The following is a 72,089-nucleotide window of genomic DNA, read 5'->3' on the forward strand; positions in this document are numbered from 1 at the left end:
ACGTATTTTTTTTTTTTTTTTTAAGGACGTTAGGTTTTGAAAGAATACCCGGAAAATGCTCATGGATGTTGGTGCTGTTAGACGGGCCTACATCAGAGGTGTTTGCTAGCTGCTAGCAGGGTGCAGCTACTTTAATATCAACTGCGCTTATATCCACGTTTTTATTTCTCTTCACATGCAAGAAATGAGCGCTAAACGTATCTTATCGTTAACACACGCGTAATCACATCCTCTTACATTTACCTATCCAGATGTGCGCTTCACTTTGAGAGCTACCTTACGTTTCCTTGCTCACTTCGCTCAATAGGCCCATACTGTACAGTACTCGGTTAGTAAAACTCGATAACTAGCTAGCTCGTAGACGGTCACACGATACCATAAGTCTCAGTTGGCACATAAGATGATAGTCACACTCGCTTCTTACCTGCAACTCGTCCTTTACGCCCGTTTAGCTGTCATGATTGCTCTGCAAGACTACAGTGTACTCAGTGTGCGGAATAATCAAATAGTCTCACGTTTCATGACCACTTGAAAATATGGATTTGTCGCCACCGGCTGGCTTGTATGTGTTAGTGTGCTGAACAGCCTTGTACAATATTACTGCTGTTGCTATTTTTGTCCAACATTTCTACTTTCTCACCTGTCATGTTGCTTATTCGTAAAGCAATTGTGATACTAATATTTAATGCATAAGCAATAATAGCGATCTTGTAACATTTAACTCCTAACCATGCCGAGGATATCTAACGGAGGTATGCAACATGAACACATCCATGATTTCATTTGTTTTGGATCTTGACTTAAAAAATACTTCGTTCTAAAAACACCACCATAATGATCAACATTAAAATAGACTAACGTGGTCGGCCCAAGAGTTCATCAAAAACAATGCAGATGATTTATTTATTATTATCAGCCACTGTGACATTATCCAGTTGGAATATTAACACTGCACTGAATTATTTTAAAAGAAAAAATATATACTTAAATAATGATTACATTAAAATGTACTGCACATAAGTCAGAATATTTAATACACGAAAAACAAATATGCTCCTAAAGAATAAATGCAGATATATTGCACTGAATTAAAAAGTGAAATGTAACTGTACTTAAAAGTTTACTAGGAAAGTGAAACTAAATACAGACTAATGGATTAGAAAAAAAAAAAGTTTAAACAGACATTGTGCTTCACTCAATGTGTGTTGAATGTGGCGGTAACCGCAATGGATTTTTTTTCAAGACCTAAAATGTCTTATTATAAGTCACTAAGATTATACATTTGGAATATTAACACTGCACTTAATGATAGGAAAATAACACTTAACTAATGATTAAATTAAAATGTACAGCATGTAAGTTAAAATTCTTTAAAAGAAAAAAATCCAATATGTTCTTAAAGAATAAATGCAAATATATTGCAGTGGACTAAAAAGTTAAACAACTTTACTTAAAAGTTTACTAGGAAAGTAAAACTAAATACTTTCTACTGGATTCGAAAAAAGTTTAAACAGATAATATGCATAGCTATGAGTTTGATTCTAATATGTTTGATTGTACAGTATACCATGTTAAATGTAAAATTGTATTTGGAATTATTACCGTGACTCTTTCTCGTACCACCAGAGAGAGCCCGTGTACCCTCGTAGTATTGATACCACTGATCAAGATTGTGTGGACCCAATGTTGTGACTGGAAAGTATCTGTGTTTTTAATTTGTCCTTTTGTTTCCTATTTGCTTTTTGTGCATGTTTCTTGTTAAATTGCCCTGATATGTTTGCTTTTGTTTGTATTTATGTACGGTTATTCAATTAGGCTACTAATTTAATTGAAATGTGTAAATCGTGAAAAATTGAAAAGTTTTTATTTATACAGTCACTTATTACGTAAAAAAAAAAACCCCTTTCCAATCATACTGTATGCTCATGATGCGCAGATGAATGGATATATACTTTATTTATCCTGTGATCTGAAATGCAATTGTGGTAGCAGCATTATTCATACAGCAGTGTATATAGAAGAAACAAAACTCACACAAAATAAGTCATCAATGCATTCATTTCACAACGGTTATTATTGCGGTTTGCATTGCTGAATATTTTGACTTTAACAGTTAACCACAATATGAGAGACACCGCTCAGCGTGTATTGAATGTTGCGCTAACTGCATTGGATCTGTTTTTCTATTCAAACCTGAGAGATAATCCGAACGTTACAACCCCCTCCAAGTGTGGTGCAATGCAGTTCAACGCAGCTACAAGCACAACAATATAAGCGTGTCAGTGTAATAGTGAACATGATGATGGGATTGTTCGTTTTTGGACGATGCGGATGTACCTAATTTTTGGGCAGTTTGAGTGTTTTTGGCGCACACCCCGCGCCACGAGGAATTCTAATCAACCTGTTTGCAGCACACGAGCACGTCTCCACCCCCGTTTAGCGAAGAAACTTATCGTTTGCATCTTAGCCCCCATTTGGTGCTCACAAGGGAGCCGCTCTCTGTGATTGTGAGCTGTCACCATACTCCTCGTCTCTGCCCACCGACGAGAGAGTGGAAGTGGGAAGAGACAGTCCGGCCACCCATCGCCACCGCCACCCCCACTTGCGCCGTCTTTAGTGAGGGGAAGCCCCAAACACGCTTGACTCGCTGAGTGGATCTCCTGGATCGTGCGTGTGCGCGCGCGCGTGTAGCCCGGGGCTCCGTCCTCTTCAACAGTTGCCACCGGAGAGGAGGAGAGACAGCAGACCGAGGACGGAAGGGACGCGGAGAGCCACGCAGCTCCTGCCCCGGGTTCTGCTCCTGTCATGCAGTCGCTCATCTCTCCGGTGACCAAGGCCATTCTCGTCGCGCTCTTCATCTTCGCCATACTCCTCATCCTCTACGTGATCCTTTGGTACATTTGCAGGGACGTAGACTGCGACCACGGCATCTGAGGATTCCTTTATCTCAAACAACCCCCCCCCCAAAAAAAAAAAAAAAAGAAGAAAGAGGAAAGGATATCACAAATGGAGAAGCCTGGGGTCACCCTGTGAGTCTGATCGTTTCTTTTTAAATCATGTTATGTTATTTATTTATTTATTCATGCGTTTAAGTGTCAATATGTGCGCGCGCCGTGCGTAAACTACCTTTACCCCCCACCCCCATCACCCCTTTTCCAACTTAAGTGCAACACCCACCACCTGATAACAATTTAGACATGTTGCAGAGCCTCCGTCAGTCCAGAATAGTGAGAAAGATGTCATCGGGATGTACGTCAAGACGGGCTCAGGTCGAGCGATGACCGTCAGTGACATTGCGGTATAAGAAGCACGCGAGTCTCTTAAGGTCAGGAACCAGCGATGTTTACCTCCATTTGACAATATTGTCCCCCATATCCCGCCTCTCCACTTTTTAGGCTGCAACATTAGTTCATGTTCAGTTCATCTTGGTCTCAGGGGAGGTTTCCACATGGGCATTTTACATCCCACTTAACTGGGTTATCTCTATTTGGCTTCTTTGGAATCTTTCTTGCATTATATCTCCAACTCCCTATCATGAATATTCCATCAACGCTTTTCCTGCATTAAATTCCCTTTGACATCAGGATGTTTTTTTTTCCCCTTCCAGTGCTACATAATGATCTCTTCCACACCCAAATGGTTCTATTGCCCACGCTTAATCGACGTCTCAATATTACAGGCACATTGGAGCCCAGCGCCAGCATGCATGCTGTCATGTGACCCATAAAGCTATTAAATTTCGGGAAAATATGATTGGCATTCTCACATCTCACTTACGAGAGCCCTCAAATCAGGATACTTTACACATTTGCATATATTCCAAAGTGGAGGGTGCGAAGGACACGTCAAGGACACACTGCTTGGATGAAGCAGGAGGCATAACGTTCTATAAAAATTGCTTGTTCATTACCAAATGTCATTTTTTTGCACTCTGATAAGTCTATTCGACGTACATGCGGATGAAAAGAGGGCATAGTGATAGAAGCTGCCTGCAGTTTTGACACCTGCCTGCACATCTACCCATCACTATTTGACTTTTAACAACCTGCAGGCAGTAAACAGCAGAGCATCTCCCAAATGAAGTTTCAGTAGAATATTTTACACCTTGGTGCCACACTGCGATATTTTGAAATCCATTGAGAATTCAATTGCAGCCCCCTGAAACTGTTTAGTGAACGGGAACAGGTCAGGGTTCTTCTGGTAGGTGCCTTCTTTCACTAGATTGCAAAATGATTGCTGTCAGTTTTGAGTGAAGTCACAACCAACATGTGGTACCTTAAATGTTCCCTTTCTTTCTCTCTTTTTCTTTTACACACACAGACACTTGCATAATGTAGCTGTTAAATGACAGCTCACCACCCCACCAGTCTCAGAGTGTCTAATGACAACAAGGACAAAGAGGTGTGTGACAACAGTCAATCTGATTTTAACACTGACCCGGTTTATCTTTGTTGCTCACCTTGGCTGTGGAGTTAGCAGCGTACGTTTAGTAGAAAAAAAAAGATACTTTTATGACCGGCTTGCATGTTTGTGTAGAATGACAGACGGGAAAAAAAAGTAGTGCGAAAAGTTGGAGATAGGTCCATATGTTGTGTGTTTTTGTCAAAATAATAATGTGTTCTTGTGTGCTTTTGTGCGTTTGGAGGACCTACCTTTGTGTGATTTTGCTTTGTGCATGTGTGATTTTCTTCTGTTTTCAAGAGGTTATCCAAACATATTTTATAACACATAGTTAAAGCGTTTGTCTGACAGTTTCAGAACTGGTGTTTGAACCTACACCTCCCACCCCTTGTGTGGTGTTTGCATGTTCTCCCCGTGCCTGCGTTGGTTTTCTCAAGGGACTCTGGCTTCTTCCCACATCCCAAAAACATTGCATTAATTGAAGACAATGATGTGAATGCGAATGCAAATCGTTGTTTATATGTGCTCCGTGATTATCTGGCGACCAATTCAGGACATACCACACCTCTCACCCAAAGATAGCTGGGATAGCTCCCAGCACTCTTGTGACCCTTTTGAGGATAAGCAGCTCAGATGGATGTAGCTCCTACCCCCCATACATAGTTGGTGCCTATCAGAATATCTCACCATTGATACACTTTTATAGAGGTAAGTTCAATCAAGATTGAAGTCATAAATTATGTAAGAGTGAAGGTGAATAATTGAAGTTGCAGGAAGGTGGTACTCTAACCATGATCCAAAGACCGAGAAATATTTTAAACGAAGACTCGTCATTAGTCCTTCCATTTCATTATTAAGATGATCTTCACAAAGGTCGACATGCTTGTGTTTGACCAACAAATGTCAGTTGTCACAAGTGTAACGTAAATGGATTTCTATACTATGAAAAATTTAGGGCTGCCACTGGCTTTGTTCTCATCCATCCATCCATGTGTATTGTCTGTTTGCAGTGTGGGAGTTTGACTATATAGTTCAATGGAAATGTTGGACTTTCAAAGGTGTTCTACAGTGATATTGACCCAAATACAAATCATACAGAGGATTATACGAAGATCTGAAAGCTGATTCTTACATGACTTTGTTGATAGTCCGTGGTTCAATGAAAAACCAAGCAGGAAGAAAAAAGCAAACAAACACAAAGAGGAGACTCGTTTTTTTTTTAGTTGTTTTGTGGTCAATACTTCAACTTGGTGGTCTGTTTTCCCTGCGTAGCTATTTGAGAATATTTTGAACTAACACAAATTACTGTTGTGCCTCGAACTGTATAAGTATCATTCATGTTTCCAATCTAATTATAAAACCTTTTCACTTGAGTGCTTAGGCTCACTTGAGACGAGAGGAGTTGATAGAAGCTGATCCCCGATGAAGGTTTGGTTGGGGACGGAATATTGAATAACAGCAATGATCTAATAATACAATGTGTAGTTGTCACACCGGATCAATAGCTTCCAGCCCTTCACAGTACTCACTAAAATAGTGAGCACATTCAAATTGAAAAAAAAAAAAATAAATAAATAAAATCCTTTAGGACAACCAGCGCTCAGTATTGGGATGGTCAGCTGTACACACATTCTATACAAGCATTCTTGACCACCTCTGATCATACTGCTTTTATAATTTGTATTAAGAACTTGTCATTTTAATTTGGTTGAGTGAATAACTTTCCAAACATTAACTTAACAGGGTGAAAATCAAAAATTAAGTGCTCATTGTGGTTAGTACAATAAATACATGTCTGAGTCTATCAAATGCATCAGGTGATGGTAAAGTACAAATTATGACATTTATTCTGAGTTGGTCTGTCTGTAGCTGTGACTATGAGGAAAGGGAATGCCACACGTCAGGGCCATCACATTGCAGAGAAAGACTCACTGCGCTACACGAAACATTTGTTATTGATGAGAATGGATGTCTGTGATAGACCCTAATGTAAATCATCAGTAATAGCTTACTGTTAGGAAAATTTTTGTCTGTATCGTGAAGGTTAGGAGTTCAAATCTCAGCGCTGGCTTTTCTGTGTGGAGTTTGCATTCTGAACTCCTGAGTATCCATCCGGGATGCACAGTGCAGAGTTAGTGTCATCTGGGATTATTAATTCTAATCAAAATCAGAAATGCACACATGAGTCAAGTTTGAACTCTCAAGTGTGCGTTTATGTGTTTGTTTGAAAATGCCTGCAACTTTACTCGGATTGTAAAGATACTGTATCAGAACGAAAATCCTGATAGTCTTTGAAACGGCAGAACCGGGACACATCCTTCCCAAAACCCACAGTTTGTGCCTTCAGTCCAGATACGTATAGCGAGATGAACTTGGAGTGCTACCATCCATCCCTTTCTATGCATAATAGAAACCCAATGTTTATGTAATTTAGGTAACAAACAAACTAACTGTCATCAAACAGTAAGTAAGTTTCTTTCGGCTTGTCCCTTTCGGGGTCGCCACAACGTGTCATCTCAGATGAACGCACATATGTTTGGCACAATTTTTACACCGGAGGCCCTTCCTGACGCAACCCTTCTCAGGGAGTGGAGGCCCCAGTGGGATACGAACCCACAACCCCTGGTTTATCAAACCAGTGCTCTAACCACTGAGCTACAGGGCCTCAAACTGTCATCAAACAGTAATACACAATAATGCCAGGCTTAATACTTTCATGCTGGGTGGAATTGAAAAACAAAATGATCATTCTGTCCTTAACTTTATCTTTGGTCAAGTCAGGCAGAGAGGCCTTCTTAGATGTCCCAACGTCACAAATATGTCATCACCCTCAACTCAAATTGGCTCTCAGGAAGATAGTTGTCCTGAAGCACGCACACCTCAAAGCCATAAAAATAGATTGCGAGTGACTCAGCCGTTATGTAAAGTCCATCTCTGATAGGGCCGCTTCGGGAGCTTTATGTCAGTTTAGCTGGATGCCACTGGAGATGAGGTGACACATGTCTTCTGTGTCCGAACCTCAACACACTCGCACACACACACACACACACCACACACACACACACACCACACACACACACAACACACACACACACACACGCACACACACGCACACACACAAGCATGCTCAGAAAATACTTCCTTCCTCCTTCCTTTATTTTTCACTTTCAAGTGTATATTCCCAAGTGTGTGTTTCCCGATGGACTAACATGTGACACACCCTGAACACGATGAAATCCCTTCAGGCTAAACTGCTACATTAGTAGCATTTTAGAGCTCACTGGGAGGAAAACACCACTTCAGATATAAATCACATCCGCCACCCCTTTGGCCAGGTAGCCAGTTCAATCCATTCTGGTAAAGACCATACCACACTGTAATATACAGCCAGGATGATAATTGAACTTAAAAAAAAAAAAGAAAAAGGAAAAATAAATCACACACATATCAATTATTTTTCCTATTGCTTCTTTTAAACAGATGGTGATGCGTACTTTCATTATATCATCCACACTAACTTACTGTGGGAACTCTGTAAGCTGTCTTAAAATTAGACTTCTTAATTATCTTCAATAGAAATGTGTTTCCTGTCGTATTAACACTGAGTTAAAGTTATTTATGGCACTATTTCTGAGGTTTTCCCATCCTAAATTAGGAAACACTCTTTTTAGCCACAAAGGGATTTGACACTCATATTTAGCACTGGATAGGACACTCCATCAAATTATTGTTTGACATTATTATTATTATTACCATTAGGGTGGCATGGTGGCTCAACCGTAAAGCATTGGTCTCACAGTTCTGAGGTCTAGGATTCAATCCCATCCCTGGCTGTGTGGAGTTTGCATGTTGTCCCCGTGCTTGCGTAGGTTTTCTCCAGGCGCTTTTCTCCTTCGTTTCATTTTGGGACATCACAATTGTGTCAACTTGACTTCTGCTCACGGAGAGATTGATTATTTGCCTCTCATCAAATGTTCCATGTTTGCACATTCTGAGACCAGTTAAAAGTGAGATCATTGAAAAAAATCAGACTTCCTGTTGATCTGGGCATTCTTGTAATTATTCAATGTGTGGGAAAGGATTAGTATTCATTTTAATACGCAAACATGCATTTTTTTTTTAAACAGACAGCAGTCCATGTGAATGAATTTTTAATTGGCCTCGATTTCCCATGGGATGAAGTATACTTTGTACTAATAAATGCAAACAAGTAAAATACATTCTGAACTCAAACTTGACAAACTGAAGACATTTCACAGAAACATAAATTTGGAATGATCTTAAGTACAGTGAAAGTTTTGGTTGAAGCAGGATTTTATTATGTGAAATGTCTGAACCCAATTTTAAAACAGGGTAATTCAATTTCATATTGTATTCAGCAGAATGGAGGCCCCGTAGCTCAGTGGTTAGACCATTGGTCTGGTAAACCAGGGGTTGTGGGTTCGTATCCCCCTGTGGCCTCCACTCCCTGAGAAGGGTTGCGTCAGGAAGGGCATCCGGTGTAAAAAAAAAAAAAAAAAAAAATTGTGCCAAACAAATGCGTGCGTTCATCTGAGATGACACGGTGTGGCGACCCCGAAAGGGGCAAGCTGAAAGAGACGATTGTATTCAACAGAATATGAGCGGGCGAGAAGATGTTTGCCTGTGTGGGTTTTGTACGGTCACTCCGGTTTCTTCCCACACCCCAAAAACAATTAATTGTGTGTGATTGTTGTCTGTCTCCATGTGAACTGCGATTGGCTGGCAAACAGTTCAGGATGTACCCTACCCATTGACAGCTGTGTAGGCTCCAGAACTTCCGCGACCCTTGTGAGGATAAAAGGGATAAGAAAATGGATGGGTGGATTATTATTATTACATTACAGGGGAAATGCTATTTAGAAACTGTCTGGTTGGCAAACAATTCTTTTTAGAATAAAAGCTACCCCAGTTTATTGATTGAATTATACTGTATGTATTTCTTTCGGCTTGTTCCGTTAGGGGTCGCCACAGCGTGTCATCTCAGATGAACGCTCATATTTGTTTGGCAGTTTTTACGCCGGAAGCCCTTCCTGACGCAACCCCTCTGTATTTATCCGGGGAGAGGGCTGCAGCCTATCCCAGCTAACTTCAGGCGAAGGCAGACTACACCCTGAACTGGTCGCAGATGGTCGCAGGGCAAATATCGACACCCTCATTGAGTGAGAATCAATCCCACGCTGCCTGCACCAAAGGCAGAAGTGTGTACCACTCCACCATCAGTGACAAGATTGAATTACATTGAATATTGAAATATTCAATAAGGTATAAAAATCGAGTTAATTTAGTCAAATTCCTGTCCCTACTTAACATTATGCCATGAATCATCTGAGAGGGAATTACGTGTATCTCATTTTAGTTCCCTTTTTAGTCACACAGCCAAAACGCAACATGTTTATCTGTTGTGTGTGACTGTATGACCAGGTTAAACGGAGGGGGCGGTGAAGGGATATATGCCAAGGAAGCAGAGCGTGCACACAGCACCTTGAAGCCTTTGTGTGTTCAAGCGACCCTGAAATCAGAGATGGAAAACAGAAAGGGACACAAGACTTCTTTGATTTGTTAGGGACTAACAACAGGTTTTAAACAAAAACCATATGTGTGTGCGTGTGTGTCTGTTTGTGTTCCTGTGTGAGAGAGAGAGAGAGCGAGAGAGAGAAAGAATGTGGGAACATTAATGACACATTTAATTGGTGCCAGCAACTATCCCTCCCACTGCTTCTTCTTCTACATCGACTAATGAAAAGTCTTCCACTCCCTGAAGACAATGTGAGGAAAACTGCGATAGGATTTATTTCATGAATTCACACAAAAGCAACTACACAGACAGCCACACACTTGGGTGCACAAACACCACATTCATTCATGTATGCATCTACTGACATGCAAAATAGCTACAGGCAGGCTTGTTTCAAGAAGCTACTACATGCAATGTGACTTTTTTCGAAATAGAAAATACTCTATGCACTTTATTTACATTAATGACTTAACATTCAAACTCATCTGAATTCATGTCCTGAATACCTAAGCCTAGCCCTACTACATATGTCCACTCACTGGCCAGAACATTAGGTACATATGCATAAAGAAATAAGAATTAATACAGATAATCTGACAAACAAAATCTACAGTCAATGTGTTTTTTTATAGTGTTTTGGTAAAAACAGATATACAGTATTCCCCTGTTATTTGCGTGTACTTTATTGGACAAGTCACACAACAACATTTGCAAATGTTGGAACTCAGTGTGCACATAAGGTGCAACACATTGTAAGGCACCATGTCTAAGGTGGCCCCTCGTCTTTTTGGAAGAGAATTTAACACCTTTATGATCCTGAAAATATTGTACATTAAAAAAAAAAACTTGGAGGGGAAAATCTGTAAATATGCAGGGCAGTGAACAGTGACCCTCGAATGGACAAGGGCACATTGTACTGTAAATCCTATAAAGTCTAGTGTAAACAATGCCAAAGATTATCACCCCCCCCCTCCCCGCCACACACACACATGTGCACTTTTGCTGGGTAGTTACCATATCATGCATAAAGTTAACAGGATAGTTTCCCAGCATGTGGGCTATTTCTTAAAAATGAAATAGGTCAAATCTGGTCTAAAGACTTATCCCTAATACGGTGTAGAATTTCCAATTACACCCAATCATTTCATATTCCTATTTACTGTCAGACGCTTTTATATGAGACAAATCTGATACTGTGTGTGAAGCATAGGAGATCCATCTGGTTTTCCTAATCTCTGCTGGAACATCTCTGTGTGGCATTCTGCATGTTCGCATGTTTTTTTTCTGGTTTCCTCTCACATTAACTGGCCACTAGTCCTGGGTGTGACCTGGCACTAGCTCAATGTCAGCTGTGATACCACTTCGCCCCAAATGTGGAGAGTCGTATTGACAGTGGATAGATGGCATATCTGCTGCAATAGAATGTTTGTTATTACAGTACGATTATAATGATGCAGTTCAAATTGTCACCAATTCAAAGCACAACCTGAATAACAAACACTGTAAAATGGAAAGAAACCTTGACTTTTATTATCTTTCTTAAAGCAAGACTTGGTACATTTCTCATGATGGATCAATGGCATCAACGCACTTCATGTCCTGTCCAGTTAGAGCTCTATAATGAAAAATGCAAAAAAGAGATCAGTACAAGCTCTCAAATGTATGAGCAAACATAATTTCTTTCACCAAGCACCACTGCTTGGTCTGATTTTCCTCCTACCACAAAAAGTACCATATTTGAAATGCTACACAGGGTGGGTGCACCTTATTATTCAGTGCACGCTGTCATCCGAAAAATACGGTACTAGATGCAGAGGCTTCATCCCCACCAGCAAAATAGTCTCCTACCAACTGTTGAATTTAAAGACACAGTCACGCTCTGGCCCCTTGTGCTTCTTTTGACTTTAAATTGTAGCATCCCCTGTGGAGGTTTCTGCATGCTCATGTGCTGTCTTGTTAGTGTCTGAGCTGGAACTCCATTCCATGAGACTGTAACGATGTCTCTGTGAGAAACAGCCCAAAAAAAATAGAAACTTGTAAAAAAAAAAAAAAATCCTCACTGTCACAACCTCTGAGTATCTGTGATTAAATCTATAAGAAAACAATCAACAGATCTCGACCATCATATTCAAACACACAAGAAAAGGCTGGCCGCATTTTTATGCATGTTATTTTGAGGTTGGGGAGTTGGGGTGGGGGTACCAAGAGAGGAACTGTGGTACTGCATGCGCAAGTCTGGTGTGGCGGAGAAATATGTTAGAGTAGTTCAGGACATCTATGAGGGCAGCAGAACACCGGTGAGATGTGCCGTAGGTGTGTCAGAAGAATTTAAGGTGGAGGTGGAACTGCATCAGGGTTCTGCGCTGAGCCCCTTCCTGTTTGCGGTAGTAATGGATAGCCTGACAGACCAGGTTAGACTGGATTCCCCTTGAACCATGATGTTCGCAGATGATATTGTGATCTGCAGTGAAAGGAGGAAACAGGAAGAGAAACAATTGGAAAGATGGAAGTATGCACTGGAAAGGAGAGGAATGAAAATTAGCTGAAGTAAAATAATATATGTGCGTGAATGAGAGGGGCGGAGGAGGAAGAGTGAAGCTCCAGGGAGAAGAGATAGCGAAGGCATCAACTACAAAATTAGCGATACATCAATTGAAATATAGTTGGCCCTTGCCCATTCGTGGTTCACTGTTCGCGGCCCTTCATATTCGCAGATTTTGGTCTCCAAGTTTTTTTTTAAATTTAACATATTTTGCATCACACATCTATAAGCAGAATAAATGTGCATGTGTAGGCAGGTCATTACTGACGATCTTGTTCACACTCACGATGTCACATCGAAACTAAAATTCTCACAGCAAAGCAAACAGAATAGCAAAAATAGCAAATAATAAAACAAATGAAAAAATAACTCGAGAAATAATTGACAGAAAAAATGCAATTTCAACACTATATACATGTTCCCCGTTCTAACTAAATTATTTCAGACAAAAATCCATATTTAGGCCTTTTTCATCCAAACATTTTGGTCCCTGAAATTTTGGTCCATCATTATGATCCTTATAATACCTAATGTAACTCTGTATGAAATAGTGAAGCTTGCATTCATTCTCACCAGCAATGATCGTCATGGCAGGTTCAATTCAAATGAAAGAGAGCGGATGACAAGCCTGATCAAAATATCCCCATCTCTTAATTTCCCACCCATGTCATCTTTCAGGTCACATTGCCCATTTTAATGGCATAACACTTGTTTGATGAATTATGTTTCACAATGATAATCAGACATCGAAGGACACAACATCACTATAAATACTTAGCCGCCCCAAAGTTGTAGATGCTAGAAGATGCGGTGATATGGAAACACAGCCAAGCTGTTTTCTATGTTTAAATTGGTAAAGTTGAGCTATCTATCAAAGAAAAGCTTTGTGAGAAGTCATATGAGAAATCCATCTGTTTAAACTGCCAGACGTAAAAGATGAAATAGAATACCATGAAAAAGGACATTGTGGCATTTCCAATACAAAATCATTTTGAAAACCCGGTAAAAGGACTTTTGAGATTATGACAAAATATGATAGAAAGAGGCCTCTTACAATCATAATAAGCAATCAATAATCAATTGACTATCGTGAAAACCATGTGGCAATTTTGGTTGAGAATCATCATGTACTCACATTTTTAACGCACACACAAACACTCATCATCATGTCCAGTGGCGGTAATGCAGCCTCGATTTACAAAATGAGACAGGTCGGGTTTTGGAGCCAGCCAGTGGTTGTCATAAAAACTAGGTGACTGTTGGAGCTATTTTGATGCAGTTCACATATTGTTTACATCACACACCCTCCTGTCAAGTCCTATTTCCCGTATGCCTCCAAGTATGTGCCTGCGTGCGCGCGTGTGAGTGTGTGTGGGGGGGGGGGGTGCAAGCGAGCTAGAGGGAGAGAGGGAGAGAGATAGAAAGAGAGAGAGAGAGAGAAAAAGAGAGAGAGAGAGAGTATGGAGAGCTGTCTCCCTGACGTTCCATCATCCCAAATAATCATCCCACAGTCAAGCGTGAGATGCAATTTCCTTTAAACAATAGCAGGCTGGCTCGCCTCGCTGACCCTCAACCTCTCAGGCTGCGAGAGAGCAAAGACACAAACACACACACACATATGCAAACACACGCACACACCCAAAGACTCACACACGCATACACAGCCTCAGCTCACATAAACAGCAACACGTGTAAAGGCAAAAATGAGCCTTTTTTTTCTACACAGTCTCTTGCTGTAAATTTAAAAGGCTCCGAAATTAAATCATTTTTGGACCCATGTCCTCAACATTGTTAACATCGATTGTTGGTGAGACAAAATCAACCATCCTTTTACTGAGAGGATGAAAGTAAAAGGATGCTGAATAACCCCATGTATGTCCTTAAGAGAAATGGTTGAAGAATTTTGGCTGCCCTAATTTGAGTGCCATGATAATTCAGGTGGCTCCTGCTCAGCACGCCAATCACAATCCAGCCTGGCGGTAGGTTGTCTGTTCACATTTGTGCTAATGCCTTGCAGCATCCATTTTCTTAAAATACTTGCCATTGACTGTAACGATGCTCTTATTCTGTCTCCTTTTATGCCAAGCACGCTGCTCTCCAGCGTATCTGACAGTCGCAACGTCCAGATATAACATTCATGACACCTCAGTGACCATTTGTAGTCCTTGGAGATTTTTTGGATCGTGTCAGTGCGGTGTACATTAATTCTGCGTTCATAACTTGGATGACATTGCCATGGCAGAACATAAAAATTGAGGCTGCCCTCGGCCAAGGCTAAACTGTTGAGGAAGATGAAATACAGACTGGACTCCCAGAACATCACAAATGTTTAACTGAATTTAAAAAAAATTGAAACATCTTAATGAATGCAATGCAAATGGTAAATAGGCCAGATTAATTACGGAGCTGCCGTACATGGCCTGCAGACTATACGATGTCCATCTCTGCCCGAGATGATGGGGGGTGAGTGTGTGTGTGTGTGTGTGTGTGTGGGGGGGGTGTTCAATGAGACACACAACATGACACCCACCAAACCCTAGTCTGTCTGGCTGTCCAGGCCACCAAAAGCGAGGCGTCCGGCTGGACAGGTCAGGAAGACGACCAAGACGCCAAGCACCAGGATCCCCACGGGGGGATTCGGGTGGACGTCCTCGGGGAGGATCCCAACGGCGAAGCAGGAACCAGACCAAAGCATGCAACTGCTCCGGATGAAAGCCTCCCCAGACGCGGCCGCGAGACAACTGGGCATCGGTCGCCGCCCCAGCTCGGTCGGAAGGTGGCCAGGGGCCGGTCGCCAACAAGGCTTCATCATGAGCCGGGCGGGAATCAGTCCCTGCCGAGGCTAGGTCATGAAGCGGTTGGGAATCATTAGGAGTGAGGAGGATGACGGAGAGAAGGACCAAAGGCATGACCGCCACGATCACCATCACAGCCATCCCTATGCCCTTCCAGTTCCGGGGTGGACCATCTGAAGTCCCCAGATCCTGTCGCAGTCGAGACGGGGACGTAGCTCGGCTGGTTATCTAATCCTCGTCGAACCTAGGCCGTGAGGACCGCCAGTTTGGCGCTCTGCCGCTCTATTTCCGCCCGCATTTCACAATAGAAGACCTCGTGATTCTCGAGTCGCAGCACCTCGGGATTAGCGGACTCCTCCTCCCTCTGAGCTGGAAGTTTCGCCACCAGCTCCGCTGGTTTGGCCATTGCCGGTGGGGAGTGGATGGACGAGGACCGTCTCTGTTGCCGCGCAGCAGGATGCACGCGGGAGCACCTGGCCTGGGCGTTTCCTCTGGCCGCCACGCGGAGAACCCGGGTAGATAGCCAAGCGGGTTACCAAAAACGGATTGGAGGACTTGGACCTACCGGGCGAAGACCCTCGGGAGATGGAAACACGGGGAGGTGAAACAAACTGACTGGGATTAAAGATAGGGAGAGGAAATTCACAGTCGTGATCTGAATCGTAGTCGGGCTGCCGGTCATATAAATCATGGTCTTCCTCAAAATCCAAAAAATCAGAGTCCAAAAGAATACAAGGTGGTGAGCGGTATGTGGTCGGGACATAATCATGACACGCAGGCGGTGCATGTGACAGGGAAGACGCGAGTGACATCATGGAGCCTACCCGGATAGGACAGGCTTGGTCCTTCGGCAGTCGGTTTACCGTGCGTCGGTCCCGTGGGTGCCGGGTCTTTCCTGCTGGGTCCTGGTTTGGCCAGATCGTTCTGTCACGACCCATCGGTACGGTGGAGGACCCAAATGCAGGACTCCGGAGACACAGAGGCAGTTTGGGAAAAGTGTTTATTTAGTCCAAAGTCAGGGATCAGGCAGACAGTCAAGTGGAGCAGCGGTAGTCAGGACGTCGGGCGTAGAGAGCAGGTCCGCAGACAGGCAGGGGTTGGTACATGGGAGATCGATCAGAGAAGGCAGGAGTATCAAAGATGTCAAACTTACGGGGTCGGTCCGAGGACAAGCGGAAGTCGGTATACCAGGGTTCACGATCAAGAATCAAGCCAGGACTGGACCAACAGGACCATGACAATTCTGTGAGCTCACTTTGAATAATCACAATTTACTCTATGGGATTTAGCGCGCAGGATCACTGCATTTTTGGAAATGCGAGGTTATTTATGTACATATTGAGGGCACCTCTGTTTTAAAAGAATAGAGGGAATCTGTTGGTACACAAGTGGAATTAGTGTGTGACGGAAGACACTCATCTTTGTGGCATGGCTGCACCGAGTGTCAAACGAACCTTCCCTTTACATCCATCATATTACTTCCCTGTTCTCACTGACAGTCTTATTGCCTGCTGCCCAAGAGATCATTCGTGATTGAAGAAACAGACCGACCGGTTTGAGCTGTCATTTCCTAAGCTGTCCTCTAAGCGTGTATCAGGCAGAAGCAGGACCGCTTCTATTCTATGTGCATTTGCTAGTGTTGTTCTCTCGTGGGATCATGTCGACTGTCTAGTCTCGTAATTGTACAATTGGAATCCTTTACAGAGCAAATTCACGTCACACACACACAAATTAAAAGTAAAAAGGAGAGAGGTATTAATGTTCATAAAACTTCACAGGTAATTCAACTTTGATGATTTCTGGAAAAAAGGGAGGATACAGCACTTTTAGTGTACGCTTCTTTTAACCGTGTAGTCATTCATGGTTTTACCAAACTTACTTTTTAAAGCATGAAATCAACTGCTTTATCTCATAAAACTTTGGCGAAGCTCTGGATGAAAGTGGAGATTTAAAAAAAAAAACATTGTTCTCTTTAAAGTCCCTACAAACTTTTCAACCTGAGAATTTGAATCTTATCGTCATCCACATTTGTGTCATCACCATCTTTCAGCACATAACATCAACTGTTTAAACTGGAGGTGTAACTCTTTCTTTTGTGAGGGGTACAGAAAAGTCAAAGGATGTAAGGGCCAGTTGAAATAACTGGAAAGTCTTCCAGATTAAACATGCTAAAATCCACCTGTAAAGCAATTAAGGATTGCTTATATATGAACTTTTTTTTTTTTTTTTTGAGAACTGCTACTGCGTGTCACAGCTTTCTGATAGATTTGATAAAGCAATTAGTTTACCATTTTACAAGATTTTGGCGTGGCCTACAACATGTTTTGACCACCCCACCCCCCAACCCCCACAGCACCTTCAAAGAGGGCCCCCTTCAAAAATAATTTATCAATTGGTGGAGATGCGGTCAGAGTTTTGTGCACTGGTGCATTCGCCTGAGTTCCGTGCAGGCAACGTGGAATCTTTTCCTGCTGAGTGATTGTGTAAATATGAACGAGTTAATGGTTGTCTGTATTTCTGACTTACTGGCTACCGGTTTAGGGTGTATCCCTCCTCACCGCGCCCGCAGTCTGGAAGGCAACATTTCAGTTCACCTGAAACCCTAATGAGTGGTAAAGAAAATTGATGGTTGGATGTTACCATAAAATACTGTATATTTCACAAAACAGAATATAGTTCTGGAACTAATCCCAGCTGTTATCTGGCAGGAGCAGGGTCCACACTGAACTGGTTGCCAGCCAATTGCAGGGTACATGAAGACAGACAACAGTCACACTGACAATTATACCTAGGCGCAATTTAGTCTCCAATAAATACCTGCTTTTGGGATGTGGGAGGAAACCGGAATCCCCGGAGAAAACCCACGCAGGCATGTGGAGAGCATTCAAACTCCACACAAGCGGTGCTGGAATTGAACTCCGGTCCTCAAAACTGTGAAGCCAACTCTTTCCAGCAATTCCACCGTGCCACCAATTCACAAACATTTCTTAACTTTTAAAATAAATACTCTAAGAATGACCTGACCAATCAGCCTATTTAAAAAAATAAAGATAAAACGTAGCCTATTTGATCTAAAGATTGCCCCTGCCCTCTAATTTTGAAATTCACTTATACTACTGAGAAGATGAAAGACTGGGGGAAACAAAGAAAAAAAGTTGTCTTAAAGTTTGACCTACTGTTGAAATAGTCATAAAATCAAGTACATTGAAAAACGTCTTGATGTCAAGTATTACGAGGAAGAACACAAGAGTTGACATTTTTTTCAACTTCATATTGGAACCTGTCCTGCACACACACACACACACACCACACACACACACACACCACACACACACACACACACACACACACCACACACACACACACACACACCACACACACACACACACGCACACGCACGGGCACGGGCACGCGCAAGCACACAGGCTCTTCGCTGCTCGTCTCTGCCAGCTCGGCGAGACCAAAACAAACAAGCTAGATAGAATGTTCTCTCCCGTGTGGTTTCGGCGAACAAGCCTTACCTGCTCGGCTTGAGGGTTCTTGTGCTTCAACTGTCCAGCAAACGTTTCAAATTGCCAGGTTGGTTCCGTTTTACTTTCTGTTGCCGGTTCGTATTCAACGGCTCCCTCTCGCATCCAACAAACACTTCCAGTGGCCTTGCTAAATTATCTAATTTGCTTTTTACTAGATATTGTTCATGCCGAATATGAGATAAAAGCATATTAGTTATAATTCCGTTAGATGCATGATCTGTGGCCGCGTACGTTTTGGTTGTGACGGACTGTGAAGTTTAAATGGTCTTTTTTCATTATGCAGTTTCGTTTGAACTGGAGCACAAGACGCCCATTGGTTTCCAGTCTGTGATTTACCACCCAATCGGAGCATAGTTATTGCAAAGGGAGTCCTCCTCTTACAACGGGGTTCCGTTTATACGACACCGATGTAAACAGTTTTGTACGGTACATACTGGTGTCCTGAAGTTCTCATACTTTTCACACAAACTAGTACCGTCTTAGTTGTTCTTGTAGTAGGCCTGCCAGATATAATAAAAATAAGCTTTTATTCTTAAAAAGTACAGCTTGAAGATTACTTTATTGACATTGTCACTTCACATGGCTTTGAAATAGTCCTTAACATGATGTAAACATCTTCCTAATCTGGTGACATTATATCTGATAACAGTCTGTCCTTTTCTGCCTCTCCCAGCGATGCCCCGACAAGATGGCAAGGTTGCCATAGTGACGGGAGGAGGCAGGGGAATCGGCTATGAGGTCCCCCGCCCCATGGCCAAGCTGGGGGCACATGTTATCATAGGTACAGTATCATATTCCACGTTGCCGCCATGCAAAGAGCATGAGCAGAGAAGATAAGCGAGTAAACACACATTTGACAGCGGTTTCAGATATTGGTGTCCATCTTTTTACACTCAACTCCATAAATTCTCTCTATTTACTGAATTTACAACATAATAGTTGTAATTTTAATCATAGTAATCCTTATATCCTTATATAATCTCCAAAGTACTTTTTTTCCAACACTGATCATGTGTTTTCTAAATAGGACAATAAACATAACGAAGCACAGGATAAATTTATGAATTTAACACAGCAATAAATTAAAGCGCTGGGGGGATAAAGGTTGCAATAATAAACTCAAGTATGCTTAAATGACAAGTCGACAGTGGCAGTGTCCTGGTTCACTCATTTTCTTGACTCATAAACCCTTTCATCTGTAGATGCTTATAAACCATAATTTAGAAATGTGAGTCAGAATAGTCTTTCCTCATGCTCTTGTATGTCCAGGAAGGTTTTGGAAACTTTTTTTTCCCCCTGCCTGCAGGGATTTTCTCCGGGCACTCCGTTTTCCTCATACATCCCCAAAACAGGCATTCATTGGAGACTCCAAATTGCCCTCAGGTGTGATTGTGTGAATAGCTGTTTTGTTTCAGTGTGCCCTGCGATTGGCTGATAACCATTTCAGGGCGTTACTGCCCGAAGATAGCTGGTATAGGCTCTAACACTCCCGTGACCCTTGTGAGGATAAGTGGCCATTCCATCACATTTTATATTAATTTTAGATTTGGAAAACAGAAGAGATGAGAACAACAGTAAAGACAAGTGGAAAATAGGCCCCAGAAAAAAAAAAAATTGTTGATTTTTGAGGACTGATGCCCAAGTAATTTTATATTCTTGAGGGTTAGCTGCTATAGAAAGTGGATTTTACGCCAAATGTCTTTTTTTTAAAAGACTAAGAGTGATGCAGAGATGTTGCCATGTCAAATTTGTTCGCAAATATCAATGTCTTCTCTTTCTGAAACCATGCTGAAAGGCTACTCTTAACTTGTTGCAAGGCGCTTCATTACAATAAGGCCTTCTGTATCCCGATCAGATTTAGCTCTGTCCTCTGCTAGTTTCTTCAAAGTGGTGCGCTCCATGTTTCAGTTAATTACACTGGGAAAGTATGCATTTTGTTCCTCAGATTTGTTTGGAAAGGAGTGACATTTTTATAGTAATCATTTTTGCATACGTTTTAACAAAACATTTGAATCATTCCATAACATTTACCGTAATTTCTTGAGTATAATGCATCCTGAAGTCTAATGCGCACCCCCAAAATTGACCTAAACAAAAATCAGGAAAACCCTTCTACCATTGTACAATGCCACCACCAATTTGCTGCTACCCATATGCTCAGATTATTAGAAATGATCTGTATTTATAGTTTGTTAGGTTTGTACTTGTATTGTTTTTCAAAAATCTGTCCGTACAACAATTATTAATAATAATCATTGTGCATGTGCTGATGTAGCGGTGATATAATTTCGGGACAGGCCATGGACACGCTTGTCCTGGTCCCTGTAATTGTCAGAAGAGAATCTCTCAACCAAGTAAAATAAATGCTCAATGATGGCACAACATTTTATTAATACTGTTGATTACACAAATTACATTCTTAAAAATATAAACTATTTAACACTGTTTTATTTAAACATTTTTTTGCATTAAATGTTTGTGCATAAAACGTTTGTGCATAGTGCAGTCTCTCCACTACATTACACATCATTGGCCGATCCTTCAAAAGAAACAATCCGAAAACAATCTATAGTGGCCACCTTTGGCGGATCGCTGTAGAACTCTTGCATTGCATCATGAACATCCCATTTTGCTACCACTGCACATCATCTTTTATGGCATCCATGGCATTTATTTGGAAACATTTTTTTAACCCCAAGAGTTTGGATTACGCAGTGCAACCTCTCACCCTCCATTCGGCTCCAATCGGTAGCATCTTTCACTACGGCGTCAGGTGGGTATCAAAACAACGTGAAACGATTGTAATTGGCACATTAAAAAAAAGCGAGCATTTCAAATGTGTACGTGCCCATGACGCTCGTACTACGTAGTTTGAGCTCACGTTGTTTTGATACCCACCTGAAGCCATTGAGCTATCGTTGTTTCGGACTGCCGCGCTACTTATGGGTTGGCGCCATCATCGGCACGAGTGATGACACATTTCTTTTAAAAGCAGCTGCACAACTAGCCATTGTAGTCGACATTTTCTGTCTTAGTTTAAGTTAAAACAAACTCATGGGGAATCTTTTCTGATCTTTGGTGCAGTAGAAACAAGCATGCTACGTTAACGATCGGAAAATGCAACCTCCCTGAAGAGGTTAGAGAGTTCCGGTTGGGGGTGCACGTTACCGTAATAAATATAAATGTGTAACATAAGACATCGAATATCATATCAAAATGTATATGCATAAATTTTTTACCACTCTATGTACCTGTACAGGACTATACAATGTGATTGTATTTTCTATTTTTCATCCATACCTAAATGTAATGCGATAACTTTAACTAAACTTTTTGAAAATATTTTTGGAAAAATTATTTTCGAGAAATTACGTTATTTTGAATAGGTCCACTTTGACTGATTTGATTTGTCTAAAATATCCTTTTTCCTTTTCATAAAAGATTACTTGGAGTATTAGCCTCACCACACATTAGCATTAGTTTGAATGTACTCAGGAGATTGATGTTACGTCGTTTGCTTTCATTACATAGTGACATTCCCAAAGAGCAGTGACTTTACCTTTTTGTATAGAATACCAAGATGAAGTGAATAAAATGAATACTGAAGAATATGCTCTGTTTATAAATGCAATAACATATCAAATGCCCTTGCAAGAAGGCCAGCTATAGTATTTTTTATTCATTGAATGATTTCATCCTTAACCCCTCACAATAATGTACAGTACTACACTATTTCCCACTGTTAGAATTAGAATAGGTTAAACGAGGAGATTTTAATCCATATTTAATAGTTTAGCTAGCAACCCAGGTTACTTTCGACGAGCCATCATTTACCCTCAAAGAGCATAAAAAGGTACTGACCACATATGTTGTCCTTCCTGGATTCATTCAAAACAACTGAGAAATTATAGTTAGATTTTAGTAAGAGCTAAAGCAAAACATTCCCTCTTGTCTTTAGCTTCCCAAACAATGTTGGTACATTTTATATCAAAATTTTGCATTTTTATTCTACGTTTACCTTTTGACTGCATTAAGTATTAAGTCCATGCATAAAATATTGAGATGAATCATGCGGGACCTTTCCAACTCCAATTTTCCAGACAAAGGCTTGAAAAATTTGTGACGCCTCATATCTCTCCACTTCAAGGTTAACTCAACATTCTCAATTCCAATCACAAGCTAGGAAACAAACAGTTTAGCAGTAGTCATTCAGTCTGCGTTTATTGAAGTCAGTGTCAGAGTATCCTTGAAGATGAAAGGGAACACAAATGAGAGTTGATCTGCGGGTATGATTACACACACACACACACACACCACACACACACACACACACACACACACACACCACACACACACACACACACACACACAAAATCCATACCTGAAGAAGTCTAACATCTGTTGTAGTCTCAAAAATTCCAGTAGAGATTGAAGCTGCTCCCTCAGCACCATCCTTTTATCCTCCAATGAGGTGAGAATGTTCATGACAACGTGGATGTAGATGCCTCTCCTTTCAGAGAGGGATGCACATTTCGAGTGGGGTGGGAGTTTGGAAAGATAACATTTTTTGTTTTAACAACTGCATGATATACTGTATCAATATCAAAGGACTGAAACACCATCAATAGAATGATGAGATGAAAGTGAGATTGAGCACATGAACAAAAAAACAAAACAAAAAAACAACAACGATGAAGGATTAAAGGCTAGTGGTACCTAGAGATAGACGTTTTTCAACGTCCACTCTTGTAACTCAAAACACTATCTCAAATCATCTTTCCCCATTGAAGTGAATGGAAATGTCATTAATCTGTTCCAGCTGCCCCCTCAAAACAAATGGCACTGTAATAGTGTCCTTAATAAAAACATGTAATAAAATTTGATTTAAAAAAACTAAACAGTTTGTGCATCATTAGTTGCAGTCTAATTCATTTTGCTCCTGTCTTGACCACCAGGAGGCAGTAAAATACTCTCATGCAGACGCAAAGAATAAACCTTCTACTGCTAGTGCAAGTGACTGGAAGATGGTGTAATAGCGCACATTTTTCACAGACGATAAAGAATACATGCCTGCCAGTCTTGTACCATCTGTCGCCATTTGTTTCACCACTATATTTGTCCAAATAGCCATTGCTTCTAAAACTGTCCAACTATCACTGCTAACTGTTAGCATGAGATTGGTGTTATGCATTCATTGTTAGCATTAAGTGGAGTTTCCTAAGACATAGCTATAAATACACATTTAATTCTCTGTTTTATATTGCATTAAAAAGCTTTAAGCTTGTTTTTGATGAGTTGTTTATTTGCCAAACTGCTGCATGTGAAGGGAGTTAAGTATAGTCCACTGCCACATAGACCGCGCATATCTCAAGTTTGCGCTCACAAGTCAAAGCGCAAAAAAAAAAAAATCAGGCAAAGGACTGATATCTCAAGTCACCACTGTACATGTGTTGAGTGATAACTTACCTATACACAATTAATACAGTTTCAATATATTCAAATGATGAATGAAGCACATGTTCATTCTTCTTGTTTCTTATACAAGCTCACATTGAGGTCTTTGTCATACATGCTACAGAAACTCAAAATGAAAGAATATATGGACCTGATGGCCACTTTGGAGCCCGTAGCATCTTTCTACACTATGTCTGAATTTAACTTTTTTTTTTTGATACTCTGATATTATTGTTGACTTGCTGTGTTGTGGTGTTTGTTAAATTGTACAGAGCAGCCAGTGCAGAGTTGGGTGTAATATTTTTATACATTATGAATCTATTCCCTTTATAATTCTATGGGATGTCACACTTGATGTCACCTCTTGGGTCCTTGGAAAGATAGCCTTGAAATTAATGATTTCCCTGAACGTCTCCGAACCCATGTAATTGGAAATTTTCATCGTTTTTGGGATATATTGCTTTTAGACGTCTCAGATCCTTAAGGGCCAAAGTATTGATTTTGTTCAACATTCATTAAGAATCTCATTGTTTTTTAATGAGAATGCAAGTTAATAGGTACAGTACATGTTGTTGGTGCTACAATGTAATGACTATCGTTTAGGAATGATCCTCTTTTCCCGTGCCATGCTATAATGAACTCAGAATACCGGTAGTTGCCATACACATTGCATAGTTTCCTTTCACAAATACCCAAATAATCTAATCCCACTAACACAAATTGACTATCATTTGACTTCATTGAGATTTGCAGAGAACATTCAAGATGCTGTGTGAGTGTTTTGCTTTCCCCTTCAACATCCACATTTACTTTGGAAATATGCCTCAATTTTCACCCAGTAATCAGTCCTTGCAAGCAATGACAGATGACCTCCGTTATGCTCAGAAAGGAAGTACACAACGTCAACGTCGGGATGTGCAACATCCTCTCACTATTGGATTTATTGGGCAAAACCAATGCAGTACAGTATAATTCAACAACCACACAGTAAATCCTCCTTTTCTGACAAATATAATCTTCAACACGCTTTTTGAGGAAACTCTTAGTCCCTGTAAGTTAGAGTTTAGTTGTCATTTTCCCTGTGCAGTTTTTAAATTTCCAAACTTCCGGGGATTAATTAGTTGAGTCAGCGTTTAACCTATTTTTCCATATCAATAATTCTGTTCAAACATTTAGGATCCATGTCCTTTCTCAAAGCAATGGAAATATTTATTTAGAATTATATCTGACAAAAGTGAGTACTTTTATTACATCTCTTTATCAAAGTTTTTTTCTTGAAGTTTTGGAGGGTTATTGTTTATGAAAATATCTAACTCCTTTCAATTTTATTTCCAATTTGGGGTAATAAGAGTTTTAATCAGCATTCTCATTAACATTTGGCCCATTAGCAAATCTAGATCAATGAATCTTCCATGTGGTCTGTGTGTGACTTTAGCAAGACACCACCCTGAGGAGCCCTGCCTGAGCAACAGTACATCAGGCTAAATGATGCTGTGTCCTTGAAAAGGCCTGCAGGATAATCCATGATTTGTGCGTCTGAGTGTTTGTGTCTATACCCTGTTGAAGTGTAAATGTAAATTCCCACGCTGGTTATTCATCAGTTTTTTGTCATCCTCTTAATAAAGTGATTCTGCTTTGAAAATTTGCAACCTGGATATTTTTGATATAACAGAATGAGTATGAATGGCCTGTAAATGACCTGGCAATTAGTGTGAAAAACAAACTAAAAGACAAATAATCTCAAGTGCTGCTTCTTTTGAAAATTTGTCCCCTGTGTCTTTGATATTCCCATTTCTCCTTTAAAGAAGTATACTTCGTTTATATGCAGACAATCTCTTTTAAATGACTGGCGCAGAGTTTGGCTGTGACCAGGGCTTTAGTGGATGTTAAAAATGGAATCTGTAATGTTTTATAAAAGTAGTAAGTACGTACTGTAATTTTTCGAGTAGAATGTATCCTCAAGTATATTGCGCACCCCCAAAGTTGACCTAAAAAAAAAAATCTGGAAAAATGTTCTGCGCACCACAAATTTGCTGCAATCCATATGCTCAAAACATTAGGAATTATCTGTATATTTATTTTGCTAGGTTTGTACTTTTATTCTTTGTACTTGTATTGTTTTTCAAAACATCGTCTGTACAACAATCAATAATAATAATCTTTGTGCATGTACCGATGCACCGGTAATACTGTATATATCTCGGGACAGGCCACATGACATGCTTGTCCTGGTCACTGCAATTGTCAGAGCAGAATCCCTCTATGAACTAAAATAAATGATCAATGATGGCATAACATTTTATTAATACTGTTGATAACACATACTACAGTTTTAAATAAACTTTTTTACAATGTTTAACTTTTTCACTTTTTTCCATTACATATTTGTGCATAAAACATTTGTGCATAGTGAGGTTTACCCACTGCAGTACACATCCTTGGCCAAGACTTCAAAAGAAACATCTGACTCATCTCCAATCTGAAAAATATCCATTTTAGCTACCTTTATGCATCACTGTCAAACTCATCATTCATTACTTGGTCCAGTTCTGATGCCTCCTGCATACATGAACAGTGATCTCATCTTCCTGCCACAGCATGTCATCCTCTGTGCCATCCATGGCGTTTGTGAGGAAACATTTTTTAATCCCAAGAGTCTTGGTTCTCCCTTTATTCCTCATTATTGTCAGCGCTTTGAGGGGAAGGTCAACCATGCTAACAGTGCAGCCTCTTTCCCCTGTTTGGCTACAATCTTCATAGGATCAGGTTGCTATCAAAACGAGAGCTCAAACTACGTAGAAATGATCATAATGGGCACTTTTAAAAACACGAGCATTTCAATTGTGTGCGCTATTTTTTTTAAATGATCGTATGATCGTAGTTTGTAGTTTCTCACGATGTTTTGCTTCCAGTTTGGTCGTGTCATCGGCCGGAGTGATGACACATTTCATTTCAAAGCGGCTGCACAACTACCCCTTGTAGTCCAGATTTTTTGTCTTAGTTTAATTTAAAACAAACTCACAGGCAGTTGTTTCTGATGTTTGGTGCTAACAATTGTAAAATGCAAAGCTTCCCCCCCCGACCTCGAGGAGGTCAGAGTTCAGGTTCGTGGTTCATATATCATGAATATGAATATCATTTCGAAATTTATATGTATACCCTTTTTTTTTTACCACTCTATGTACCTGTATGTGACTATGCAATATGATTGTATTTTTTATTTTTCATCAATATCTAAATATAATGTGCTCTTAACTTTTTGAAAATATTATTGGAAAAATTATTTTTGAGAAATTGTGGTATTTTGAATAGGTCCACTTTGACTGATTTGATTTGTCTAAAATATCCTTTTTCCTTTTCATAAAAGATTACTTGAAGTATTAGCCTCACCCCACATTAGTATCAGTTTGAATGTACTTTGGAGATTGATGTTACGTCTTTTGCTTTCATCACACAACATACTGACATTCCCAAGCATTATTTTCGAGAAATTACGGTACCTTCTGTAACTGATGGTGCAATTGTACACACGCCTGACTTTGGTGCGGGCCGCGTGGGATCGATTCTCGCCCAGTGATGGTGTTGATATCTGCCTTGCGACTGATTGGTGACCAGTTCAAGGTGTAGTCCGCCTTTCACCCGAAGCTACCTGGGAAAGAATCCGGCTTTCCTGTGATCCTTGTGAGGATGAGCTACTTGGATAATAAATGGATGGATACTTATCTTCTTATTGACAGAGCTGTGTGCAGTGATGAAAACTATTTACCATAGTGATAATGACCATCTACTGTAAAGGAGCTCATCTGACGTGTTAATCTGTCTCTTTCCTCTACTCAGGTTGTAAGGACAGACAACAGGGTCTGACAGCCATCAGGAAGATCCACGAAGACCACAACGAGGCTAAAGGTGAATGTGTGTGGGAGTTTGTGAATAGAAACTAACAGTTGAGACCCTTCCTACAGATATTTGCCGTTTAAAGGAGTACACGCGTCTGCGTGTGCACACACACACACAGACACACACATAACCGATACTGCTATTTCTTCATCTTATGAGGATAAATCAGAGAAATCAACGCCGGCCATAATTGTGTCACAATGTAAGCGAGCCTTTGTTTGCGCATGTAATATGTCACATCCGCGCACCTAGGTCATATGAGTGGCCAAAATGGCGGCACCCATGAAAATTCATAATTGCCGATAAAAATCTTCTCAAACCACCATTAAATGATATTGGATTTTCAAGGTAGAGTACATGTCACATGTCCTATCCGATACATTGTTAACTCAACGACCGGACTTCCCCAGTCCCCAGTCAGGCAGAATAAGGACATAGAATGTGCAGAACGGGGGAATGGATGAAACTGATCGACAGCAACTGGACATGCTGCGCAGGACCATAAATGCAGCAAAAGCCTAATGCTGGAATCAGATTCAGTCTGGTGGCAGTCCAGGCCTCCCAAAGTGAGGTCCTCGACTGAGCCGTTCAGGAGTTTGGCGAGGACACCAAGCACCAGGGTCTTTACGGGGCCATTCAGGCGGACGTCCATGATTAGAAATCCAATGGCAGAGCAGGAGCCGGGCAATAGGGAGAGGTGGCGGCCGCAGGTCGACCCCTACCGGCAGAGGTAGTGGGGAGCCTGAAGTCACTTCCTCAGCCTGCCGCCTTTAAGGTTTTGGGAGGAGTCGGTACGAGAGGGAGAGAGTACACAGGGAGTCGGGAAGGCGAACGAGGAAGCGGGATGCACGGAACAAGGTGACTCGGGGGGTTGGTTTGGATGGACATAACTGAGTAATGGAAACCGGTAAGGGGACTGGAAAAAGCATTAGGGACTTAAGAACAGGGGGAATAAAAAGGACAAAATTTGACCTTTATTTGGGCGCCTCCACTGACCACTATGTGGAGGTCCCGGATGGATGCCCAAATGGGTGCCCAAGTAAAGGTCAGAGAGAAAGGACTTGGGCTTGGACTCGCAGGTGAGATGTGACAAAATTTGACCTAGATGTGAAAAACTAGGGATGGAACAAAAAAAAAATTATCAGTGTCAGAGTTTGAATCCAACACGTTGAATGGGAGTCATTTTCACAATCAGAAAAATCCATCCATCCATCCATGTTCTTAGCCGCTTATCCTCACAACAGTCGTGGGAGTGCTGGAGCCTATCCCAGATGTCAACGGGCAGGAGGCAGGATACACCCTGAACTGGTCACCAGCCAATCGCAGGGCACATCGAGACAACCAGCCGCACTCACAATCACAGTTAGGGGCAATTTAGAGAGCCCAATTAATGCATGTTTTTGGGACATGGGAGGAAAGGGGAGTACCCAGCAAAAACCCACGCAAATAGAAAACTTAGAATTACAAACATGGCAATAAAATGGTAGGGCATAGAGAATAATTACGGAGGGAGTAGGGGTTGGGGGTTGGGTAGAGAGACAGGGTAGAGGAGACGGAACGTCAGGGTTTATTTGAGGAGGGTAGCTTTGGTTGGCAGGCTGAGGGCACTGGGAGGCAGACTCCCAGCATGACAGGCAACGCAGCGTTCTTCCCGCTGGGTCCTGTTGTGGTCGGTCGAGTGACGTCGAGGAAGGGAAGGCAAAGACTGTAGAGAAGCAGGGATGCAAGCCAGGAGTCCAGGAATCTAAAAAACTTGATCAGAATTTGAAAAATGGCAGACAAAAAAGTCCAACAACCAAATAATCTAACAAAGAAACTCATAAATGAACCTGTACTAGAAACAGAGACCATAGGCACGAATAAACAGGACATCAACAAACAATGGACCGACCAAAACAATGAGGAACAACTGGACAAGACATGAGTGGCTGGAGGTAGCTGATTGGTCAGCACAAGGGAGGAGGGTAAACGAGAAGAGGTGGACACAGTTAACAAAATGAGCACATGACTTATGGAAAGCAAGATACAAAACCATCCCAACCAAAACGTAGACCATGACACATATGAGCTAACCAACCATATTCCCCCACACAAACAAATGAAATGTTGATCATACTGTAGTTGACCTTATGTTCTATTGTTAATGACATACTGTATTTTAATTTTTAAGGTTGACTCATTCAGATACTTCTAAAAGCAATCGATTATTTAGAATTTTGCTGAAATTAAAAAAAATTGAATGGTGGTTATTTTTTTCCGTTTTTTTGTTTGAGCCATCAGCAGGCAACACACAAATTTGCAAGTATCCCCCCCCCCAGCTGGGGAGCAACCTGCCTTAGCTGGCACTGCAGTCCGAGCAGCTGAAGCCCTGTTGGCTGGAGTCCTACTTGTGTGTCAGTGACTGTCAAGCTCAGCGACAGCAGGCGTGTAGCTAGTATCATTGAAGTCGATTTCCTCGAACGAGGCTGTGGCGGGATTGATCACTTCTTTTGTAATTGGCAGGCACTGAGGCATTTGGGACAAGGTGGTGACTGCTGCCAGATGCTTGTGCACTGAATGAAAATGTGTGTATATTTGTGGTTGAATGAACCGGTAATAGATTCTCATTAGTATGTGTAGCGGCACACTTAACATCTCTGTCCAAACTCTCTTTGGCACGCCTCGTGTTATTTGCACCAAATATTTTGGCCTTGATTAAATCAATCTGATAAAAGTATGTGCTTTCATCTCTTGAAAGGGGTACAGCTACTTCTGTGTTTGTCGCTCTCATTTATTTAGCTTAGACTTGCATATGTGAAATAGTACTAGTGTGAGTGTTACTTTACAAAATGTATGTCAGATTTCTGTGAGTGTGGTGAGTATTCTTTGAGCCTTTGAAAATTTGAAAAAAACATTTGTGTTGTCCTGTGTTACCTACGGTTTGATTGCCTGGCAACCAGTCCAAGGTTCACACTGCCCCTCGCCTAAAATCAGCTGGGAAAAGCTCCAGCCTGCCCGAGACCCCAACGACAGCCACAAGCATAATTTGTAGAAAATAAATGAACCGATGTTGCTGTTAGTGTATCTTTGAACATCGCTTGGAATAGTGTACATTTCTCAAAAGTATTCTCTGTCGGTTGTCGTACTAGAGTGGCTGGAACTACCAAAGACAAATGCCTTGTGTGTTTTTTGACACATTTCGCAAATACAGATGATTCTGATTTTGAGAACAGAATACTTGGACAGCTCTAGAAAAACTTTACAAGATAACATTTTCATATGTGTGTCATTGGTGTGATTATGTTTCAAACTTAGTGAATGTAATTGCAATTGATTTTGATTAAGATGAGAACCCAAAAATGACAGAAAGACGTAGCCTGTACATTTGGTTGTAATGATGTACAGTGAAGAAAATAAGTATTTGAACACCCTGCTATATTGCAAGTTCTCCCACTTAGAAATCATGGAGGGGTCTGAAATTTTCATTGTAGGTGCATGTCAACTGTAAGAGAGATAATCTAAAAAGAAAAATTCTGAAATCACAAAGTATGATTTTTTTTAACGATTTATTTGTGTGATACAGCTGCAAATATATATGTGACCACCTGAGAAAACAAATGTTAATATTTGGTACAGTAGCCTTTATTTGCACTTACAGAGGTCAAACGTTTCCTGTAGTTGTTCACCAGGTTTGCACACTGCAGGAGGGATTTTGGCCCACTCCTTTACACAGATCTTCTCTCGATCAGACAGGTCGCTCAGAAACATGGACTTTAAAGGAAGACTCTCCCCAAATTTCGTATGTACAATAAACCCTCCAATGTGAAGTCATATTATTATTACATATATTTTGGACATTAATTGAAAAAAAATTAAAATCAAGAACATTTTTTAAATCCAAGCAAAATCTGTATTTGTGCCAGCTTTCACAGCCAAAGGCGGAAGAAACATCCTTGACTCCGCCCCTGAAGTCGCTGGTGCTTAGCATTGCAGACCATTCGTTCTAGCTAAGCCAAGATGCCAACGTGTTGTGCAACAAAACTGAGAAAACGCACCCAAATTTATCCTTCTTTAACCTCCCATGGGATTAACCTGACAGGATAAAGCTGTGGCTGTCACAGTTGAGGCTCATTCACCAGCAGGGGAAATCTGCACGCATCTAATTTTTACTGCTTATTAGCTGCTTGGTTATAGCCTCTCGTGCTGGTACTGTATAAGCAACAGCATATTTTATGAGGCTGCACGGTGGCGCAGCTGTTCAATCCCGGACTTCCATGTGTGGAGATTGCATGTTCTCCCCGTGTCTGCGCGTGTGTAAACTTGCATCCTGCCCGTTGAGAGCTGGGATAAGGGTCCAGCATTCCTGTGACTATCATGCAGCTAAGAAAATGGATGGATGGACATATATGTGTAAGCACACAACATTTCCCGGTTACCATTTACCGGGATGCGTGCATGCAAACCCCCCTGCCACTCCCTCCCGCCATCCCTGCCGCCGGTCGAACGCGAGAAGCTGAGTGCTTGAAAAGTACAACTTGGGGAAGGAAAAAAAAAGTCTGGCCACACCTGCTGTATATTCTCTACATCGAAACCAACTCTTCAGAAAAGCATCAAATTGCCGCGGTCCATATAATGGGACTTTTATTGTTTGTCCTCAACACCACACTCCTCCCCCCATGTCGACATCTGCCTGTGTGCATTTTGGCTCAAATGCTTAAACATTGTACGTTGTTATTTTTCTTTTGTTTGCTCAATGGTGTGAGTAGTAATAGCACGGAGCATCGACTTGCTGTTATACTCGCTTTGTTGGCTCTGAGCAAACAACACTTCCTGGTTACTATTCACGCCGATCTGCGCGTGCAACACCCATCCCCCCGCCGCCGGTCGTTCGCGAGAGGCTGACTGGTTGAAAAGTACAATTTGGGGGGGAAAAAGTCTGGCCACACTTGCTGTATAACCTCTACATCGAAACCAACTCCTCAGAAAAGCATCAAATCTCCGCGATCCACATAATGGGACTGTTCGTCGTTAGTGCCTCACCCCCTCTATAACATGTCAAGTGATGGATTTGTTTTGTTTGTAATTATTTTTCACAAAAATCTGCCACAAAATGCCAGATAGTGGATGTTCTCTGTTCGGTGAAATGTATCCACGAGCAATGGGGGGTCAGAACGGGAAGCACTGCAGGGATGGCAAACGCTGATTGGCTATCAGTTTTCCAGCCAGGCACATTGGTCTGAGCGAGAGAGGAATTTTGATAATACTTTTCCAATTTAGAGATGTTTCTTGGTGAAATCTGTGAATAACTCATCCTGCCTCATGTGCAGAAAAACACCCCCAAAGCATGATGCTACCACACCCATGCTTCACAGTAGGGATGGTGTTCTTGGGATGGAACTCATCATTCATCTTCCTCCAAACACGGTTAGTGGAATTATGACCAAAAAGTTCGGTTTTGGGCTCATCCGACCACAAAACTTTTTCCCATGAATCTTCTGTATCATTCAAATGGTCATTGGCAAACTTAAGACGGGCCTTGCTTGAGATGTGCTGGTTTAAGCAGGGGTACCTTCCGTGCCATGTTTGATTTCAAACCATGACGTCTTAATATATTACCAACAGTCACCTTGGAAACGGTGGTCCCAGCTCTTTTCAGGTCATTGACCAAGTTCTTTCGGGTAGTCCTGGCCTGATTCCTCATCTTTCTCAGGATCATTGAGACCCCATGAGGCGATATCTTGCATAGGGCTCCACTCCGATTGAGCTTGACCATCATGTTTAGCTTCTTCCATTTTCTAATGGTTGCTCCAACTTTGGACCATTTCTCACAAAACTAACCTTTTTTCACCAAGCTGCTTGGCAATTTCTCCGTAGCCCTTTCCAACTGTGTGGAGTTGTACAATTTTGTCTCTGGTGTCTATGGACAGCTCTTTTGTCTTGGCCATGTTACAAGTTTGAGTCTTACTGATTGTATGGGGTGGACAGGTGTCTTTATGCATCTAACGACCTCACACAGGTGCATCTGATTCAGGATAATACATGGAGTGGAGGTGGACTTTTAAAGGCGGACTAACAGGTCTTTGAGGATCAGAATTCTAGCTGATAGACAACTGTTCAAATACTCATTTGGAACTGTGTCACACAAATAAATCATTAAAAAAAATCATACATTGTGATTTTTGTATTTTTCTTTTTAGATGATCTCTCTCACAGTGGACATGCACCTACGATGACAATTTCAGACCCCTCCATGATTTCTAAGTGGGAGAACTTGCAATTTAGTAGGGTGTTCAAATATTTGTGTTTAAACATCTCAAATGGTATCATCTTTTATTTGGCAAAACAAAAAAGATTCCACGAGTCAAAGGTCATATGAAATATGCCCAATTAAATATTTGTGAGCAGATGACAATAGAAGATAGAAAAATACCAGTACACTCCCCTCCAAGAGCATTGAACAGTGAGAGCAATTCTTTCATTTTTGCTGTAGACTCATTTGATTTGACATCAAAAGATGAAAAAGAGACAAGAGATCAACATTTCAGCTTTTATTTCCAGGTATTTTTTTTTAATCTCGATCAGACCCTCAACTTAGAAGATAGCACCTTTTGTTTTACCAGTAATTAATTTTCCATCCATTATTTCCTTTGTGTAAAAGTTGGAACCTAAGACTGACAGGTGTGTTTAGTTGCCCAAACGTGTTCTATCACTTTGATTATTAAAACAATACATAGCCTGAATGTCTATTACTCAGTCTATGGTATTGTTTGGAGAAGAGGTAGCAAACATATTCTACGCTGGACACGACAGGAGATTCTCATTAGCAGGATCAAAAGGAAGTCCAACAACAACAACGACGACAGGAAGAGACTGTTGTGAAAGGATTGAAAGGCATCACACAACTCTCATTGAACCTTTAAATTTCATCTACCCAAACCTTTCACTCTACAATAAAAGTAAAGGATTTGGCTGCACTTTTCAGGACTTGTAGAGGGCAGGTTTTTTTTGTCAAATAGTGTAATTAATATGCTTGTTCCTCACAAATGTTCAGTAAAATATGAAGGACTTGAAAACATTTTCTGTCCAAATAGTGCCAAGTGTACTTGCCAATTAAACATCTAGGCCAACGCTGTACTATGAGTAAAAATGGTGATACTATTATCCATCCATCCATTTTCTGAACTGCTCATCCTCACTAGGTATTGTTATTATTAGGAATTGTTAGATATTATTTGTATTACATTATAATGAGTAGAAGTAGTATTAAACCGTCTATTTAACATTGGTTTGTCTATTGACCTTGTGACTCTTTTGGTTCACTTGGGCGTGACCCTAGGGGAAAAGGCAAAAAAAAAAAAAAGAAATCAAGCTATAAACCATTTTAGTTTTGATTATTCAGACACACAGAGATACAGGCTAGACACAGATACAAGGTATTTATATGTGCTTGCCACTGGCAACTCTGTCTGTCCAATAACTTTAGTTACGCTGCACTTGAAAGTTACACAATCCGCCTCAAACCAAAAGCTTGGATTAAAAATATGAAGTAAGAAAACCAGCGCATGTCCATGTGTGTGTGTGTGTGTGTGTGCGTGTGAGTGTGTGTGCGTGCATGTTTGTGTAACAAATAATATCGCTTAGCATAGGAAATAATTCTGCTTCTTACCCACACAAAATATCCCGATTCCTAGCAACCATCATGCTTCTTGCCTGACAAGTCCTCAGTTCGCTGAGTAGCTACGAGATTAATTCTTGAAGTGAGGTTTGTTTCTTCTTTTGCTACCTCGGCCTCAGAGTTTTAAATATGAGTGATGGTCAATGCGACAAATATGATTAATGTTAATACGGATTTGTTTGGCCTGCTCAATACGTCTAAGTCGACAATAAATTTAGAAGAATGGCATTAACATCGATTGGCTGGCAACCAGTTCAGGGTGTAACACGCCTCCTGCCCACAGATTTCTGGTATAGTCTCCAGCACTGCCGCGACCCTGTTGAGGATAAGCGACTTAGTTAATGGATGGATGGAATTAACATCTCGTGTAATTTTTGAGCTATGGTTAGGGTTAGGGCTAACACTTTTTCTGACCGGCATAAATGGATCACACCAGATAGCGTAAATATGCGCGGAGACAGGTTGCACTTGGTTTTGGTGATTTTTGCAGACACTTTCAAGCTGGAGCATTTAAAAGAGGGCAGTCTGCACTGAACCAGTCTCTTTCTGGAGGGACACAAGCTTTGCCGGCAGGGGTGGTGACTGAAATTAGCTTTCACGCTAATATTGCTAGCAATTTAAAAACGTACATATTCAACATTTAATAGCTAAAATCTGTTATTGGTATTTCCTTAATTTAGTAAATTCTCAATTCAAACTATTTGAAGGTCAACAAGGATTTCAGAACAGTTTCTGTGCAACTTTAAGGCCTTTTTAAACTTAGTGACCACGCTGATGTTGCTGTGGCTATCCCGCGCGGAGTTTGCTTTTATACTCAAACGCAACCCACACACCATTTTTAAAACGTACTGCAGTTCTTCTCCCAGTCAGAGCTGTCGCTACAGCTGGTATTTGCTAGGATGTCATAGGGCGGAGTTTCTTCAGCACATTTCTGGTAGCTGTTTTTACTTTCCTTTTCGGAACAAGGAACAAAACAACAACAGCAGCGACCGTAGAAGAGTGTCTGCTTGAACAAATGGACCTTAATGACAAAATGATACATTAAATTATGCTGCAAAATCGATAAAGAAGGCGGCAGTGTGGGTGGTATGTGGAGCCAGGAGGAGTACCTCGTCACAGTATGTGACTAAAATGGACCAATCATGACAAATGATTGGTCCGCAGCTTTCCCCTATTGATTTAAAAAAAAAAAAAAAAAAGACTGGATAGCGCATAGACATCGAGCGGTATGTCGATTGGTTGAAGCCAGTTGGCCGCCATCTTGGTGCTCCCAAAACGTGTGGAGGACATGGTTTACAGGTTGGATTATGGTGGGGGTTTTCTCAAAGTTTGGCATATAATATTAGAACTGGTCGTATGATCTTGACATTTCTTCAGTTCTGGAAATATGAAGGATTTTTAATTCGACTTGGTAAGCCAAAAAAGGCTAAGTGCAAAGGAAAGATACATAACGGGCATATTACCTAGGGCCCAATTTCTGTGACATGTTAACTTTTCCCAAAATACGCTGTGAAGCACGATCATCATAACATAGCAAAAAACTAAGCATGTTTTGTCTTAAAAGCATTACATTTGAAGTCAATCACTTAGATATATTTTTGGAAATAAGTACTCGCAATGGGAAAATACACGCTAAAGGCATTGTTCATTTGTTGTCTCTGCGATGTCTTATTTCAGACAGAAAATTCAAACTTGTTTCCTTGCATTTGAAAATCAAATTCATTTTGCAGCGTTCTGTATTCATTCAGTTCTGAAATTCATCAAAAATTTCACAGAAAATGTGTTTTCTTGTTTAAACACTGATGAAGGTTGGAAAAATATTTACATCGCTTTCTCACGAAAAACCGTTGGCCTTTCAAGGTGAAGCAGAGTGAACAGTGAACAACAAGAACCGTAATCAAAACTTTGTTCAAGTGAATTAAGCTCATCAGAAATTAAAAAACGCTTTACAAATAAACTTTAACATTGTCAAAGTAAATCTTTCTAACTTAACTGTGGAATGTTTTCTCATAGCCACAAAACTGTCGCTGCACAGGTCGGCATGGTTCTTTTGGGAATATCAAGATGGCTGATGGCAACTTCAGTTTTGGTGGCCAATGAGCCATCCGGTCTTTTTTTTTAGATCAGTGCTTTTCCCGCACAGCAACTTTTTTGGATGTGTACGTGGCAGGCTATGAAGGAATGCTGTGTGACGCAATGTGTGGGTCATGTGATGCAATGCAGCCGTTGTCGACTGTGAGACTGTGGGAGTATAAAATGGCCTTTGGAGGTTGTCGTGTTTTTTTTTTTTTGTGGTTTTGTATATATAAAAGAAGGGTGCCCTTGCGACCAAATAAACGCAATTGAATCACACTAACACGTACATAGTCTTGATTAGGAGACTGACATTGCATTAACACTGCAAGCTGGCATTGACCGTCATGCCACCTGCCCTGTCTGCTACCATCAGTTGAATAATAACAGCTAGTGGAGGAGTGAATACTGGCATCCTGCCCAGACCTAATATTCTTGACAGTCCCAGCGTTGTTTATCCGACATCTCTTAGTCAACCCATTTACTTCCTTGTTTGGGTCTTCTTATAAGAGGTGCTCTTAGAAGGGTCAGTTCATTGTTCCTCCTGTTTTTATTTATACCCTCATTTAGAAAGAACAGCAGGGTTCAGTCAAGGCCATCACAGGTGACTATATCTTTATATTTTTTTCTGGTAAAAGACAAACATGTTATTAGTCACCATATCCGTGTCATTAATATATGCCTTGAAGCATGCGTTAAAAGTAAAATCCCCTTCTAGTAAGCAGGAGGAGAAATATGATGTGTTTACCAGAAGCACATTTTAATATCAGATTCAAGTAGTGTATAATCCAGCCTAATCGTTTTTACTGCAGCCACAAGCAGGGTCGAAGATAGATTTTGAAGCCAGGTGGATTCATGCATTCATCATAGCTTTAATGATCTTAGATGTTACTGTTATTTAAACTTTTGCAGGGATGCTGAATTCATTTGACAGATGCAGGAAGATGAAAGCCATAAATTGAACTCTATTAAGGCATTGGTGGAAGCCAACTTTCAGATTAATTACCGGCTGTTCAGGGAGGTTTTCTCTGGATGTGTCCAGGCATTCCTGGCAGGCTGTGTCAAATGTGTAACACCTGAACTTGTAAAAACAAGATATTTATTAAAGTTTGCTCTCCATCAGTCAAGTCTAACCTAAAGTGTTACAGTGTTTTAAAAATAAATACCATTGAACTCAGTGACACTTTTATTCGTTTGGTGAGGTGTTGGGTAATAATAGTAACCCATAGCTGTATTATTTACTTGAAATAAAAGTTCATCAACTGTCTTGACTTGTTTTCTGTACGCATGGGGGGCTTTTTTTTAATTCTGTGAACTCCATTGCATTTCTCAGATGAAAAGATGACATTTTCTAAGCTAGTAGAAAGATTTAACAACATCCTTTCAATTTTTCAGCCAAAACATTTTTTCAGGCATTTTTAAAACCCTTCCTTCACTAAAAGTATCAATGAATGCATTCTCTGTTGTTGAACCCCCCACAACAAAAAAAATCTCATTCATCATGTGATTTTGTAGCATGTATTTTCAAGACCAAATCACACATTGTGAAACATATCTTTAGCAGACATCAGCATAATACAAATAACTGCTGAAGTCATCTGCAGCATCACAGATTGTCTTGGATTGCCGATTTCAATTTATAATTGTCAAGAAATTCTTGGACTTTTCAATTTGATAATGTCTGGGATGTCATTTTATCACATTGCCTTATCATATTAGTTTGCAGTCTGTATTATTCTGATGTAATATATAATGTGGAAAATGTGCTGTTTTCAATGCAGAATGATTTGTAGACCTTGTTTAAAATGTAGCAGATGTGTCTAGGTAGTGTCGAGGTGACATTGAGCTCTAAAGGCCTCCGTGCACAAATGATGGAGTGAGTCCTCTGTCGTAAGGCAGCTCTTACACTGAAAGCTTCCATGGGCTACCCTTGAGTTGTTCACACAAGCATCAAAATTGCCACAAAATATGGCACATTCATTACTGTTTGCAGGAATAAACAGCTGTTTCACGAAATTATCAAGTATTATAGTTTCAAGATAATCATTTGAACAATTGTAAGGCAGCTGTTTAATATAAGAGAGAAATTGAAGATTAGAACGTGGGGACTCAGTGAGGCCATGTTGGTGGTTTTCCTCTGGCCATGAGTAATGATGAATTACTGTGCTTTATTTAGTTCTTCATTAATTGATGGACAAGTTAATTTTATTGAAAATGTGTTCATGCCAGTTTGGGTGTCCTTGGAACAAAAACAAACATTTAGTTTGTCAAATCAAAGCTCCTGCTAGTATGATACTCATTGGGTGGTCTGATTTTGCTATTTTATGAATAATTCCATTCAGGAACTTAAAGATGAACATTTTGAGGAAAGGGACTGGAAATGAGCTCCAGAACGACGAGCCTATAAAGAAAGCATCTAGGTCTTGGATGGTGTTCCCCTTGGTTCCCTTCATCATTGAATATTGAAATAAACTCTCTTTTTACAGCCACAGATTCAGTCAGTTGCGAAAGCAGTTGACCATAACTTCCAGAAGACATCAAAATAATCCTGACTCATTCTATTATATTACACATGGTCCCACTGATGTTGGGTGTAATGATTGACATGTAGACTAGTCAATGACAGGATGCGTTCTCAACAGACATTCGGCATTCATATATACAATGTATATGACGACACGGTGACTCATCTGGAAAGCGTTGGCCTCACAGTTCTGAGGTCCCGGGTTCAATCCCGGACCCGCCTGTGTGGAGTTTGCATGTTCTCCCTGTGTCTAAGTAGGTTTTCTCCGGGCACTCCGGTTTCCTCCCACATCCCAAAAACATGCAACATTAATTGGACACTCTAAATCGCACCTAGGTGTGATTGTGGATGCGGCTGTTTGTCTCAATGTGCCCTGCGATTGCCTGGCGACCATTCAGGGTGTATCCTGTCTCCTGCCCATTGACAGCTGGGATAAGCTACAGCACTCCCCGCAACCCTTGTGAGGATATGTGGCTAAGAAAAGGGATGAATATATATATATATATATATATATATATATATATATATATATATATATATATACTCTGCCACCTATCCGATAACAGCTGGGATTGGCTCCAGAGCTCCTATGACCCTCGTGAAGATAAGTTGCTCAGAAAATAGATGTGCACACACATGAATGGATAAATTAGTGAGCAGCGTGGCGATCATTGTAACAGAGTAGAAGTATAAATCCTTCTTCACATAAATACTTAAGTAAAAGTCAAAAGTACAGTGTATTTAATGCACTCAGAGGTGGAGTTTTAGCAAAAATACTACTTGAGTAAATGTAGCGCGTTCCTACCCACCTCTGCTTAGCTTTGTCCCGGCCTCTCATATGTGTTTACTGCCAAAGTACAGTCTCTCCTTGTATTTTTTTACACGGACTTTAGTTCACTTCTTATGAGTCCATGCCATATGCCAGCTCCAAACCTGATATACAGTTTTTTTCACATCATGATAGCGCTCAGGAACACATAGTTATTAGGTTTCCATGTAAAGTTGAGCTGTAACAGCAGTGCCTATATTGTCGGACGAGATGGCACTGAGGCTGCTGTAAGAGCTGATTAAAACTCTTTGATGTCTTACCAACGAAATGGTTCAGCGAAATAATCCATTTGCAATGGCTCTCGTTTATGTGCTTGTGTGTGTGTGTTTTCTCTAGTGGAATTCAAGAAACGACCTCGAGTCTCTACAGTCTATCCGTCAGTTCGTCCAGAGCTTTAAGGAGTATGACTTACCACTCAATATTTTGGTCAAAAATGGTGAGTGTTGGTAATTATATACACTCCCGGGATACTTTAATAGGTACATCTCCAATCCAGCTCAAACATCTCCTTTCATAAAAGTAACTACAATGTCACTCAGGAAAGGAAAGAATTTTTCCTTGAATTATGTCTGAACCACACATTACCTATGGGGATTGATGAAGTAAAAATTGGATCAGGAGTTTATGTATAATTCTGCTAAACAGAAAAAAAAAAAAAACCTTAATGCACATTTTTGACACCTCAATATGTGCAGATTTACCGACTATTATGACCAGTGAGTGTACATCTTTTGATATGTATGCAATATATACAGTGAAGAAAATAAGTAGTTGAACACAATGCTATATTGCAAGTTCTCCCAATTAGAAATCATGGAGGGGTCTGACATTTTCGTCATATGTGCATGTCCACTGTGAGAGAGATAATCTAAAAAGAAAAATCCAGAAATCACAATGTATGATTTTTTTTAACGATTTATTTGTGTGATACAGCTGCAAATAAGTATTTGAACACCTGTCTATCAGGTAGAATTCTGACCCTCAAAGACCTGTTTTGTCCGCCTTTAAAAGTCAACCTGTATTATCCTGAATAAGAGGTTATGCTAATATTTGGTACAATAGCCTTTGTTTGCAATTACAGAGGTCAAATGTTTCCAGTAGTTGTTCGCCAGGTTTCCACACACTGCAGGAGGGATTTTGGCCCACTCCTCCACACAGATTTTCTCTCGATCAGACAGGTTTCTGGGCTGTCGCTGAGACATACGGAGTTTCAGCTCCCTCCAAAGATTTTCTATTGGGTTTAGGTCTGGAGACTGGCCAGGCAATGCCAGAACCTTGACATGCTTCTTATGGAGCCACTCCTTGGTTTTCCTGGCTGTGTACTTCAGGTCATTGTCATGTTGAAAGACCCAGCCACGACCCATCTTCAATGCCTTGACTGAGGGAAAGAGGTTGTTCCCCAAAATCTCACAATACATGGCCGCGGTCTTCCTCTGCTTAATACAGTGCAGTCATGCTGTCCCATGTGCAGAAAAACACTCCCAAAGCATGATGCTACCACCCCCATGCTTCGCAGTAGGGATGGTGTTGTTGGGATGGAACTCATTATTAGTCTTCCTCCAAACACGGTGAGTGGAATTATGACCAAAAAGTTCCATTTTGGTCTTATCTGACCACAAAACTTATCTCCCATGACTCGTCTGTATCATCCAAATGGTCATTGGCAAACTTAACATGTGCCGGTTTAAGCAGGGGAACCTTCTGTGCCATGCATGATTTCAAACCATGACGTCTCAATATATTACCAACAGTGACCTTGGAAACGCTGGTCCCAGGTCTTTTCAGGTCATTGACCACGTTCTATCGTGTAGTCGTGGGCTGATTCCTCACCTTTCTAAGGATCATTGAGACCCCATGAGGTGATATCTTGCATGGGCTCCACTCCGATTGAGATTGACCGTCATATTGAGCTTCTTCCATTTTCTAATGGTTGCTCCAACAGAGGACCATTTCTCACAAAACTGCTTGGCAATTTCTCCGTAAACCTTTCCAGCCATGTGGAGTTGTACAATTTTGTCTTTGGTGTCTTTGGACAATTCTTTGGTTGTGGTCATGTTACAAGTTTGAGTCTTCCTGATTGTATGGGGTGGACAGATGTCTTTATGCAGCTAACGACCTCACACAGGTGCATCTGATTCAGGATAATACATGGAGTGGAGGTGGACTTTTAAAGGCGGACTAACAGGTCTTTGAGGATCAGAATTCAAGCTCATAGACAAGTGTTCAAATATTTATTTGCAGCTGTATCACACAAATAAATCGTTAAAAAAAATCATACATTGTGATTTTTGTATTTTTCTTTTTAGATGATCTCTCTCACAGTGGACATGCACCTACGATGACAATTTCAGACCCCTCCATGATTTTGAAGTGGGAGAACTTGCAATATGGCACGGTATTCAAATACTTACTTTCTTCACTGTATAAATGTAATGTGAGACAGAGGCCAAAGTGTACTGTATTTGTGGTGAAGGAAACAGACATTTTATTAATGTATTGTTCACGATTCCCTGCACTGTTAATGATCCATTGTTAATGATCACAGTTTAAAAAAGTATTTTTGTTCATCCCTTGAGGGGAATTTAACCATTACAAGTGTGGATCACATTTGTGTGTTTGTTTGTGTAGCCGGTGTCATGCTAGTTCGTGAGTGTTGTACCGAGAATGGATTTGAGATGCACTTCAGTGTGAACTATCTGGGGCACTTCTTTTTGACCTGGTTGCTCCTGGACACATTGAAGCTCAGCGGCAAATCTGGCATCTTCTCCCATATAGTCAACGTCTCCTCCTCTGCGCACCGCAACAGCGAGATCCGATTGAATGACTTGAATAGCAGGTAGGTCCTCACACAATTAGCATTTTTTCCCACTCTAGCGTGTCATATGCAAGCGGCGACACGAGTAAATGTCTATCAGTGTTCTTCCTCCGCAGACGGTGCTATTCAGCCCACGAAGCTTATTGTCGCAGTAAGCTGGCACAGCTATTATTTAGCTCCCATCTCCACTGGGAGCTGGAGCAAGGAGGTTTTCCAGTGAGTTCATGCGCTGTGGATCCTGGTATGCTGGATACCTCTCTGTACCGCCACCTCTGGACACTCCTACGCCTGATACACAGTTTTGTGTCCCACTTGCTTTTCAAGGTGGGCTGCAGGTGAAAATCTGCTATTCCTTTTTTATATAACTTCAAACATATTTCAGCTTAGTATAACACACATTCTTAACACATTTTAAATGTAATGTGAACAAACGAAAAAAAAACACCAGAAACATAAAATGTACAGTACACAAGATACTAAATAAATTGTAGTACCCATGTAGACATCCATGTGCCTAAGAAACGTGGATGCTGTGTGATGACAAATTTGCATGTGAGTGTCTGGGCGACAGCTGCGGCTGACAGCAGTGAGTGTGCTCTGTCTTTTTTTTGTCACTGTTCTCCCTCCCGGTGTTCAATAAACCACTGAGAAGTGCATCGGTGATTGCAGCTTCCCTTTCCGACATGCAAGGTTATTACAATAAGTATATTGTAAAAATCCATTTTAAAAATCATCCATCATCCATTATGTGAGCCACTTGTCCTCAAAAGCCACAGCTTATCCCAGGTATCTTTGGGCAGGAGGCAGGGTACACCGTGAACCAGTGCCAGCCAATTGCAGAAAAAAAATCTGTCCATGTTCATTTTCCAAGCCGCTAATCCTCACAAGGGGTAGAGGAGAGTGATTTAGCCTATCGTAGCTAACATTAGGCAAAAGGGAAACTACACTGAACTCGTTGCCAGTCAGTCGCAGGGCACGTATCAACACCATCACTGAGCAAGAATCAATCCCACACTCCACTTTGTCTCTAAAATAATGATAATAAATTCAAGAAATCTTGCTGCCTACAGATTTAACTTTCCTTCAACAGATGTTTATTTATTGTGCAATTTCTCAATATGCTACCAGAGTTAAAAACAATCAATATGCCTATCGGCAGTATTTATTTATTCTTTTCTGGAGATGACTCAGACATGTGAACATGTGCACACATACACAAAGTGAGTCCGTCAGAGGGGGAAAAAAAAAGTGCTCATAAAAATCAAGGCAGCCCGCTCACTTTGCGTTAAATTTGAAAACGATCCTTGCGTAGCTTCAAGCGTAGGCCACAGGCTGCTGTTACTGTTCTAGGGATTTAATGTAAGGAGACTTGTGTGCGTGTTTGAGCTCAAACTGCAATTGTCACAGGGACTTGCCTGTGAGCACAACCTTTGGGATGGTTCTGCCCCACATACACAAACACATTAATCACACACACTCATGCATGCCAGTTGTTAACACGCATACGCATACACATACACTGTTCACGCCAGCATTGCAATGCACAAACAGTTTTTCTCGCCTGTCACAACATCTTATGTCTCAAACAGTAAGATTTATGATAATAAGGATGCATTCAAAGAAGCTGGAGTTTTTAATGCAGTAATTATCTCCCAGCTGCAGTGTTAACATGCAACATCATTCAACTAAACAGAGATTGATATGTATGAGCAAAAATTATAATATTTACACTGTAGTTAGCACAAGGCATCGGGCTGGCTGAAAGGTATGCCCTGGTTTAGTGGAAGCTCAATTTGAAATAACACATTCCAGTAAGTCTTTTTCAGTTACAAACTGACTTTCACTCAAGCATGAATAATTAAGTGTCATTGTGTTTGCGTGTTATGCACCCCCAACTGACACATGTGACCTGTTTCTAATGTTGCAAAATGAGCAAGAGAGGAGCTGAGAATTCAAATCATGGTTAATTGTTTTAAAAATTCCATTCAAAACCAATCAGTGTTAATTTGTATGTGGATTGAATGTAAATGATTGTGAATGTACTGTTAAAACATTATTGGTGTTGTGGAAACAACATATTTGTACTTGTCTCTCATTATTCTCATGTAGGAAACCTATTGGGATCATTAAAAAATTGCACATAGTAGACCCTTGCTTATCTGAGATCTTCTATTTATGAATTCACCTGTTGTTTTTTTATCAATAGAACCTATCCTCAGCTAGTTGCAGAAGAAAAGAAAAACATCATTTGCATATCATTTTGCTCTTTCTGTAGCTCCCTAAAATGCCACAAGAATGGACCAAAGCAGTCTAATTGGGAAGTAGTGATTGGCGTCAAGGAAGTATGTTGAATTGATCCATCTGGATGGTTTCCGATCTTTGTGTCGGGGTGGAACAAACTTTAGCCTGGTTTGTTCGTAGAAGTTACCAAGAGTCTTCACCACATTTCCAGTGCATTTTTCTTATTTTTTATCATCTGCAAGCCTTTTATTTTTGGGGCAATGTTGTCTGAAATGATATTAAAATGTAGGTATAGTGTTAAATGTGTCGAAAAATGTAAATGTAACTATTATGTCAAGGTACGACTGTATAATTTTTTTTTTTTTTTTTTTTTTTTTATGTTCACAGACTCCTACAGAAGGTGCTGCCACAGTCTTGCACGCTGCTCTGTCACCAGAACTGGAAGGCGAGTGTGGAGGAGGCTACTGGGCCAACGGACGCAGGGATGACGCAACACTACTGATCTTTGACCCTCAGATTCAGAAGATCTTGTGGAAAACCAGCCTCAGGTTTCTGGTTCCACAGTAAATTTTACCGTATTTAATTGGCCCAATAAGCTTCTTTCTCTTTATTTGGGGTTTCTTTTGAATATCTCTCAAGCCAAGACTAGGCTGGACTTTGAATGACTGTTTTGGGGTGAAAGACATTTTTTCTTCAGTCCCACCAAAGAAAAATGACAGTGAATGGAACACTTGTCCCCACTGTGAGATTGCAAACAATACACACATTCTAGATTCAGACCAAGATTCGATGTTGCTGCCATAAGTCTGGCTCAAGTGTTTCAATTGTCATCGCTTGTTATCAATTCACAGTGGCACATCGTGACACCAGCCTTGACACCTTTCTGTTCAAATGAGGAGGTTGATCAACTTTTCCCAACACTTATGCATCTTAACAATGCGATTCTAAACAAACAAGCCATGCATTTAGGAAGTAGATTTTGGCACACCGTTCAAAAGTGTCAGTCGAAGCCTAGGATGCGTTCCTGATTTCTCCAAAGCGCCGTTGCTACAGATGTGCCAAGTGATGTCATCGCTGAGTTGTAACACCTCAGTGATTCTTGGATCATCTCGTAATGAGGCCCACTTGCCTAGGAGCACTTTTTCGTCTTGAAATGGCCACTTCTGAGCTTTCACACTGTCCTCTTCTAGTCTTATGATTAGCTGTATTAAAAAAATAAAAATCCGCCAACTCTTAGAATTCCAAGAAAAAAACGTCATGACTGGTGCCATTTTTATGGCTGCCAAGTATATAAAGTAAGTTTAAAAAAAAAAATCCCCCATAATCCCTCTTTTTTTTAAAAAAAGTGAAAAGGTGTTGGTTTTACTTCAGAAAAACAACCTGGATTTGTGGAGAGACAAAAAAAAAAGGGGGGGGGGATGGCAGTGCCAGGTGTCCCCATTTTCCTTTGTGACCTGTGTTAATCCGTTTTACAGAGTCAGTATCTGCGAGAATGTGCTTTCTACATGAGTCCGAAATGAGTTTTGGCTCTGGTTTATACTGATGGTTTGCACAACAATAGCGAGATCTTTCCGATCCCAGCCGGGATGAACAGCAAGGAAATGGAAAAGCACTTTTTGTTGTTCAATTTTCAAGCTTTGATAGGTTCCTTGCTGCTTGCACATCTTCATTTGGCGTTGCTCCCAGTGCATTGTGGGAGTCAGATTTCCCAGTGGTGAGAATCAAACTCCATCAGCAAAGCTTCTACACACACACACACCACACACACACACACACACACACACACACACACACACACACACACACAAACACACACACACACACACAATCATTCATAAACATTGGAGGAACAACATGCAGGCTCATTTATCTCAACAAGCACACAACAAACAAACACAACTGTTGTTGGCCACTGTGATCTAACATTTTGACTGTGAAGATGGGACATTTTATCTCCAAAATGATCGTTGCTGTATGCATGCTCACTTCTGTGTGACTCAATATGAGCAATTTGTAGCTAATCGCCAAACAGTACGCAGACACCAGAACAAGGATGGGTGTGAAACCAACTTGAAGCCATCCTTTTGTTTTCAATATGTCACAATACACAAAGAAGAAAATGTGAATGTTCAAAACTGTGTCACATTTAAAGAACCGGACCTCCTTTCTTCAGAATCTAGGCCGTAGAGGGTTTCGGTGCTCAGCAGCATGTATCCATTATTCACGGTAATGTTGTCTGGCACTCCCACCACTCGCGACAGCTTTCAGACCAGCATCTCACTGGGCTAAGTAGATGACTTTGTGGGTCCTCCAAAAAAGTGGGATAAAAAGCCAATGCGGGCTAGCTTTTGGAGAGCTTTTGATACCACACACTTATCGTATTTCCGGGGGTGCTCGTGGTGCAGGAACCCTCACTTCATCACTCTGCTCAAGCAAGACAGTCACTTATGTGAGGGTTTGAATGACAATGTAGTTTGTCATCCGTTAAATTAGGCTTTCATGAGCCTGTGCTTAGCTGATTGGGTTATCCTTATTGATTTTTTTCTGCCTCTTTATTTTGCAGATATGTCAGTTTTCACAGCTTTGCGCTCATAATTTGAGGATTGTGGCGCGCGCACACTTATCAAAGTAGCAAGTTACACCGCACAGTGACGCATGGTGGTGCGTAGTGGTGGTGCCAACACACTTTGGGCTTTTATTTTCTTCAGCTACAACTGGGGCTTGAGTCAAAGTGAATGGTTGCAAATGTCAGTCAGTTTTGGAACAAAACCCTCAGACGGTCTGCTTGAAAGCAGAAGAAGAGGAATTTCACCTTTCATTCAGCATGCACCCAAATCAATTTTTAAAAATGACTCCACCAGAGGAATATTGCAATTTTGGTATAGCCCGGCTGAATGCAAATGTTTAAGGTCTGATATTATTTGAAACTGGGAGAATGAAATCTAAATTTGGCAAAAATAAAGTGAGAATTTTAACGGCATAAATTTATACAGGGCGATACAGTGGAGCAGCTGGTGAGCGCGTTGGCCTCACAGTTCTGAGATCCCAGGTTCGATCCTGGACCCACCTATGTGGAGTTTGCATGTTCTCCCCGTTCCTGTGTGGGTTTTTTCCGGGCTCTCCGGTTTCTTCTCACATCCCAAAAACATGCAGCATTAATCGGACACTCTAAATTGCCCCTAGGTGTGATTGTGTGTGCGACTGTTGTCTGTCTCCATGTGCCCTGCGATTGGCTGGCAATCAGTTAAGGCTCCATCACACCATGATGTTCTGGTCAACGTTCTCTGAACATTTCAATCGTTCTATTTTTCAGTGTTCTCAAATGAGGATGACACATCTGGCGTGTGTTTAACGTGTGTCTAACGCATGACTTAACGTGTGTCTAACGCATGAGAAGCGTGTAACTGCGACCAAATAAGATACCACTAAAAACCATTAGCGTGTGCTAAGGTGTCACTGGGGCACGACGAGCGATTTGTCAACGTTAGACGAGCGTGTTGAGCATGTGACTAAACGGGTGAATAACGACAGAATAGCGTTTTGCTGGCGTGTAATTTTTACAGTGGAACGGGATAGAAAACGTTGGAAATTTCATACTCACTTCAGTTGTTCTCGTGAGTTTTAACAGTCAGCATCATGCCACCTAGACGAAAAAACGGTGGGGTGCGGACTTCAGCAACTAGCGCTGCAAGCAAGAATGCAAAGCATCGGTTATATACCCATATGCATGGACGTTCGGGAAACGCTCGAATGATGCTCAATGGACACCAAAGGAGGTTCGTTTGACTTTAGTTACACGCTGTGTGCGCTAGGGGATTGTTCAGTGGTCGTTCGCAGGTCGCCAGTGAGTCGTTTACTGCAAAGCAAACGATTAAGTAACAACCAAGTAACGCTACAGTAACGACTGACTAACGATAGCCAAACGCGTGCAACGCTCGGCGAACATTAGTAAAACGTTCCACGAACGTTCTTGAACGTTCTGCAACTTTTAAAATTAAACGTTGATGAACGCTGGTCTCGCTGAGAACTTTTTTGCATGTTCAAAACTTTTTTTCCGGACCGGTGTTCTCCGCCGATTCCCAGCGATCATTGACGTTCACTAGCGTTCAAACAACGCTCTTCTGGCGCTATCCCGGTGACCATGGGCGACTACCAACGTTTCCTCAAACGCTATAGAACGCTGACCAGAACGTCATGGTGTGACGGGCCATTAAGGGTGGACCCCACCTCCTCCCCGTTGATAGTTGGAATACACTGCACCAGTCCCGTGACCCTCGTGAGGATAAGCAGCTCAGAAAATGAATGAATGAATAAAATTTAAACAGTCAACACTCGCATATTCCCAGCTGGCCATTCAAAAATCCCTACATTTATTCATTTATTTATTTATTTATTTAGCTCAACTCAATTTATACAGCATTTAAAAAAAACTGATACAAAGTGCTATACCTGTACATAAAGAGTGAACAAGAACCGAAAGAAAAACAATGATAAAACAATATGAATAGTTAAACATTAGACAGACATTAGAATATAGTATGAGAGTATTATTGAATTTTATTTTTTTAATTGTATTTTTATTTTAGATAATTAGCTGGAAAACTAGTCTGGGTTTTTTTTCGTTTTTTTTGTCCTCAATCCAAAGCAATTAAAGCACCATATTTTCTGGACTACCGGTTTATTAACTGCTCCCACTCTGTGTAGCGTTTTACCCCCCACACATTAAGCCGCAAAGGACTATACCCCGCTGATATATAGACTTCCTGTTCCATTGTAAAATTAGACATTCATCCAGAAAGACATTTTGACTTTTTATTTACATACCTTGTTTCCAAACCAACCACGACAGTAAAACGGTCCAACAATTCAGTTACTGTTTTTATTCATTCTCCTGTTCACTAAAACCACTAAAACTGTCATCTTCACTATAAGAGTTGAAGAGCCTCAAAAAGTCTCTTTCACACACCATTTAATTCTCAGTCACTCTTAATGTCATTTTCATCTTGAGTTACCGCTGGAGTTGTGCTTGCTTGCTGTTCTCCTCACGTAGAAGTCCAGCCTTTCAAAATCTGTTGGTGATGTGATATTCTTTCACATTGTTCCACACGTTTACGATGCACTGGCAGACCTCAGAAAAAGATGATCTTCAAATGCAACTAGTTTTTGTGAAATATTTTCTCGCCAATGATCTTCCAAGCTTGCCACTCTCCTCTGAGTGCCGCTTTTAATGTTTGATTCGCACTGATATTCTGCGGCCAGGAATCACAGTTGGAATTGAATTGAATCTCCTGATGGCTGTTTTTACAGAATCTGTCAAATGGGCCCTTATACTGTTCAAAATTTATTCCAGTGAAAAAAATTCTCCCAAATGCCTACTGTTACCTGCCCCGTCTTCTTCTACACTGAAGGTAGCTTTGTCTTCTTGCTCAACCCTTTCGAGGTAGCGTCTTCTTCTTCTAATAAACATAGGAGGCATGACCAAACCGTAGTGCATTAGAGGGAACAGTCATGTTTTAACTATTACGTTCAAACAAGTTGAAGTTGTACATTGAACTGATCTTCTTCTTCTTCTTCTTTTCCTTTCGGCTTGTCCCGTTAGGGGTCGCCACAGCGTGTCATCTTTTGCCATCTTAGCCTATCTCCTGCATCTTCCTCTCGAACCCCAACTGCCCTCATGTCTTCCCTCACCACATCCATAAACCTTCTCTTTGGTCTTCCTCTCGCCCTTTTGCCTGGGAGCTCCATCCTCAGCATCCTTCTACCAATATACTCACTCTCTCGCCTCTGAACATGTCCAAACCATCGAAGTCTGCTCTCTCGAATCTTGTCTCCAAAACATCCAGCTTTGGCTGTCCCTCTAATGAGCTCATTTCTAATCCTATCCAACCTGGTCACTCCGAGCGAGAACCTCAACATCTTCATTTCTGCCACCTCCAGTTCAGCTTCCTGTTGTTTCTTCAGTGCCACCGTCTCTAATCCGTACATCATGGCCGGCCTCACCACTGTTTTGTAAACTTTGCCCTTCATCCTAGCAGACACTCTTCTGTCACATAACACACCAGACACCTTTCGCCAGCTGTTCCAACCTGCTTGGACCCGTTTCTTCACTTCCTGACCACACTCTCCATTGCTCTGTATTGTTGACCCCAAGTATTTGAAGTCGTCCACCCTTGCTATCTCTTCTCCCTGTAGCCTCACTCTTCCCCCTCTACTTTTCTCATTCACGCACATATATTCTGTTTTACTTCGGCTAATCTTCATTCCTCTCCTTTCCAGTGCATGTCTCCATCTTTCCAATTGTTCCTCTGCGTGCTCCCTGCTTTCACTGCATATGACAATATCATCTGCGAACATCATGGTCCAAGGGGATTCCAGTCTAACCTCATCTGTCAGCCTATCCATTACCACTGCAAACAGGAAGGGGCTCAGAGCTGATCCCTGATGCAGTCCCACCTCCACCTTAAATTCCTCTGTCACACCTAAGGCACACCTCACCATTGTTCTGCTGCCATCATACATGTCCTGTACTATTTTAACATACTTCTCTGCCACACCAGACTTACGCATGCAGTACCACAGTTCCTCTCTTGGTACTCTGTCATAGGCTTTCTCTAGATCCACAAAGACACAATGTAGCTCCTTCTGACCTTCTCTGTACTTTTCCACGAGCATCCTCAAGGCAAATAATGCATCTGTGGTACTCTTTCTAGGCATGAAACCATACTGTTGCTCGCAGATACTTACTTCTGTCCTGAGTCTAGCCTCCACTACTCTTTCCCATAACTTCATTGTGTGGCTCATCAACTTTATTCCTCTATAGTTCCCACACCTCTGAACATCCCCTTTGTTCTTAAAAATGGGAACTAGAACACTTTTCCTCCATTCTTCAGGCATCTTTTCGCCCGCTAGTATTCTGTTGAATAAGTTGGTCAAAAACTCCACAGCCATCTCTCCAAATTGCTTCCATACCTCTACCGGTATGTCATCAGGACCAACTGCCTTTCCATTTTTCATCCTTTGTAGTGCCTTTCTGACTTCCCCCTTAGTAATCATTTCCACTTCCTGGTCCTTCACTCTTGCCTCTTCAACTCTTCCTTCTCTCTCATTTTCTTCATTCATCAACTTCTCAAAGTATTCTTTCCATCTATTTAGTACACTACCGGCACCAGTCAACACATTTCCATCTCTATCCTTAATCACCCTTACCTGCTGTACATCCTTCCCATCTCTATCCCTCTGTCTGGCCAACCTGTAGAGATCCTTTTCTCCTTCTTTCGTGTCCAACCTGGTGTACATGTCTTCATATGCCTCTTGTTTAGCCTTTGCCACCTCTACCTTTGCCCTACGTCGCATCTCGATGTACTCCTTTCGCCTCTCCTCAGTCCTCGCAGTATCCCACTTCTTCTTCGCTAATCTCTTTCCTTGTATGACTCCCTGTATTTTGGGGTTCCACCACCAAGTCTCCTTCTCCCCTTTCCTACCAGATGACACACCAAGTACTCTCCTGCCTGTCTCTCTGATCACCTTGGCTGTCGTCGTCCAGTCTTCCGGGAGCTTCGGTTGTCCATCGAGAGCCTGTCTCACCTCTTTCCGGAAGGCCGCACGACATTCTTCCTTTCTCAGCTTCCACCACATGGTTCTCTGCTCTACCTTTGTCTTCTTAATCTTCCTACCCACCACCAGAATCATCCTCCATACTACCATCCTATGCTGTCGAGCTACACTCTCCCCTACCACTACTTTACAGTCAGTAACCTCCTTCAGATTACATCGTCTGCACAAAATATAATCTACCTGCGTGGTTCTACCTCCGCTCTTGTAGGTCACTATATGTTCCTCCCTCTTCTGGAAATAAGTGTTCACTACAGCCATCTCCATCCTTTTTGCAAAGTCCACCACCATCTGCCCTTCAAAGATCCTTTCCTGGATGCCTTACTTACCCATCACTTCTTCATCGCCCCTGTTTCCTTTACCAATATGTCCATTACAATCTGCACCAATCACAACTCTCTCGCTGTCTGGGATGCTCAGAACTACTTCATCTAGTTCCTTCCAGAATTTCTCTTTCAACTCTAGGTCACATCCTACCTGTGGTGCATAGCCGCTAACCACATTATACATAACACCCTCAATTTCAAATTTTAGTCTCATCACTCGATCTGATACTCTTTTTACCTCCAAGACATTCTTAGCCAGCTCTTCCTTTAAAATAACCCCTACTCCATTTCTCTTCCCATCTACTCCGTGGTAGAATAATTTAAACCCTGCTCCCAAACTTCTAGCCTTACTACCTTTCCACCTGCTCTCTTGGATGCACAGAATATCAACCTTTCTCCTAATCATCATGTCAACCAACTCCTGTGCTTTTCCTGTCATAGTCCCAACATTCAAAGTCCCTACACTCAGTTGTAGGCTCTGTGCATTCCTCTTTTTCTTCTGACGCTGGATCCGGTTTCCTCCTCTTCTTTGTCTTCGACCCACAGTAGCTGAATTTCCACCGACGCCCTGTAGGTTAGCAGTGCCGGGGGCGGGCGTTGTTAACCCGGGCCACGACCGATCCGGTATGGGATTCTTTAGATGAACGCTCATATTTGTTTGGCACAGTTTTTACGCCGGATGCCCTTCCTGACGCAACCCTCTGCATTTATCCGGGCTTGGGACCGGCCTACAGATTGCACTGGTTTGTGCCCCCATAGGGCTGCATTGTACATTGAACTGATAACTGCTAGCAATCTCTATTTTAGCCCCAACGTTACATAGGCTGCAGCGTTCACAGTGGCTGGAAAAACAAAGTAGCGGCTTATGGTCCGGAAACTATGGTATTACTATGCCGCCATCTTGTGGCATCTTAGTGCCAAGGAACTATGTTGAAGTGGGTTGAGGAACTTCACTTAGATGAGAGTAGTTTGTTGGCATCTTGGTGCCATTGAAGTATGTTGAAGTGAGTTGAGCAGCCTCACGTAGATGATACTAATTATCTGTCATCATGTGGCATCTTGGTGCAAAGGAACTATATTGAAATCTGTTGAAAATCTTCATTTAGCCAAATGTAGTGCTTTGCTGCATTCTTGTAGCATCTACAGGAAATTATAAACCTCTTTAGAGGCGTTAATTACCCGCCGATTTTTCCTATCCACTGCAGGTTCACCTTACCTGTGTTAGGATGATTAGCAAGTTACTTATTTAAATCGAGATTTATGTTATATAAATAGTCACTCTTTTGGTACATCAATGCCATCATCAGTTTTCGTATTTGTTACTGGAAGAATGGATGGAAACTCTCTTGAGTAAGTGTTTTTTAAAATGAAAATACCACGTCTCGTAGTTTTGCGTCATTCTTATAGCCTTCTGACTTTTTTTCCCACGCAATATTCCAACTTATTTCTCCTGAGTTGATGATTTATTACAGTGGCATTATTTTTCCTGAAAATCAGATATTCTAATTTCTCTGTTCAAGCATGTGACAAAAGTAGTTTTTTAACAATCCCAATTTTAGGCTTTTCCGTTATTTTTCGAGTGGCATATTTGTCTTTGTGAGGGATTTTTTTTTAATCTTTGTTTTCCATCCTCATTTTCTCAGTTTTGCTTCAGAAAGAAACAAAGTATGTAACTTGAGGGCTTACTTGTTTGATTGTGTGGTTGCTATTGTAAGATGCTCCCAAAATAAAACAACCATACTCGGTCCCACTGGAGCAGATACAGTAAACTATCATCCTCTCACATTTCATTGAAGCTTGCTCCTGAACAGCAATACACAAAACGCATACTAAGTTGTAGCGTTAGCTAAATCTAATTTAAAAAAAAAAAAAATCATTCTCCAGCAGGTGTTTTAAAGACACGACGGCAACGCTTCTTTTTGTCAACTGAGTCCGCTCTTAATCCAAAGATGAGATGAAGGCGGTTGTGTGCTCTATTTCTGTTTTCAATACTCGATGACCTTCTTGTAACACAGCGTGTAGCACCCTCTTGAACGTGTCCGACACGTACAGGGTAAACCGTGTCAGGTGTTCAATTTCAAAGACCGAATGAAAAAGGGCAGCAACTGCTCAAGTAAAACTAACTGTCTGTGATAATGTCCGTGTGTGATTTACTCGTCCATCATCATTTCAAAATGTTGCTGAAGCCTACGCACCAGAGAAGCTCTTTTTAGACTTCTTCTGACTGACCTGGAATTACATTTATATTAAATGTTCCTGGCTCAAGATCTGTAAATCATAAATGTGTATATGTAAAGGAAGATCAAACATATAATTGTAGATGAGGGGCAGCCAGATGAACTGAATCCTTTCTCTGCATATATTTTAGTGTCCTTCTTGCATCTCATTGTGTTCTCTCCTTTGTTGTGGAGAGTCCAATCCGACGCACATGATGTTTGCACGCTTTCCTCCTCAAATCCAATGTCAACACTCAGCCCATCTGGGCCCCTGTTGATTTTATCAAAAGTGCAAAAATTGTGTCTTTTTTAACATGATTTCGTTGTTGAGATCTTGCCTTTTGTTGCCTTGTACAAGTAAATCTCCCCCATAATTGTGTAACTGTGACTTTTCCATGTAGAAATGAACTTGTTAAAACTGTGAAACTGTCTTGTCCCGTGCATTGCTGTAACTCTTCAGGCTGAGTGCGTGTGCTGCGCGCATGCGTGCGTCTCGAAAAGGGACTCCATGTTTTGTTTTGTTTTTTTGTCGATGGTTGTGACATTCCAGCAGTAGCCGCTACCTTTTCTATATTCTGAAGCCTCTTAATAAACATATCATGGTGTCACTCTCCCTTCCCGTCCTTGACAATGTGTGAAAGAGAGAAACTTGTCAGTCTGATGACACGCGGCATGAGACGCTGAGCCTGAGGCGCAGTCTGAACTTCAGCACCAGATCACACACCATCAGGCTTCCATTTGCTATAAGCGCACTGGAGTGAACTCTTCATCATCTTTAAGTAGCACATGCAGGCGCTTCAGCTCATCACCGGTGACGAAGTTCTGAGCACAGTTACAGTATATGGACATTAAAAAAAAAAAAAACTTGGGGAAATGTAACAGACAATCACACAACAATTTAAAAAAATGTTAAAGGCCACATTATACGTATAAAGTTGCATAAACAGAACCATCATCATGTGTGAGAGCAAGAACCATCATCATGTGTGAGAGCAAGTGAGACGCAAGCATACTGTGCCAACACTGTGAGATTTCAACTTAGTAAGCATCAGTAGGACAAACTTAAAGGGGAAATCCAGTGCTTTCCATGAACAATGTATCTAATAGGTAATGTAATTTGTACTCTATTTTGACAATGTTGTTGTTGGTGTTAAATCCTCCCACATTTAATAGTGTTTTGAGAAGATTTTTATCGATGATTACGAATTTTCAGGGACGCTGCCATTTTTGCGAGTTACATGACCTACGTGTGCTGAGGTGACGTGTACCTTGCCACAACAAAGGCTCATTTGAGCGGCGATTTCTCGGATTTATCCTCATCTGGTGAAGAAATAGCACTATCGGTTGATCAGGAAGATGGAGGAAAACTTCCATCCAGATTTGAACCTGTGGCTGTAATTAATGTTGAATATTTGGATAGTTCTTCGGGCGGAATGACGCAGAGTCTGACTACACGGAGGCCTATGGGACATAAGTGCTTAAACAAAGGCCCCCGGAGCTCTGGGCCGGCAGCCGCAGATGGTTCTTTGGAAAGAAATGATGCGGAGTCTGACGAGCGAGCTCCAGCGTTAGCTGGCGTTAGCGTTAGTTAGGGAAGCCCGTTAGCCAAGCTTCGGCAGCGGCGGAGGCCTTTAGCCCTGGACGCCGTAGATATTCTAAAGGCCTCCGCGCACCACCGTCATTCCTGTCCAAAGAACCATCTGCGGCTGCCAACCCGGAGCTCTAGGGGCCTTTGTTTACGCGCTTATGTCCCGCGCATGGGCCTCCGAGTCGTCAGACTCCACGTCATTCTGCCTGAAGAACCATCCGAATATTGAACATTAATTACAGCCACAGGTTCAAATCTGTATGGAAGTATTCCTCCGTCTTCCTGATCAACTGATACTGCTATTTCTTCATCAGATGAGAATAAATCCAAGAAATCAGTGCTGGGCCTAAATGGTGTCCCATGTAAGCATGAGCGTTTGGAACACATCCGCCCACGTAGGTCATGTGACTTGCGAAAATGGCAGCGCCCCTGAAAATTCGTAATTGTCGATAAAAATCCTCTCAAAACACTATTAAATGAGAGAGGATTTAACATCACATTGTCAAAATCGGGTACATATTACATGACCCATTGGATACACAGTTCATGCAAACCACTGGATTTTGCCTTTAAGTGTTTGCGTTTTAGGTTTCAAAGGAAAAAAAATGATGATCAAGGATGGAGATTGAGATTTTTGCCACGTGGGGGTTCAATCAATAAGCAATCACAATCTAGACTGGGAAATAAGAGTGTCAGGTACACAAAATAGGAATCAGAGAAATAAAATGGTGTGTCCGCAGGCTTTTATTGGATGTACTGGGCATGATAGGTGCATCACATACTGAGAATCAAGAACAAATTTGAGGGCATTTCCTCCCTGTATTCATTGTTGTCTGTGTTTTTGGATTTGTCTTTAAAAGGAGGAGCCTGTTGGCGTGGCATTTGACATTGACAAGCCTATGTGCGAGTGTCCGTGTCTGAGCTGTGGCTGACAGCAGCTTCTGCACGAGTGTGCCTACTGTATTTTGGTGTTACATAAATTGCTGATGGCTGTGGAGCTCCTCTACCACATGCAAGGGAATTCCAGTAAGGACTGTAAAAACCCATTAGCTCAAACTGGACTCACCATATTTCACATTCAATTTATTTTTGGGAGTTCAATATCTGAAACCGTTAGCACAGTTACTACCTACATGAGTTATACCATTTTAAAAAACAAACCTCTCTACTCTTCTCACCACTCAGAAGATGAAAATAACCTTGAACTCTTGCAAACCTTTAGCACATAAATCAGTCGTTTCTGTGTTTCATTGGCCGTTACCTTTGGCGAGAATGAGAAGACAAGAAGGGCGCCTGCCAGCTCTCCTTGAAGAATAACGCTCGTGACACACCTGATTAGGCAACAGTGAAGACATGAACCGCTCTTGCAGTGTTTGACAGAAGAATGCACTAAAAAGAAAAAAGTACCTGCTGACTCATCAACTGCCGCTCTCAAATGACAGGTCGCTAACATTCCGGGATATTCTAAGTGACCTCGTTAGAATGAGACACTCCAGCCATTAGTTTTTTGAAACAATTTGAAGACACATCCTGCGTGCGTGTGCTCTTGATTCACTGTCATAAGAGGTCACTCAAGCAGGAAATAAAGGGGGAGCGAGACAAAGCCACTGGAAATGACGAAAATGATTGTCTCTATTCATGTCCATGTAACTGATGATCACATTCTCTGGACAGTTTTTATAACAATTGAATGTAATTCACAAGGCTTTATAAACACTTAATGGGTTCTTGTGTAAGTGGCGCCTTTGCTTGAACACAAATGAGGAATTGGCTAATAAAAGCATCACTTGATGTTATTAGTGACTAACATCGTTAAAGATATTATTCAGGACAAAATTGAAGAGGATATTGTAAAAAATGTTGCTCTTTATGCATTCATCTTGTAATTAGGGTTTACACGATTAGGATTTTGGGGGCCAATCACCGATCAGCGAGTCAAAAAAAAAAAAGCGCGAACCGATCACTGATCCGATCACAAGATGGAGCAATGGGTCTATTTAAATGACCTGTTGATTTTCAGTGATACTTGTGTACTTAATTGTTCAAAGAATATACATTTACATTAAATAATGTATCTTTGATCATCTATTTATGCCAGTGAGGCATAGCGACATACAGAACTTCAGTCTTCTTTTAGATGGCAATAAATACATACAGCAATTCATGTACATACTCTTTATGACATTCTTGTGCCCTGCGATTGGCTGGCAACTAGTTCAGGGTGTACACTGCTTGCTGCCTGTTGACAGCTGGGATAGGCTCCAGTACTCCCATGTCCCTTGTGAGGATAAAGGGCTACGAAAATGGAAGGATGGATGGATGGATGACATTTTTGTTTGTTGGTGTGCCGTGCGATTTTTCAATTATAAAGGTTGGAATTTGCTGCTATGGTTAGATCATGTGTTCAAGAGATTGGCAGCATATTTACACACAACCATTAGCGCTAGCACTAGCTTACTAGGCTATGTAACATTTTGTTGTTGGGTTGCGAGCTGTATTGTATTAAAAGTATGTGAACATACATCAAGCAAGTCTTACGCAAAGTACTCTTCTGTCCTGAGCACCGGTGACCACCAACACACTCACCTCTCCGCCCCACCCCCCATTTTCTTCCTACGATACAGTCTGCACGATCCACACAAGTTGTCATCACCTCGGTAACGCGTGTATCCGGTCGCATTTCAGTTAAACAGATAAAGCCTGGTGATTGTAAAAAACGGGATACGTATAGGAATACAAGATTTTGTATCTTTTGTATCTTGTCTAGTCTCTCCCATTGTTTTGTATTTTTAATAACTTTAATGGCCATCACATATTTACAGTACTATGTTAAAAGACACAAAAAATACTATATAAATACTACTACATAAAAATAAACTAGTATTTGGATTCAGATATATTGTCCACGACGCTGACACATAGTAAATGTCTTTCTCGGAGTTGATCAATGATGTCACTGATTGGATTGGCGAATTATGACATCAAAAGTGATCAGCAAATGAGGAAAAAATGCCATTTTTTGCCGATCCGATCAGGCCAAACAAATCGTTTTAAAGTCTACTTGTGCGTGATATTTTTTAAATGTTGTGCATTAGGCAGGCAGACCCAAATGCAGGCTGACTAAAGAAAGACATTTCCTACGACAGAAAAGTCATAGCGTGCATACACAAACTGACCTTTCGCTGAAAGATCCTTCCTACCTTAAGCTGCGTTCACGCATATGATAATCAGGCTTTATTTTAGCATTTTTCCTCTCTTCCGATCCAAACCAAAATAGGCCTGATTTGTGGGATGTCTTGAAAAGATTATCCTGAGCTGTGACGCGCCTTTACCCCTGATCGGCTTGGATAAGGACTGACATTGGTAAATTTGAAATCGGTTAAATTTTTACAATGCTAAACAGTTGTAACACAGGGACATTTAAATGTTACTAAAGTTGTTGCACGGCCACACGCTGCACAACTGGTTAGAGTGTTTGCCTCACAGTTCTAAGTATCGAAGTTCAAATCCCGATACCGCCTGTGTGGAATTTGTATATTCTCCCCATACCTGTGTAGGTTTTCTCCAGATACTCTGGTTTACTCCCACATGCCGCGATTGGCTGGCCAACAGTTGAGGGTGTACCTGCAGGTTTACCTCTACTCCTCCCTGGTGATAGCTGGGATAGGCTGAATGGATGGATACAATTGTTGCATATTTGGTTATAGGTTTTAAAATAATTAATAATAAAGCAACAATTTAAGCATGGTGAAATGAAAAAAAACTTTACATTTTTCTTCTGGGCTTCTGACTTTGTGGTCACTTTTACACTCAGTGATGGTGTAAATATGAGTGTGAATGGGTCTGTGTCTCGACAGCCTCTAGCTATGGGCAACAGAAGAGAGAGTTTAGAAAAAGGATGGATTGGTTTTAAAATTAGAAAGTCGTGTAAGTCAACCAGTACTATAAATAGACTGTGTTTGATTTTGGACATTCTTCTTGAGAATGATGCTAATTTCCTGTACTTTTTAGTCTTATCTCATATTGAATTATGTTGAAGCTTAGAGAGTTGGGTACAATAAAAGACCCTTGGAAGGTGAATGCTGATACCAAATAAACGAGGACCCCTTGTCCCATGCATCTCAGTGTGCCTTCAGGTCCTTGTATTGGCATTTTCTAAGTGCAAGATTAAGGCAGCCATTCATCTTTCAGACAGCAGTGGTTTGTGGGAAAGACCTGACAGTTCAGGGCTAAATGATACATGGACCTTGTCACTATTCTTGATGGATAAAATGCCCCCCCCCCCCTGCCCCCCAAAGAAAAATCACCTTCAGCCTAACAGGCCTTATAACAACATGACCTGAATAACATATCCCTGCTGTTGTGTAAAACCAATTATTTGGCGAGCAAAAATGTGTCACGTGTGTTTTTCCTTTCTCTGGAAATGCACCCACGATGAATGCTGCAAACCACCCTCAGGGGGGACACAGCAATAGCTACACCTGCAGTCTAATAAGCAAATACTTGAATTATATCAAATAAGTGATTCTTTTATGGTCGTCCTTGGTGGATTGTCTGATTAAAGTATTACAAGTTGCCTCAAACAAGAGGTATCACTCTTTAATTGGTGCAACAGTTACTATACCACTGGCGCCGACCTTCTGCCTTGCCCTACTCTGACCCTACAATTGAAGTTTCATTGGCAGGATCTGGACTCAATAAAACATTCCTCTTCAAGTTCAGGTTTCAACAACCAATGCAAACACACCTGATGGTGCACGGCAATCACAGCAGGCTTCCTGGCACCCTCGTCTGTTCTAGAGCGTCTGGACAGTAAGTGGTGTGCCATATTCTGCGAGTCTGTGGAAGACAGCTTATGTTTCCCATGTGCTGGAAAGATAAGAAACTGAAGTTTATTAGGGGGATTTTGACTGTCAGCACATCAGGTTCACAGAAGCCCCACTAAAAAGAACCAGTACAGTAACAGCAACAGATTAAGCTGTTTGGCAAAGGAAGTGAAGATTTGTTACATGCTGCTGCACATCCCACAAATTCCCTTTCAAAGTGGACAATGAACTGGAATAATTTGCTCTCAATAAACATTGTTACAACAGACAAATAATGCTTAATACTTACTCTAATCAGGCTCAATTAGTTACCTTATTAGGCTATGTGAAAAACTATTAAAAACAGCTGTCAGCATGTTGCAATCCAGTCCAGTACACAAAATTACAATAAATTACAGCTGCAGTAAATTAAAACTTTTTTCCTACCAAATCACTGAAACGATTTTCAAACTTTAAGGCCAAGTCTATTGACTTTAGGTCGTGGCAAAATAGCTTTTCAGTTTAGCATTTTCTATATGTCCAGGTAGGATACCCAGGCTGGCTGGTTCAAATCAAAATGGCTGACTTCCTGTTCAATTTCCTGCATCTATTCTTGAGACTTTCATGTGTCCAGTCATGATAAAAACAGCGACACTTGTATCAAGGGCGTTTTGTTTGTTGGTTTGTTTTTTAATTTTTAGGGGGCACTACTGTACTGTGGACCTGTGTTCCAGTTCCCTAAAACACAACACATACGCAAACCTGTTTTCAAAAACATTTAAACATGACAACAACAAAAAATGTTTTCAGCCATTGTGAGTCCTCCAAAACATCCTTTTTAAAAGCCAAAGTTTTGTTATAGCTCTACATTTAAAGGGGAAATCCAGTGCTTTGCATGAACAGTGTATCCAATAGGTCATGTAATCCATCCATCCATCCACTTTCTTCACCGCTTATTCTCACGAGGTACGCGGGGAATGCTTGAGCCTATCCCAGATGTCAACGGGCAGGAGGCAAGGTACACCCTGAAGTGGTTGCCAGCCAATCGCTATTAATCAATCACTATTAAGCAATCCACCTATTTGTTTTTTTTCTTTCTGAGAAAAAAAATGCAGCGTTTGGTTGTTTTTTTTTGTCCTTTTTCTGTAATGCTCTAGGATGCCACAAAGGGAGAGATAGGGAGAGAGAAAGAAATTTGTAGCCCAACAATTTAAGATTGTTAGTGGAAATTACGGCAAGTCTTTGCTGTATTCTTATAATTTTGTTGAGCTGAGTGGGTAAAAAACTTGCACACGCAAACGATGGCAATATCGTTATTATATTTCTAGAAATCCAGGAGTAAATTACTTGGTATAGTGAAGGTTGTATGTAATTCATTCTGCTATGCAAGCGCACCAAATTTTGTGGCACGTATGTATAATTTATAACCTGAGCCAGGTAAGCCACAAAAAGTGGTTTTGGCAGAAATTGAAAATTTGGCCAAATTGAGACTTTTTCCAGTCAGAAAATGATTGACTGGCTCTATTTCTTCTTTTCAAACTGCTTCTTCTTTATATTTTAGGGGCTGTCCTGTGGCAACATAGTGCCTCTCATAGATTTTGGTAAATTTCAGTACAACAACAGACATCTGGTTCAGGGGATGCACGATTGTCAGTGTTTGAGTATGGAGTGTGTGTTGGACCTGGACACACGCCACATGAGCAGCAGAGCAGTAAGAACATACATACTGGAAATTTTGTTGGGTGGTCACATTTTCAAACTCGGTTAATATTAAAAATCTGTATTTGTGCTCCTCACTTTGAGGAAATCTTATTGTATTAAAGTAAGACTGTGAGGCGAATGTCTTGATATCTCTCTTGCACACGCACGCATCCATACACTTCCAGCTAGGTACTGTATAGGAAAGGATGGGATTTACTGTCTAAAAATGTCTGAGGAGGAGGAGGAGGAGGAATTAGTGAGAAGATTTGTGGAAATGTAGACAGGCAAGAGAGAGAAAGAGGGCTGTACACTGTTCTCTCCTTCCTATGAAGAAATGAGAAATGAGTGTAGACAAGGAAAAGAAAACATCAGAGGGAACCAAAAAGTCATACGGCTGCAGACAAAATCAAATAAGAGAGCGAATACAAAATTGCTTGCTATTCTGTAAGCAAGATTTATATGTTTGTGCGATGACAGCAATGACCCAGTAAATCAGATAATTCATTTAAGCCCACGAAAAAGGGACAGTTCGATTTTCTTGTTGTGTGAGGGCTTTCACACACACGCGCACACACAGGCCCATCTAAAAAGCGGATGGCACAACAATCTCCAGGGCACAATGCTTCACTCCACCCACTCATCTCTGCTGAGAGAATGGAGAGACAGGGAGAAAGGAAAATAGAGAGGTGGGAGGGCAGAGATCTACAGAGAGAATGCCAGAACGAGTGGGTAGAGACCCACATCTGCGGGCGAGAAAAGGAAGACAAGAGCGAAGGAGTGAGGAAAAGAGGCAAGGAGGACGAAGAGGAGGAGGATGACACAGCGGAGAGGTGAGAAAGAGGAGTGTAACGTTTGCGTCACATCTGCAGTGGAGGAGAAGTGCCTGACGCCATCAAACGCCTGCTGAATGACAATCTTCTCTCCTCACTGCTCTCAGGTGGCAGACTTATACCCGCTTCTTCCTTTTTTTTTCTTTTATTTTCAGGGAGGAAAATACTTTGCCTTCAGTGTCTTTTGCTGTCCTTGAAACTCAATGACAGCAAGCTAACAATTCCGGGTGATTTCCCACCTGCCAATGCATCTTCTCAAATATTTTCATTCATTTATTTGTCTATCTATCTATCTATCTATCTATCTATCTATCTATCTATCTATCTATCTATATCTATCTATCTATCTATCTATCTATCTATCTATCTATCTATCTATCTCTATCTATCTATCTATCTATCTATCTATCTATCTATCTATCTATCTATCTATCTATCTATCTATCTATGCTGATGTCCAGTCAATAACGCAACATCGAAGGGAATTGTGAAAACATGAAGTGAATGCAGCCATCACTCAGATTTTAAAATTAGACAAGCTCTTTCAGGACTTCCTGCTCCCTCGCAGCTCTGAGGCCATTTTAAACCTCAGTAGAAAGCAGTAAAACAAATTCATAAATGCATGATCAACAGGTTATAGCCCCTCTAATGATGGTGGCAAGGGGAATTAATTTGAAAGCTGCCAAATGTCATAAGCTGCCTGCCTCTCCACAGGTTTAACGAAATAAATACGATTATATTAACAAATTGGATGGGAGGGGGAACATTAAATTTTCACTGGAGTCCAGACTTTAATTACAGCTCAAACGGCACAGCAATATTGTGTGGAAGAAAAAGGAAGTGATATTATTGAAAATTAAATGAGACTTCTAATAATGCATTCTAAGCGATAGTGCTGTGTCATAGCATAGAATGTGGTCTATGTAATATAGCCTGTGGAAGCATGGCATGTGGCACATAGTGTATTTTACAAACCGCAATTCCAAAACAGTTGAGATGTTGTATGAAATGTAAATGAAGACTCCAGAAGAATACAATGATTTACAAATACTTTTCAACTTACATTCAATTAAAAACATTACAAACTACATCGATGCTTTTATCTCAAGTAGGCTTGACTATTCTAATGGTCTTCTGACTGGGCTCTCCAAAAAGAGCATTAAACAGCTGCAGCTTGGGTTCTGAACACAACAATGCGGTCAGAACATATAACTCAATTTCCGAAGTCTTGACACTGGCTTGCAGTCAGTTTCAGAATAGATTTTAAAGTTCTGCTATCACTAAATGGTTTAGATCCTGAATACATGAAAGAAATGCTTATGGAATACAAACCCAATAGAGCTCTGAGATTGATTGAAATTGAGATTGAGAGGTTATTATGATGCAAAAAAAATTTAATACATTGGCAACAAAGGTGACATCAGCCCCAAGTGTGTTTTTTTAAATCCAGATTAAAAACTTTTCATTTTTTTCATGCGTTTTCGAGTACTTTTAACTATTTCTTGCACTAAAAGCTGTTTTAATTGTCCATCCATCCATTTTCTTAGCTGCTTCTCCTCACAAGGGTCGCGGTGAGTGCTGGAGCCTATCCCAGCTGTCAATGGGCAGCAGACAGGGTACACAGTGAATTGGTTGCCAGCCAATAGCAGGGCACATAGAGACAGACAACAGGCGCACTCACAATCACACCTAGGGGCGATTTAGAGTGTCCAATTAATGTTGCATGTTTTTGGGCTGTGGGAGGAAACCGGAGTGCCCGGAGAAAACCTACTTAGGCACAGGGAGAACATGCAAACTCCACACAGGCAGGTCTGGGATTGAACCCGGGACCTCAGAACTGTGAGGCCAATGCTTTCCAGCTGCTCCACCGTGCCACCTGTTTTAATTTTTTCAAATGTCAGTTTTTCAAATGTTATTTACGTATTTGAATGTTTCTTCATGTAAAGCACATTGAGTTACCTTGTGTATGAAATGCGCTATATAAATAAATTTGTTTTATTTGCTTTGCTACAAAGATAAGAGATTCTGTGTTCAAACTGATGAATGTTATTGTTTTATTGCAAATACCCTTATTTTTTTATTTGAGGTCTGAAGCAGATCACCCCCCCCCCCAAAATGGAGCAGGAACAACAAAGTAATGGGAAAGTTGAGGAATACTAAATAAATAATAATACACAGGTGAACAGGTTACTGTAATGGGAATCTAGTGGTTGTCAGTAAATGGTATAAAAAAAAAAATGAGCCTCCCTGATCAGTTGATAGCAGGTTCACCACTTTGAGAACAACTGCACGAACAAATAGCCCAACAGTTTAAGAACACATTTTCTCAGTGTACAGTAGCAAGGAATTTAAGAATTTCAATATCATCTGCAGTGAATAATTCAAAAATCTAAAGATTCTGATTCAGAGAACCTTGTGTTTATGACTTACTTACTTACTTACATAGTGTGAGGTCAATAGTACCGTATGTAGCATTTAATTCATGGTATGTTGTACTTATAGTCTAGGGTCAAAGGTATATCCTATTTCGTCTATGGTACTTTGAGCCTTGTATACAGTATGTACCTTGTATATGACCAGTAGTATACAGTATTTTTTGCATACAACATAGTATATAATGTTTGACACTGTCACGACCCATCGGAACGAAGGTAGGACCCAAATGCAGGATTACACGGGAGACGCAGATGTAAATCGGGAAAAACGTTTATTAATCCAAGGTCGGGGCTCGGGCAGGCAGTCAGGTATAGCAGCAGTAGTTGGGACGTCGGGCGTAGAGAGCAGGTCAGCAGGCAGGCAGGCAGGAGTCGGTACACGGGAGAACGATCAAAGCAGGGAGGAGTATCAAAGGAGTCGGGCTTACAGGGTTGGTCAGAGAACAGGCGAAGGTCGGTACACACGGGTTGACGATCAGGGATACGGTAGTGCTGGAACAGGTCAAGAACCTCAACGATCTGGCAGAGGACCAGTCGTCACCAGGTCCTATAAGTACCGGGCGTAATCAGCCGAAACAAGGTGTAGGTGTGTGCCAACTAATTTGCTGGCCACGCCCAGCCTGGGTAGGATGGCAGGAGCATGACAGTACCCCCCCTCCCCCCACCCCAAGCCACGGCTCCCAAACATGCCTAAACGATAGAAAGACAGACAAAAATGAACAAATCCAGGGGTAGGTGGAAGGGGGTCCAGAGGCGGGCACCCCCCCTCAACCCCAGTCTGGTGGCCATCCAGGCCACCAAACGCGAGGCGTCCAGGTGGACGGGTCAGGAGGACGACCCGGATGCCAAGCACCAGGATCCCCAGGCCACGGATGCCAGGAGCATGACAGGCACATGGCACCTGTATAGAGTTGCTGTAAATTTAGCACTGAATGTTGCATAGTATATAAAGTATGATTCATGGCATATTGTATTTGGTGTATGGTGCATGGTACATAATAAGAGCGAATGATACACATTACGTAGTGTAAAGTACAAGGGGCATACAGTTATGTGCAGCACATGGGACATCTGTTTGTTTGTCCGTTTGTTTGTTCCTTTCAAAGTCATCCGAGCGTTGTCCTGTCACTAAACTTTTGGACTGGAAGAAATTAAGACATGTAAATTGAAATTTGATGTACTACTGTCTCGACATGAGCTGTTTGTTGCACTGCTTTCTTCGATTGCAAACACCTCAAGTCAAGACACTGATGCTCCCGGGCTCCCTGTGCAATCCGCCCGTTTGAGTCATCCTCCCTTCTTTCCTGGAACTAAGAGCAATTTCTAAATAGCTACTGGTGAGTCAAAAGGCAATAAATGAGCACTAACATTATAAACCGTCCCCCTGTGTCTTGCGGGCGTCGTTAGAGCACTGATGTGACATTTTGGAAAATCGGTTGTTTGACGTCAGCCCCACGCTTTGAGGCAATCAATGTCAGTTCATTCTCTATTTGGGCCAACGTACGTTTAGCCTAAATGGCAAAGAGAAGACGATGATCGCTGTCCTCCATTGGTGGCCCCATCAATAGCAGCGTAGAGGACCGTCTCGTTGGAATCCATTTTGAAATTTGAATTAATCTCTCTCAGGGTTCCCATCATAGATTATTTAACTGTACTGGCAATCTTTGAAATAACATTTTGTCACATAAAAGAAAGTGGCACACTTCATTTTTGGTTTGCATTAACTTATTGTCCACTTAGCTATAAGCGCTTTGGAAAATATTACACATTTGACTTTTCATTTCTATCTCCTTTAAATCTCTTGAAAACAAGATGACCTAAACCTAAAACATTTTTCTTTTCCATACAAATGCAATCTTAGTAAAGAAGCTAAGTACTCATACTTTGCTTCCAGAGACGTACAGATACATGTGAAAGAAAGACCAGTAAAAGTAGAATTAATCATTTTACTAAAATAAAGTAAAAAAGTACAGAGTCTGAAATGTAACGTACAGGTGCCTGAAAAATCTACATAATTACAGCTATGTTACGACAACTTTGTTACTTCTCACCATTGCCCCTCTTCGCCTTTGCTGCAGTCATTTTTCGTCACTTCTCCTCTCCATCAATTCCATCAATAGTGATGTGCAATCAATCACAAGCTAAATTAATCAACGCAGAGCAGTAATCATTAAGGTTGACCTTCATCCTTGGTATGACTTCTACACAAAATCACATTTGCTCCAGCTAGTTGTATTACTGTTGTAAAAAATAAAAGGACTTTTGCAACAAAGTAATAACAAAACAATAAAATCCCCTTTCAGTACACACATTTGTTGGACCACCGGCTGTATAACCAGATTTCAACATGTAACCAAAAAAAATACAAATCTGTGTGGTTTGGTTTGTCATGATGTTGAGGCCGGCTTAGCAATGCGAGCTGCCCTTTGTGGTTCAAACCTCCAGACTATCGCAGATCCGAGCAGAAACAATTCACCTTTAAAGATAAACCAGGGTGGCTCGTGAAAGGGATCCCAGCAGCTTCCATTGATTGTGTGACTGAAACGTCGCACAAAATGACTGGCATGGAGGGCTTTAATGATTTACACCCCGTGCCGAATAATAACCAAGCTGTTAATATGACAGATGGCTATTTTTTTCTCTTTGGTAGTACGATCTGAATCCCGCAGTGATGAGACGACTCGAGAGACCTTGGACAAGGAACCAATCAAATTATTTTTGTGGTTCCACCTGTCAGGCACCCGGAGGACCCTGAGCTGCTTGATCCACTTGAGGCACAGAAAGAAATGTGATAAATTACCAGGGGAATTGGAAATGAAGCGGGCTGGATTTGATTTGAATGTTTAAAAAAAAAAAAAAAGAGACTGTTGACGCTATCATGAAAAATACAAAGCTGCTGTTTGGTTTCACACATTAGTCACTCGCAAACAGTAGTGTGGAAATTAAATGCAAAATCTAATGTGATCAGCATTAATTGGCATTTATGATTTGTATTACAAGACTGAAGTCTCTGGCTTTTAATGTCTGACACCACTTTGGCATTGAAATGAATACACTGATGGCCTTTAACCAGGCGAAAATGCTCAAATAAACAACTGTGTGCGTTTATGACTTGATAGATTATAAAGCTCTTATTTTTAGTTCTCCAGATAGCTCTATTCTGTCTGTTTAACATCTGCCCATAAGTAAACTAAAAATAAAAATATATACTCTATGTGTAGCCAACTAGTTGTTCATATGAATATCTCACAATATCACAGAAAATTGTACAAAAAGATTTTTCACAGCTAGGTGGGCAATAAAGTTTTTCTATTTGAAATGTATCACTGTTTATAGGTTCATGAAACACTACCTAATACTTTCAAGTACTTATCAGACAGCCAAATCCTATATAATTTCTTTATTCAAAACATTTATATTTTCATTATAAAAGTCATGAATAAAACCTTTGCCTTTATTTTAAACCTTTAGTCTGATTAATCATCTGATATGCACCTCACATTTATGTTCATGTGTCCTCCTCACGCACACACACATTCACACTCACGCACACAGTACTTGATCGGCTTTATTCCAAGTAAAATTGTTTTCTCAAGGCTACCACTCATTTCACAAGTGAAGGAAACTAACTACTTTATATATAAATTGAATGATGAAACATAATATTTGGCAACATAATACAGCTTCTATACTGTATGTCCAACCGTTCAATATTTCAGTGCTCTTTGCTCAACTTCCTTCAACAGCAACAAGGAGCTGAAAGGCAAAATTCACAACCGGTGTTTGATCCAAGAAAAATGTTAAATGCAGTCCACGTCTGTACCTTTCTGTGACTCTTCCAGTGTCCCATCCTTTTGAGCAATTGTCTGGTGTCGTCACGATGTCCAAATGTCAGCAGCATGATGCGACGAGTGTCGAAATACCAATTCTAATCGAACCAGGAAATCTACAGGTGGAGTAACAGTTTGGTTACCCATCATGAATTTTGCCAACTTCTCCTTTTAGATATATTTTTTTTCTTCCTAATTGTAACTGCATATTAAAAGGTCTCACTTGACTGAAATATCTTTGTTGCAATGGCGCTTGTTGTTTAGCAATGCCAAGCCAAAACTTTCAAACAGATTCCTCCCAGATTTTGCAGAGAGGTGAGACGCAAGACAGAAAAAAAACGAAGCAGCTCATGTACCATGAAAGCAATGTCACTAAATAGCAAGTCATACAATCTGTAAAAGAAATCAAGGATTAAGATTTGTTTACCTCGTCATAGTGCTTTGGAACAGAAT

The 72,089-nt window shown here is 41.1% G+C and overlaps 1 protein-coding gene and 1 pseudogene across 2 annotated transcripts in view; one reads left to right on the plus strand and one right to left on the minus strand.

Moving 5' to 3' along the window:
- znf148 (zinc finger protein 148) overlaps positions 1-838 on the minus strand; it is a 9,379-nt gene extending 8,541 nt beyond the window's left edge. Inside the window, exon 1 of one of the 2 annotated variants that reach the window (XM_061841429.1) lies at positions 244-401. The gene's annotated coding sequence lies outside the window, so the exon portion shown is untranslated. Of the gene's footprint in view, positions 1-243; positions 402-424 lie in introns of those variants that run through there. The other variant, XM_061841428.1, reaches the window with a different exon arrangement.
- Positions 839-3,247: 2,409 nt separating this feature from the next.
- On the plus strand, positions 3,248-48,033 carry LOC133512509 (dehydrogenase/reductase SDR family member on chromosome X-like; annotated as a pseudogene).
- Positions 48,034-72,089: the final 24,056 nt, after the last annotated feature.

Source organism: Syngnathoides biaculeatus, chromosome 14 (genome assembly GCF_019802595.1).
Source record: "Syngnathoides biaculeatus isolate LvHL_M chromosome 14, ASM1980259v1, whole genome shotgun sequence".
Taxonomy (NCBI): domain Eukaryota; kingdom Metazoa; phylum Chordata; class Actinopteri; order Syngnathiformes; family Syngnathidae; genus Syngnathoides; species Syngnathoides biaculeatus.